The 72,089-nt window shown below is 32.2% G+C and overlaps 3 protein-coding genes across 3 annotated transcripts in view; 2 read left to right on the forward strand and 1 right to left on the reverse strand.

Annotated features, from left to right (window-relative positions):
* Positions 1–6,264: 6,264 nt before the first annotated feature.
* On the reverse strand, positions 6,265–11,182 carry LOC108912179 (trypsin-like). Its single transcript, XM_018717359.1, has 2 exons — positions 10,861–11,182; positions 6,265–6,821 (listed from the first exon to the last, which is right to left on the reverse strand). The coding sequence occupies exons 1-2, from the start codon at positions 11,180–11,182 to the stop codon at positions 6,265–6,267; spliced, it is 879 nt and encodes a 292-aa protein (XP_018572875.1).
* A 30,662-nt stretch (positions 11,183–41,844) lies between these two features.
* Positions 41,845–59,945, forward strand: LOC108912180 (pickpocket protein 28-like). The gene is made up of 9 exons (XM_018717360.1): positions 41,845–42,026; positions 46,196–46,438; positions 48,444–48,546; positions 48,611–48,759; positions 51,866–52,064; positions 54,373–54,643; positions 58,162–58,221; positions 58,382–58,571; positions 59,720–59,945. Exons 1-9 carry the CDS (start codon positions 41,845–41,847, stop codon positions 59,943–59,945), a joined length of 1,623 nt encoding a protein of 540 aa, XP_018572876.1.
* An 8,645-nt stretch (positions 59,946–68,590) lies between these two features.
* LOC108912181 (pickpocket protein 28-like) overlaps positions 68,591–72,089 on the forward strand; it is a 15,081-nt gene continuing 11,582 nt past the window's right edge. Inside the window, exon 1 of the mRNA XM_018717361.1 lies at positions 68,591–68,772. Within this exon, the coding sequence (XP_018572877.1) occupies positions 68,591–68,772 (182 nt within the window). The remainder of the gene's footprint in view (positions 68,773–72,089) is intronic.

Below are 72,089 nucleotides of genomic sequence, written 5' to 3' on the forward strand. Positions count from 1 at the left end.
CCCTAATAACTAAATGTTCAGACGGCACATTATTTATTACATATATGATGCAATTTTTAAAAAAGCTTTCCAAATTCACCTCAACTATACAAATAAAGATTTCTAAATTCAGTAATCAAGAAAGCTAGTTTACTGGTATTTACTACGAAAAGAACAGTTGAACATCAAAAAAATAAAACAAAAGCTGCAAAATATGATGGTTTACTGGCATTTATTACAAAAGGAACAATTAAACTTCAACAAGAATGAAATAAAAGCTAGAAAATATAGTGAAGAGTAAATCATCGAAGAGTTTGCTTATGATATAACAATTCGTAACATATCTTTGGCCTTTAGAACAGCGCGAGTATTCTTTGGCGTTGCCTGTAATACTTCGATCCACTGAATACAAATCTGAAGGCAGAATTTCCATATCACTTCTTGTTTTGACTCTAACATAAAAACACTCTTCTGGAAAGGGATTTTCAAGATTCCAAACTGACTTGAGTAGTCAGTGATCAGAAAAACATTGAAATTCATTATCTCATTGCACCATGACCATATAGCTTTTTAACCCTTATCCCCGTAACTCCATAATCCGGGATGTACGAGAGTATAGAACCAAACTATGTGGGAAAATGGATCTCATACATCAGGGGTCCGAAACTACACGTCTATGTATTGCCAGGCTTCCATAACCCCATAACTTTATGATATAGTAGCCCCATGTCTATGGATTGGGAGAGTATTACCACGAAACTCTGAGGACTCTGAGAAATTGAGTTTGTAGTCCTGTTGTATCTCTGTAATCCTTTAACCTGGTGCATGCGAGCTCCTATATATCCATAATCAGGCGGCATACTTTGTGTTACAAAGTCACTCGGGGTTTCTTCCTTTTGTACCTATACTGAAAAAACGAAGTAATACTTCCTGGACTGTACAATCAGCGATAATAAATGTGTAGCTTGTACGATCAAAATCGTTCAAATAACAGAGGCTATTGGATTATGCAGTTACGGGGTTATAGGGATTATGCCACAATGAGACCATAAAATCTAATATTTCCTATCACTGACTATTCAAGTCGATTTAAAATCTCGAAAACCGCTTTCTTGAGGAGTGTCTTGATGATATGGTTAAAGCAGGAACTAATCCGGGATTTCTAACTTCTCACTCACCTTTTTTATTTTGCGGCGCTGTGTTAATACTTCACGCATTTTTATGCAGATTGCTAAGCCGCCCGTAGTAGTTTTGTACAGTATTGACAGACTGACAAAAAATAAGTAAAAGAATGATAAAACTTCCTTGTACCTAACCGTTTTAGAAATAATCAACATTTTATACAAAATTTGACAGATGCAAGCGTTTCTAAAATTCCTTACATCTTTCTTCGTTCTGGAAGCTTTCACTTGCTTTTTGTAACACACAAACAGCGTCAGATGCAGTACCTTCCACTATCAAAATTACCTGAAGAAAATTATACCACGTGAACCATTTCTTATATTTTATTTTGAAAATTTTTTAAATTGATTTTTAATGTAATATTCTTGAGAACGAAAGAAAAGCATGTCAAAATTTTTATAAAATGTCGATTAATTATATTAATAAATTAATCTGTTTTCGTCTTCTGCGCTGATAATGACTTTTAATTTTTAATCACTTTCCACAGTTTAAATATGTTTATTTTTAAGTGACTTTTCCAGAAACATCTATTCTCCGGGCCATATGTCTCGAATAGCGTCAGTAATATCATTAAATACAATTGGGATTATTCGTCGTCCGAAGACACCAGACATATATCAATTTTAGACTTGTTAGCCCTAATCAGTATGCTTCTCAGATTGGTCCCACAGGGTCATGCTGTGATTTTACTTTCAATACAGATCACTTTCTATCACTTTTTGCCTCTTTGCAGGTCTCAGGCAGTTAGTAGCATTGACCACTAGATGTCACTCTCAATTACATCTTTTACTCGTTTGTTTTTGGCGTTTCCGTAGTTAAATATATCATATGATGTTTATCTTTTAGTAGTACAACAAGTATCCAAGAGTGTAAACAAAATAACCCTTGACTGGTCATTTTGTCCCAAGGGTTTGCTTCATTAATTTATCAAATTTTCTCCATAAGTTATACTACTCAAAAAATAAAACCAAAAATATGTTAATTGTTATTACCAAATTATCGTCCTTCCAAACATTTAGTTGCTAGATTTACATAAAATTTTGAAAAATAATTAATATTTTTGTTATTCAGTATACAACATCAATACAGTGAAAGGAAAAATATACAAATAGAAAAAACTTTTCCGTTTTTTCAAAATTAAAAACTACACGTGAAAATTCAATCAATTTAAATTTAAGTTCGATTTAGTTAATTTTTTTTTCTTTCCAGGCAAAATTTTATTTTATTTAATTTAGTTAATATAGTCTTTCCGATCTCAATTCAAGACCAAAGAGCTATGCAGTATGTACCAGGTTCGGTCGCTATATTTGAAAAACTTGTTCCCATATTTATTTAGCCATACCCATATACAGGTCTGGTCGCCCAGTTGAAGAATGCGCGCGCGGACAAACGGCGCACAAGCACAATCACACTGGGCGACCGGCCGTAAATTTCAGTTGTTGATAAATTGCCTAGCAGTGCAGTGCAGCAATGGGGAGTTTGCTGTGACTCAGGTAATTTTAATTTATTATAAGCACCTTCTATTAATCATTGATATTACAATTGCAAAAGGCCGAAATAAGAGGGATATTTTGTTTACAAATATTATTACAACATGGCATTTTGGAGACCTTTTGAAACGCAACAAAACGAAATACCTCCAGATAATATTAAATTAGTAGAACCGGTTGAATTTTATTGCTAGGCGTTTTTATACATATTCAACTGACTTCGGAAAGACGATACAAGGGTGTATGTTTGTATGGGTGTAGATGTACATACGTCTTATGTTGGCTTATAGTGTTGAGTATTGCACCTTGTAACTAATGTTAATGCTTTGTTGCCTTTAATAGTCTTGTTAACATCAGCACTTTGTTGATGGATATTGCTGTTGAGAATATAAGTCTTCACAAAATCGAATATTTGAATGAGGAGGATTTAATAACTGAATATGTGCAATGAATCATATGTTTTATTAATATAATAGAACAAAATGACACAATATGTAAATATATTAGTGTTGTCTTGTATTTCTACTGTTTAATTTTTCATCTTAAGGTAAGGAAAGCAAGCTATACTTTATAAACTACACAAATTATACTCATGAACTTTTCACCTACCTAATTATAAAAAGTAAACATTAGAAACTAAGAGAGTGCATGTACCTTCGTCTTTCTGCAGGGTTGTGAAAATATCTTATATCTAATATAGATATGTAGTAAACGAATTATACTAATTTATAAATACAATTACCAGTTGATTGTGTATTTCTTTAACCTTACTATAAATCTATCAAATCTGGGTGACTAGTATTCGCTTATAAAATAAGACATTTCATAGAATAAGAATTTACTAAGATGAATAGTCTTATATATGATTATAATTATTTATTTCATCTTTAATGGAATATACACATTATTTAAATTAAAAATTCGTTTATACCGAATGACATTTTTGAAGAGAACTTATTTATGACTAACAAGAAACGCCGACCCGAGAATTTGTATGCTTATTAAAAGCTTTACTATTAACAATAACAAGTACTTTGAAATGATATTAACTGTCATATTTGCATACAATAAAAATTAGGCACATTCCATTCCTATAGAAACACGGTGTATACACCTACCTAATGATTCATAGCTAAATCATTTACTACAACTGTAACGTTTCACAAATCACAATCACACTGAAAAAAGAAACATGTTTGTAATAATGCCGACAAAGTAATTTTCTTAATAGTAATACTGGTAACCATAACATAAGGGAACTAGCTAAAATGTTAATGTACCTTACATTTTTTAATGCTGCTATGTTTAACTTTGGTTTTTAATTTGCTAAAATAATATGTTTAGTTTTAGAGAGAAAATATGTATAACCTATAGAAAAAAATATGACTTAAAATAATATAAGGGGGCATTAAAAATAGCGGGTAGTAAAAGATGATAGAATTTAGAAGAAAGTTGCGCTATTAAGGAATCATTGGAATAGCATAAACGACTCTCAGATGAAAGTTTTGTTTTTGAGATATAAGAGGAATATCATTCCTATCCTTCTTATCAACATTATCTAAGCTTTATACCATCATCCACTTCGTTTATTAAACATAGCTTCGTGATTTGAAATATTTGTTTATTGTTGTTATGATATTGGAATAAAACAAAATGTAAACACACAATATTTTCTATCAGAAAACAATTGAACGTCAATTTTTTTGAGAAAATACGCCTCATATTCTTTTTAATGAAATAATATATCGAACTCGACTTTTAAACTCTTCGTTTATAAAAAATATTAATTTCACCGGTATTTATTTTTGGCTAACCTTGTATATTTAATTGCGTTGCACAGAATTTACAATTACGAATCCAGCGATATATAACATGTGATAAAATTGTAATTTTATAAGCGAATTAATGGATAAAATGGAAATATTCATACACAGCATATACAGGTCTGGAAAATCCACATGGTCCATCTGCCTTTACATGAGAGCGACAAAGTAAAGTAAAGAAATCCGTGCGATAGACAAAAATGGCTATAGTGAAGACGTTTCATAATCTGAATAGTCACCGCCCGTTTCGGCTTAGAACTATTCAGATTATGAAACGTCTTCAATTATCGCACGGATTTCCATGACACTTTATCGCTCTCACGTAACGGCCGATGTACCATGGGAACTTTCCGAACCTTTATACATCAAATAAATATTTCGAAATTTCAAACAAGTAAATGCAAAAGGAAACAATTATTTTATCTAAAGAAAACGGTCATTTTTTTTAACACATCCTGTAGGATTATAGTATATAGTTTAATACTACATAATTATTAAATTATTTATTATGTTTATTAAATTGTTATTATAAAATTAAATATTATGTAATATTTAATATTTAATTTATTAGCACACAAATTTTGACATAAATATTTGATCTGGTGATTCCATATTACAGATAACAAAACAGCCTATCTTAAACTGCAATTTTTATTTTGATGATTATTTGGTTTATATATATGCAGAGTATGGCATGTTCGTTGAATTCTTAATTAAAAATACCATCTAGCGAAAAATCTTCAAGATAAGTTAAAATTAAGTACTCATCAAATCAATTTCCGGTCAAAACAGAATTTCAACAAATAGAAAACAAAAAATTATTTCTAACAACTTTCTAATATATTGCTACACCTTTTTGTGTAGAAAATATAAGATGTATTTTTCTACAAATATTACTCGTATATTTCCAGCCATATCTCTTAAATTGATATTCAACTGCTTTTCCGGTTGTATATTTTGGTTTTGCTTACATTTTCATATGCCTACATTCTGTCCAATTCAAATTACTTAGTAATGAAAGAGTAAATTGTAATAAAAAAATTATTATGGATACCTTGCACATGTTTTACACATTAATGTATCACTTATTTTCGATATTTAATACGTTATTAAACATTTTTCTGTCTCAATGAATAAACAAAATATTTTGAATTCAATTATTATAACGTAAAATTATGTATTGCAAAGACGAAATTGATGACGGTAAATCCAAAAATCGAAAAATATGAAGGCAAAACTAAAATTTCCATGAAAGAGTACAGAAACAGTTTGCGTGAAGAAGTTCTTGCTCTAGGTCTGATTGATTACATCGGAAAAAAAATAAATAAAAAATAGAAAAATTCAGGTTTTTCAAAATATTGAAAATATATATCTGAAATCTATTTAGGCCAATTGAATAGTTTCCTTATGACGCAACTTTTCAAATTTAAACTTAATCTTTCATTATTTTTGGTATTCCCAACGTTATCTTGACCACAGTATATTTAATGATGTAATGATATAATAAGTTACGGAAATAATCCAAAAAATATACATGACAAACTATTAATGGTGTACTATTGTACTCGTAATAGATTTTTAATTGTTCTCTCAAATTGCACGGAAAATCCATTTATTTTTAAGTAAAAAAAATAAATAATTTTGAATTTCGTCATCGGTCTGTCGGATGTATCAAAATAGACGCATTATTTTCACCAAAATGAAGAAATTCTAACTCTAATAGACCTAAATGAGATCAAACTTTCCCTTTTTTCTATAAATCATACACCTTCTTCTCCTAAACCACCAAACTAAAAGTCGTAATCAACCCCTAAGTCCAGAGCCGACTCCTTAATCCACGGCAAGAAGCTGGACACCCTAGTGTACACCCCTGGCCTGTTCTTCTTGGCACACCCATCACCCCAAGACACGATACCTGTAAGTTCCAACCTTCCGTCCTTCTCACAAACCAAAGGACCTCCAGAGTCGCCTCCACAAGCGTCAATACCCCCTCTGAGGTGCCCAGCGCATAGCATAGAGTCAAGGATTTGTTGTTGGCGTCCTCCGTAGATGCCTTTCTTCCTGCACGTCTCCAAGGACAGAACCGGGACCGCCGCAGCCCTTAGAACGGGGGAGAGACGGTCTGTTATCTCGGGATCGGTAGCTCCCCAACCCGATACTTCGCACCAGGTGCCTGGTGGTGGATCGTCGTCGGTGAAGCAGACGGGTTTGACGACGTCGTTGATCTTGAAGCCGGGGGATGCGAGTAGGAGGACGGCGACGTCGTGGGAGTAGGGGCCTAGTTTTCTGAAGTCGGGGTGGGGGATGAATTTTTCTACTTTGAGGATTTGTTCGTAGGGTGAGGAACCTGAAGAAGAAAGTTACATGAAAATGTAATCAATTGCTACTAATATAAATGATAATTCATCGGTAAATCTTCAGAATTAAAATAAAATGATTTTTTTTTATATAAGTACAAGTATAGTGTGGTTGAGTGAATGAGCGTACCAATCATCAAGTAGTGGAGGCATATTTTCTGATTTTAAATGCTCAGAGATATTTATTTCTCTTTAAAAAAATAATATACGAGTATATGCACATAAACATAATCTAATCTTTCGTCAGAGTACAGATAAAGTCAAAATAATACCAGAACTTCCTATAACTTTTTTTCTATAATATTCCATCTAAAGAATATACCGGGCCTCAGAAAGTAATGTAGAGGTTTACGTTTTGGGTTATAACGTTGAACCAACCCTATACATTTTGATAAAATTTTGATTTAATGCATTACGAATAAAGCTCTGTGATTTGATTACTTAACTTACTTAATGTTTTACCATTACGCGGTATGCAGAAGCGAATTGTTTCCAACATATTTTTTTAAATTATGTCAGAGGCCATGCTATCAAACTGAAAATATTATTTCTTGATACTTTGAAAATATTTTGATAAAATAACTGTTTTCAAGATAAATTTGTTTTCCAAACAGGTAGTAACAACTAAAGGTTATTTTTTTACAAATTACTATTTAGTCCATGAAATGGTTGGTCATAGCTTAAGAGAAACAAGTTAAGATTAAGAATAAACATATACATAACAACCAATGAGAAAAAGGTAAACATCACTTCGATAAGTATTCAAAAACAACTCCTCGTACTCTTTTTTTATTCTGCCAATGCTCTCCCGAAGTTCATGAAATTGAATTGAATTATGAATCTGATTATGGTTCTATGTTATTCCCCAAATTATGCAAACGTCATTAGTACTTAGTAGTATTTAGTATTAGTACTTAGAGTTATTATAAATCTTTTGTATTATCCCACAGAAAAACGTCTAATGGATTTGTATGAACGACAAAACAGGTTCACCTCGACTTGCTATCAATAAAAACACAAAAAATGAACTAATTCACCACAGCTAAAATTTCTCAACTTATCACTGTAGGATTTCAATATAGGTAAAAATTAAGTTGACTATAACTAATCCCAGTCTGATATTTGAAGCTGTGTTTTTATGTTCATTGTATTAATATTTTAAATATTTTCAAAAACAATTGAAAAATTCAAAGCTATTTTAATATAAGTATACGGATACATCTTCAGAAATATTAATTTTGATCTGAGTTATGACATATACCTATATATAGATTTAATGGTAGATTTAGTAGGTGTATTTTCTATGACAACATTGAGAATTAAAGAACGAACTCTTGATTTGACAACTTTCGATGATAATACCACTTGACTCTCAACAGCTAGCGAAATTAGTCCTTATAGTGGGGATGTTAAACAGTAAAAGCGTCAGATTTCACTGTATTGATTTAGCATTTATCCTTGAATAATTTTGTAAATATCTACATAACCTTCTCAACCATGAATAGTTGGATTATTTTTAGACGATATTTTAAATGGTGTATTCAAATAAACCACAATCTTGAAAATATCAGTAAGGGTTTGTTAAATGGACTTATTATGTTGATACTGTAAATAATAAATACTCGATAAAAGAGGGAATATGTACCTAGAGTTGAAATTATCGTAGGTAATTCTAACGTAACTTTTTGCCAAACTTGTAGATTTCTATTCATTTTAAATATAAATATCTGCAAAAGTCTTCTGAATTTAGTATTATTGAATCACATTGGTTTATATGCATATTGGGCTACAAAAAAAACGCATATACCAAGTTTTACTGAAAAGTGATGAAGTTATCCAAAAAAATATATAACAAAAACATTTATTTCATGGTCCGTACTTTTTTAAATAAAATTGTACTAAATCAACTTGATTTATGTGGGTTTATCTTCACCGAAAGTTTTGAACATCCTGTATTTAACTGGAACTTTTTTTTACAATTTTGACATGTTTTTTGAAGCAATGTTATTAGATTGACAGAACAAAATAATTGGATAGGTACAACAAATTGTGCCAAAAAGGATTAATGACCTTAATTTGTTTATTTCATGTTCGTTAGTTACTCTGGATTTTAAGTCAATGTTATGGAAAGAAAACCAATTCGACGTTTCGTTGTTTTATAGCAATATCTTCATAACACTACCTAACTATAAATATTTTATTACAAACGTAACAATTAAAATAGCCTAATCATATATTTATCGATTTTAGAGTTAAAAATTCATAACAATTTAGTTTTGATATTTTAGAACTGCTTAACTCTATAAAAATATGAATAAGTAATTAAGGTTTAATTATTTTCTTGTAAAATTTTTATTCCTATAGTACTGAAGATTTTCTAATAAACCACCGAAACGTCAACAATTATAAAGGGTGTGTTTAATTGAAAGAGCATTAATGCTACCGGATGATCTTGAGGTTAAAATACGGTTATTGGACCATATTTAACAAGGTTGCTTCATTTGCCGGTTGCAGGGTATTTATCTTTTTAGAAAACAATATAAATACACAAATATCTCGAAATATGTTTAACATATAACAATCAAACTTGGACTACTAACGACATAACTATATAAACGTAAAAATGCCCTGAATTTATATAAAATTACGTCAACCAGGGGCAGAGATACTGGAATACACTTTACAACTGTATTTAGAGAAAAAGTCCGGAAAATTCAATGGCGTATCAATATGTCTCTTGCTAAAAATTAAACATTTCTACGCCAATGATATTTTATTTTTGTTGGTTACATTCTTTTCTAAATTGTAACTGCAACAAAATAATTTTATATTACTTTTCATGAAACGAACAGTTTTTGAGTTGCCTATTTATTCGAATAATTTTATTTTCTATATACAAGGTATTTGTAAATAAGTGCAAAATATTTTAGGGGGCGCTTGCTGAAGTTATTTTGAGAAAAAAGTTCATATAAAAGTAGGTCGAAATATGCCTCGTTTCCGAGATAGTGTTGCAATTTTAATTTTTTATTTATTTTTATTAATTATTAGTTTTAAAGAAATTGACTCGAAATGTGAAAAACGCTTTGGAGGGATAAATGTGCATTTTTTGGGGTGATCCGAATATTTTTACTTGCACCAGTGGCGTTCGTGCGAGAATGCCACAACGCTTTTTCATTAAAAAAAATAGTACGTCACTGACTTTTCCCGTTTTGATATTTTTTTAGAAATCCGCCATCAATTCTGAATGAAATTGGTCCCTACAATTTTTTTAAAAAAATATATAAAACATACTTTACTGCACGTTGTATATTTTTAATTTATATTGATACATTATCTAGTAGGTTGCTGTCAATATTTCTAAATAAAATACAATCATCAAATTTCGAGTCAATATCTTTAAAACTCTTTGAAACAATTAATAAAAATAAATAAAATTTAAACACTCTGTATCTCGGAAACTAAGCATATTTCGACCTACGTTTATATGAACTTTTTTTTTCCCAAAATAACTTCACCAACAACCCCCTAAAATATTTCGCACTTATTTACAAACACCCTGTACATAGGTAATAGCGAATAAAATGAAGTTATAGAACTTACAAAGTTGTTAAACAATCTGGGATACTTAATGAGGGTATTTTCCGATGTTTACGCCACTGATTGATGTAATTGTGTACAAATTCAGTGAGCATTACCTTTATTTAATTGAGCCGTCGATTTTTTTCTACGTCAATATTTTTTCTAGATATTTACTTCTTTCTGATGTTTCTTAAAAACTTAAGCACACTGTAACTAGCAAATTAAGCAACCTTAGGCTAAGGTATTACTTGGCAGTATTTAAATACAACCTGTACAACTTTTTTTCTCTCCAAAAGATTGACCTAAAATCCAGAGTAACTGATAACCTGGAACAACAAATTGTGGCTCATATTTTAAGTTACGTGCTCCACTATTAATGCACTTAAAATTGCGGACTTAATTCATCTCACTCACTACACACTAAAGCCACCAAAAAAATCGCGCACTAACCTGGCGGACCGTGAGCGCCGGCCACGGCTGTTAAGCCTTCACTATAGCAGTGCGCGGCAGAGAGCACCAGCCTTCTGCTGATCAGGGCGCCTCCGCATTGGTGGTTCTCCCCCATCCTCAGCTGCACTTGCCACGGCACCGCCCCCAGTGGCGGCTCCTCGCCGCCGATCACCCTGGGCTCCCTCTGGGGCCGCCACTGGACAGCCCTGGAGCCGCACACTGTACGGGGAAACTTGGGGAATCCGTTCCGATCGCCCCGGGGCGAGAAGGCCGCGACGCCCCACAGGAAACAGACGAAGGTACAAGCGCTGAGGAGCTGCATCGCAAACAATCCGCCGATCCTGGCCCTCCGCGATCGTTTTATGCCCCGGCCTGGTCCCACCACCGCCGAAATTCAATGTTATTCGGTGATAAGCGGCGGAAAGTTCATGTTCACGCGGTGCACTTGCATCTGTCGCGTTGGGCAAGAGCGATGATAATTCGCGCGCGCTGTTATGTCACCGCGTCCCGCACCGCTCAATTGCGCAGCGACACATATAGATATTGGGCCACCTTGGCCCAACGCCGCATCTCACTTTCGAATGGCCTAGTTGCTGGAAGCGGAACGGTTCTCGTCGCCGAAATTGAAACTGCTGTCGAAAGTTATTGCGCTAGTGGAGAGGAATGTGCGCGACGCCTTATGTCGTCGCGGGAGGATATGCAAGTCGGGCCTCCGCGGTCCTGGGTGAGGCGGAAACTGACCACTGACCAGTCTATTTGGTTAATGCATTCTACCCATTAAGGATGTTATGAGACCAATGTATTCAAACTTATTCCTAAACGTTTGTTTTCATTGCATGTAAGCGCATGTGATACGTATGCGTCTTCTAATGATGACTAAAATAATGCTATAAGCAAAGAAAATGTATTTTTTGGTAGCGAACAAATTATTTATGTTATTCTCGAATTAATAGTGAAAATTCAAAAATCAATAAACCTCGAAATTTTATTATTGACAGCGACACTAGAGACTTGAAAAATATCCATGGATGAAACTTATAGTTCGTATACATCGAGTCTTTGTTAGCTATTGCAATGGGAAGTGTTCTGTCCAGGCAATAAGTATTAACACCTTTGGGAACACGCCAAGCGAAATTGGTTGCTATCTACAATTGGCCAAACCACAGTAGCTTTACTCCATTCTTGCAGATGAAGGAAGAAATATTTAAGGTTGAAGAGGTATCCTGGCTGGAAGTAATTGATGGTGACAAAATCTTACGTAGAAGAATGAAATGCGATAACAAATCTGCACAGAGAGCATGCAAATAAAGAAATATCAAACAGTGCAGCTGCTATCAGCTATCTACTACATTGAGGAGTAATGAGATGCTTAGAATTCTTATTCAAAATTGTGGTTATCAGAAAATAAATATAATAAATATACACATTGTTAAAAATAAGTAATAAACGAGTTATTACTGTTTACACCATAAAAAAGATAAGTATTACCAGTCGAAGACGATTTTGCGCCCGAGCGGAGCGACAGCTGGCAATAGAGTCCGAGACTGATAAATTATACTTAACTGCTGCGTGGTGTATAACATTTTAAATGCTCCCACAGTTCTTTATGGCTCATGAAATAAGGATTAGGTTTAATTTTTTGACATTTCTTAATCAATTCATTTTGACATTATTCGAAATCTTGCAAAGTCGCCTTGGTTGTTTGGATTTTGTCGTTTCTAAGGTGTTTATAAACAAAACTACATAAAAGTTGCAATTTTGCTAGTTTTGAATTATTATTTTTAAATGAGTGATTTTCAAATAGAAACTGCAGCAAATGCTGCCTGAAAATTTGTATTGCCCGAGAAGTCGAAAGTGCGCTACGGACGAGCATATAGAAATTTCAAAAAATGGTGCGAGAACAAAAATACTGGAGTTCCTGAAATGTCACTGCTAGCATATTTCATGGAGAAGTAAAGAACTTAAAGTCACCGACGAGTTTGTGGGGTGAACAGTCAATGATTAAAGTCAACTATTTTCATAGAGGAGAACGTGAATATATCAAAATATCCCAATATGAGAGCATTTTTGAAACGTAAGAATGATGGCTATACACCTAAAAAGTCAAATGTTTTTACAAGTCAACGATTTTCTCGTTCAGGCACTCGATAACACATATTTGCTAATGAAGGTGGTGACGGTCTTAGGTATTGGAGGAGCATGCTGTGCTGATGAGTTACGCAAACTTACTTTAGAAAACGTCAATTTCAAAAAGTTGAAGACATTATTGTTGTTACAATTCCAGATCCTAAAAATGGTATGTCACGTTTACAATTACTTCTTGTCTGGGTTCTGTTTCTCACCTAGAAATTCTCAAGATATATCTGAAGATTAGATTGGAAATTAAACCTGAAATTTCACGCTTCGAAGCAGGTAGACGTTACAGCCAACTAGTCAGCAAGAATACCCTTTCTGTGATTCGTAATAAGCTTGCACAGTTTTTGAAACTCGAACATCCTGAAACATATACATTCATTCCGAAGAACATCGGCAATGTTACTGGTTAATACAGGAGTTGATGTATTAGCAATCAAGAAATGGGTGGAAATCGGTCACAATTGTAGAAAATTATGTTGCTGACAGTAAGTAACAAAATTGAAATAACCAACAGGATTCTTTACAATGACACTTCAACTCTAGGTTCTAGTAGTACGCCGCATCATGCTGTTCTAATGCAGTTAGATAATATTGAGCTTCCAGTGACTAAAATGGAGCGGTCAAATCATTTTGAGAAAAATGTGTCAATTAGAAAACGCGAGGGGAATAATTATCCAGATTTTATAAATGTTACTAAATGTAATAACTGTACAATTACTATAAATATTCATTCTTAATAATTAATAAAATGTAATGTTCATCAAATATTTCTATTAATTTGTTCACAAAATTATTTATATTATATTAAGTTACCTCACTTACCTTCTATTTACTATAGTGGGAGCAGATAAAATTTATGTTATATTTGATGGTCTATGATAGATAACTGAAATTGTGCAATAGAAGCTAGCAATAAAAAGCTGTTATTGCAGAGGTTCTTATAAAAGCCAATTTTTAAAACAGCTTTTATTAATCATTCATAAATACTTTGTTTTAAAATTATCCTTATTATATGCAACTACTTTCCGTAATAGTCGAAAATGAAATGATTCCAATGAACCAGGAATATTAGAATTATATATTTTACTAGCGGCCCGTCCCGGCTTCGCACGGGTGGTCATTTATTTTAAACATTTTGGGATATAAAAAATATAGCCTATGTTACTCAGGGATAATGTAGCATTCTAATGGTTAAAGAATTTTCGAAATCCGTCCAGTAGTTTTTGAGTTTATTGGTAACAAACATACATACATACAAAATACAAATCTTTACTCTGTCAGTACTTTTTATTTAAATTAGCTAAAGAGTAAATGAAAATTCAGTCCAGTGAAAATAACGTGGTATGTAATTTCTTCTTTATTCTATTTCACTTCTGTGAATTGCTTGTTAAATTAAAAAATAAATATTAATGCACTCAATTTCGAAGTTGATATTTTGACAAAATCCGATTTAGAAAATCTTTTGTTATTATTATAGGTTAAATTCACGTTAAGGATGCGAAGATAGAAATTTATATTCAAATTTCAACTCTTAGCATATACACTAGATCAAGCGATAATAAGTTTTTTCCCAGAAACTTCAAATACCATGTAGGGTGTGTCAGTTTAAATAACGAAGTCAGCCTTAATTAAACCGTAATTCTATCTTTACAAATTCTCTTTTGGCTAATAACTAAAAAAGTCATTTGCGTACTAAGAGATATGCTTCGAACTTATTGATTAATTAATACGATTAATATATGGCTTTTTAATGTGGAAATTGCATTTCAACTTTTGAAACAAGGTTACAGAGATGAAGCTCTTGGTCGGACGCAATGTTATGAATGGTTTCACGATTTAAAAGTGGTCGTCAGTCAATTGCAGATGATTCTCGGACTGGAAGGCCTTCAACATCAATTGAAGATTCCCACGCTCAAAAAGTCAAAGATCTGGTGCGTGTAAATCGCCTATTGACTGTAAGAGAAATTGCAGAAGAAGTTAGCATAGAAAAATTGAACATACATCGAGTTGCAGCAAAATTTGTTCCTCGCTTGATGACCACACAACAGAATGAAAATCGTGTTGTCGGCAACTCCTTGAATAATATATAATCCAATGACGATGAAACATTCATTCAAAAGATCGTAACGCTGGGTTTACGACTACGACATTGAGACAAAAGTTCAGTCATCACAATGGATTGGCAAAGGATCTCCACGCCTCAAGAAAGCACGTCAGTCTTGATCAAATGTCAAAGTAATGCTCACGTTTTTTTCGACTTTAATGGAATTGTACGTTTTGAATTCTTGCCTCAAGGTGAACCGTGTACACCATCAAGGTGTTTTATAATGGTTACGTGAAAAAATCCGTAAAAGATGTTCAGAGTTGTGGCAAGACAACTCATGATTCTTGCACCCGCACACTCAGGCTTATCAATTGTCTTCCTTCACCCTCGTTACTCGCCAGACCTGGCTCCTTACGATTTTTTTCTTATTTCCGAAATTCAAATCAATGCTGAAGGTATGCCGTTTTCAGACTATTGATGACATCAAAGGAAATTCGTTACAGACTTTAAAGGTCATCTCAAATGAAGCTATCCAGGACTGCTTCACGAAATGAAACACCGCTGAGAAAAGTGTGTGAATAGAGGAGGGGAGTAATTTGAAGGAGACAAGGACCAATAATGTGTAAAATTAATAATAAAATTTGAAAAATCAAGTTCGCTTATTTTTTGAACAGACCTCTTATCTAAATTTTTTACATTGTCAGTTCAAATTTAACTGAACTGTCAAAATTTCATTTTAGGTAATAGTTGGATGATTTAATTTCAACTCTTTTTAAAAATTCCAAATTCTACCCACTAAAAAAATAAAAACGAAAATTATCAAATTTTCGTCTATAAATTCAAAATGAAAAAGATCAATTTTACTTCGGAAAGTTATTGGTCATTAAATTCTGCAACTCTGTTCTAAATTTAACCAATTTCTTAATATAAATTTCTTAAGATCACCAAAATTGCAGTATTGCGATAACAGAAACTTATTGGCTTATTCTTTTCTTGGAATTAGAGATTTTAACAGTTACAACCTAGTAAAAATGTTATATAATTATAATAAACAAGTTAAAATTATAAAATACTCCGTTATTTGGGGCATGGAAAAATTCTTATCACCTAAATGTGTTAAAAAAATATTCTGTGCTCACAAAGGAAAGTAAAACAAATCTCAGGTAACGGCACATGTTGAGTAAATAATATTCATATATCTCAGAAGTTAATCCTGACTATCTGACCGCAGAACACCCATTGTTACTCATAGCGAAAAGATAAGAGAACAGTTAAACATTTTGAGGAATCCGTATAATGGCATTAGTCGTCCTTGTAGCTAGGGGGACGTGTTAGTCAAATATCAAATAATGATAAAACTAGATTATTTAAAACATTCAGGTCAGACAGGTGTCGTAACATTTGAATTAAAATATCGTGTGGGTGATAGACGTTGGCAAAGTACATCTTTCAATAACGCTAAACCGTTTTGAATTTGCGGTTATGGAGTTACAGGTCAATAACGAAAATATGACCATGTACCAAATTAATTTGTATGATATATTGTTCTCGATATGAATATCATAATTTTATTCATAAGTTGTGACAAATTTGTAGAGCAATGGGGATAAGTACACAGAACAAATAGTATATAAAGGAGGTGTAACCAATTTCAGTTTCCATTAAAGTTCAAACTAATGGTTCCTACAAAATCTACTCGTATAGGTAATTTGTATAGAAAGTTTTATTGAGTTGTCAAAATTTGACAGTAAAAACAACGTCAATTTTTATTCAAAAAGTGTAATTTGGATTACTCAAATTTATTTCAGTAAGCGTTAATTGTATTTTGAAATAAGTAAGTTTAATTCACGTTAATTATGTTTGAGATAAGTCACTAATTAATTAGTAATTGTATGTAGTACAGTCATTGGAGCTTTTCACCTCCGAATTCTTTGAAACTGAACTGATCGACTTGAAATTTGGCAGATAGTTAGAGAAAAGGTTAATGAACATTAGTGACATAGCGCCGATTGATGCTTCCACCCTGTTAGGGGTTGACATCCCTTCTCGGGGGTGGAATTTTTTTTCAAAAATAACGCTGGAAATCGATAGAGAATCAAATTTTGAGCAAAAAATATTCGACGAATTTTTTCGAGAAATCAATAGTTTTTTATTTATTCACGATTGAAACTTGGAAATCATTTTTTAAAGTGTTGTACGTCCTATACAAAGCGAAATATGGTTAGTGGAAGGGGACTTGTTTTGGAGGTAATACTCGAATCGATGTATTCAACGTCAAATGTCGGAATAATTATTAATTTTACGTGTATATTCCAGTTTTTTTGTAGTACTCAAAAAGACCTTCAAAATGAGCACTTATAAAAGTTAATTAGCGCAAAATTGAGTTATCGTCAAAAACAGATGGGTTGCTCATATTTTTTTAAGGAAAAATGAGCAGTAAATCAATTAAAATTATTCGTGGACCCTTTGCAATTACTTTTGTTTTAGTGTTTTTCAAACGATCCTGAAGTTAGAAAAGTTGAAAACGTATTTTTCATTATTCAAAAAAATGCTTTATTTATATAATAACTATGAAAAATACGTAAATAATGATAGACAACAAAAATGTTGCATTTTTCAACAAATATTTTGCTTTTTTATTAATAGCAAAAATAAAGGAGATATCGCCGCTTGAAGAATCCATTTTAGTGAAAAAACGACCTGTCTCGAGCCTTTCGATCCTTTTCCTTTAACTAAGGACTTAAAAGGTTTTATATGCAAGCGATCTTACAGCTCTTGAAATTATCTTTAGAATGCTTTTTTGTAGGATACTATAGCGTCAAAATTAATCGAGTTATGGTAAAAAAAAACCAATGACATTTTTTCGGAGAAAAATAGGGTTTCTCATGTTTATACAGGTATTATATATTATATTATACAAATAAAATAAGTAAAAAAATTTAGTGAGATTATTTATATGCAGCGTAGCAATTTTTTTTGTTATTGATTATATTTAAAAATTAAAAATTAAAAATTAAAAAAATAATAAAAATATTTTATATTAATATTGGTGAAAGGGTAGTTTATAAGAGTTGAAAATGGCAAAAGTAAAATATTCTTTCATAAAAAAATATAAGGGAATTTTTATTTTAAATTATTGCACAATTATAGCATTCCAAGATTTAAAACGTAATTTTTTTATCATTTTTTTAGCACATTTATAAGGGTTGAAAAGTGTTATGAGATACAAATTCTTTCATAAGCAATGAGGGAATCTTTATTTTAAATAATTGCACCGTTAAAGCATTCCAAGCTTTTAAAAAGTAATTTTTTATCATTTTTGTCAATACAGGGGTGGTTTTTAGGGGTTGAAAGGGAAAAATTCTTTTATTAGCTATAAGGTAACTTTTATTTTAAATAATTGCACGATTTAATCATTCCAAATCTTTAAAAAGTAATTTTTTATCATTATTTTTTGCATAGGGGTAGTTTTTAAGGGTTAAATAAAGGGTCGAAAAGATCAAATATATCATAAAACATGTTCGAGAACATGGAACATTATTTAATCTTTGTGCTTGAACAAGATTTTTATCAATAAAATGCTTAAAACTTAATTTTTTCAATTTTTTTCACTTAGGGGTAGTTTTTACCCCTAAAAAACAAAAAGCGTCAATCGGGCTTATGTCACTTTTGAACTTGAGCCTAAGATGAGCCTTATTCTAAATTTTCATGCAAATCCATGCAGTTTCAAAGAATTCAGAGGATACAGCTGATTTTCAGCTTCAATGACTGTACTATGCGTATATCTGAGAATTCGTTTAAGGCATTCCAGAAAACAAATGTGCTATGTTACCATTAGTATGATGTGGGTGAGATATAACATACTGACATGAAGCATTACTTTGTACCTACTAACAGAGAGTGACCTACTAATCTGTAGGTAATATGAAGCAAAACTAAAGTCGTATTAGACGAAATAATATTTTTTCCAATGACATATAAGACCTATAACATAGTAATAAGAGCTAGTAAGTTCAAAATTAGTATGTGTCTGGTAGCTCTGTTGACGAATGATTCTATTGTTTACTAGATATTGTGTGCGTAATTCAATGCTGGTAGAGGCTAGTCCAGGGAGTAGTTCTTCTGTATAATTAGTTAAAAACATTAAGTATGCTACTACTATATGGATCCTACTTAATTAGGTACTGTTACAAAAATGCTATTCGCAAATTTATCATCATTTCATCAACGGCTTGAAATACAAATGTTTTCTGAAAAACAATTTATGTATTACGAATAAATTTATGAATTCTGCAGTTGAAATAAATTCTGAAATGAATAAACAAATTAGAAATACAAATAAAGACTTCTCAAGTAAAATTCATTAAGAAAAACTGGAAACGACTTAGTGTAATTATCAAGTACTTGATAATTATAATTTTGGGTTAATTTTATAAATAACGAAATAATGCTTTTTAATGGCATAACATTATTAAGCTAAAAATGCTTAAGTTATTAGTAAAATTTTATTATATAAAATATAATTTTCGTTATTTAATCAAGACATCGACAATGGTCCGTGAAATTCAAAACCACAACATACAGGACGTGCAGATAAGAAACGGCCAAACGTAATGTCACGTAATGAATTTTATATAACAAATAAAAGGTGTTGAAGTTAAAAAAGTTAAACTATTTTGAAGCATATTTGAAACATATTAGAATTCCTTTTCCAATTTGACAAGGAGAGTTTTAACGTGGACCTCTACTATTTCGTACAGTTTCATGTAGTAAAAAAACAGTGACGTACAAAACTCGTTCTAGGGGTCATTTTGTAAAAAATAGATAATAATAGTTTTGTTGATTCACGGAATTATTTTCAAAGAGTTAGAATAGAAACTAGTCGGTCTGAATCTTAAAAATTAGTACCTATATACAGAGTGGTCCGAATTTTATGAAGGAAACTTTTCTTTAAAATAATATATGTTTGCCTTATAAACATAGGTCTGGAACGACCCCGTTTTAGAGATACAGCTGTTGAAATTTTTTGTTTATATCTCCGGAATTTTTTAACCGATCTCAATAAAATTTGATACAGATAATGTATGGTAGTAGGCCTTTTAGTCCAATTAAATAAGCCTTTAAATCGACATTTTGGTCAACTTGCCTGAATTTTTGATATGAGTTAGTTTGAGGTATATTATAACAATAAGTGATAATTTTTTGTTCAACCCCCGGCCAAGGGTAAAAAAGATAAAACAAAGGAGTTTTTCAAGATAACTCAAAAGGGGCAAGGGCTAGAAAAAAAAGTTTCTTATAAAAGTTGTAAAGCATACAATTCTACATAAAAATGGCATCTTGACTTTTTCTTGTACTATTAAAATCAACAGTCAGGGTGGCTAGAAGTCAAGGGAAGATTTCAGAAATTTAAAAACATCATAACAAGCAGAAAAACGAATGAATTTTGTATATATATTTTTTCAATCTACTCTAAAGAATTTAAATAGAGACGTATATTTTTTAGCGGCGGAAAAACATATTTACGGGGTGAAATACACCCTCAAAGTTAGCCCCCCAAAACAGTTTTTTCAAAATTTCTGGGGTTCTAATCAATATTTTGAAATGAAACAAACTGGAAATTACTTATGATAAAAAACAATATATTTCGCAAGTGATTCCGTATTTGGGGGTTGCTACCCTTATTTTTTATTTCAGAAAAACTATATTTTTTATTTATAATAAAATCATATTTACTCAAAATGAATTAAAAATATGATTTATGTAAACAAATTGGCAAAATTAAATTGACCTGTTTCCAGGTTTTCGTTAAAATCTCTGTTTAGAGGGGTGAACAACAAATTTAAAATTGTTATAACTATCTTATTAAAAATTAAAAAATATATCTATTTCTCTGAAAAGAAAGGTTACATTTTTTAGAGTAGATCGAAAAAAAAATACAAAATTCATTCATTTTTCTGCTTATGATTTTTTAAATTTCTGAAATCTTCCCTTAACTTCTAGCCTCCCTAACTCTGTTAATTTTAACAATACAAAAAAAAGTCAAGGGGTCATTTGTATGCAGAATTGTATGCTTTACAACTTTTATACGAAACTTTTTTTTCTAGCCCTTACCCGTTTTGAGTTATCTTGAAAATCCCCTTTGTTTTATCTATTTTCACCCTTGGCCGGGAGTTGAACAAAAAATTACTGTCACTTATTGTTATAACATTCCTCAAACTAACTCATATCAAAAATTCAGGCAAGTTGACCAAAATTTCGATTTAAAGGCTTATTTAATTGGACTATTTACATTCCTTAAAATATGAGCTCTAAAGGTTCGAACGACTGATATATACCAATGCAAAATACATAAAAAGGTAACTTGAATATTTTCCCTAAGATTCATCGTTCTCAAGTTATTCATACCAATACAATTCCCTTGTGGGATTGTTTTACTAGACAAAAATGTATGAAAAATTAAATTTTCTGTGACTAATAACTAGAAGAAAATTGAAATTCATTTTGCTCTGAGATGGTTCATTTCAGCGACAGCCATAACTAGTACATAATTTTTGTTAAAAATTAAGTTCCGAAAGAATTCCCCTTTTGCAGTAAAAATTAGCCCACGGATTATATACAAAAATTTATGCCCACGGTTAGAGTGACCCCTGTCACCCGTCTAATGACATTATTTTACAAGAACTGAAAATATTGCTACATTTATACTCTTTTCACAAACTTTTTAGTATGAAAAGACATATGATAGAATTCAAAGATGATAAAATTAATATATTTTTGTTGACTTATATATCCGATTTGAGTAAAAACTCTCTGTTCTCTACTATGGGAAAGAAATATTTTTTATAGAAAATTTTGCTAGCTATTTAAAATAAATTTAATAATAACTGACGTTATTTCACTTTAGTTCAAAGTTGTGACGAAAATGACATTTTATTATTCTTGTGATGTGTCACTGAACCTACTTCGTTTTAAAAACCCAACAGTAATTATCGTAAAAATGATAGCTTTACAGCAAAAACATTATTTAATAGTGTTAAGGCCGAATTTCACTAAGGCTGGTGCAGTCTGGCGGGTCCCAAACGTAGTGCAACAAATGAGTATACACTTAGTCTAAGATCCCGACTTAGATCGACCGTCACCTATCGAGTTTTTTAATGAAATTTGAATTTTGATAATGTAATCTATTAATAAACATCCAATTTCCCTGCACAGCTATTTTTAATAAAAAATTAAAGTTTAATTCAATTCAAAATTCAATTCAATTCAACTCAATTCAAAATTAAAGTTTAATTCAAAGTTACCTGTTTATACCTGTCTACCTGGTTTTATACAAGGAACAAACATATCGACCAAACTTTGGCATATTGTATACATATTTTACTTTCCTTTGGTAATAAATTTATCCAAAAACTCAATAACTACATACATGAAAAAAAATTTGCAACTTGCCTGGCTGGACCAGCCCCAGTGAAATGCTACCTTTACGGTTGGACCAACTCAAACAGATTTGTGTACCTTAGGAGAATAACATTGAGCAGCTAAAAAAACGTATTAGTGAAGCTGTACAGTCTATATCTTCAGAACAGGAACAGGAACAACTTTTCAAATTTGTGTGGTCGTTGGTGTGTTCGAATAATGTTTTATTATACATTTTTTTCTCAAATCTATTATGTTTTTTAAACAAATTAATTTTGGGTATGAATTGTTTTATTTAAAACTGAAGTAACTTTTTGACATGCCTTTTTCTAAGGATCACTTTTTCGAAAGAGTAAGAATAAAGGTAGTTTACTGACATTTTCAAATATTTTTTTCCTTTTATTCACTCTAACCGTGGGATAAACTGTACATATGTAATGAGGACCCTAAAGAATTTATTATCACCACCTAAATCAGAAGATATAAAACATAACAAATATAATGAAAGTTTCTAAAAAATTTAAAGCGTTATGTTTTCATTTATTCGCGACATTTATTAAATCTTTTCTGCTTATTTTGGTTGTCTCATTGAATTTTTAACATAACCTACATTCCTTTGTATGACGCAGAATTTTAAATAGTCCAAGAATTTCACAAATCGGATTAACAATTTCTATGACCGACCGAACTCTACAAAGTCATATCCGATATGTAGATTCATATCTTATGCAAATATAAGAATACCTATGTCAAATGTATCGAAAACTTTACAAGATACTTCTATACACAATGTTAACGGTTCTATACATCACTTAGTTCCAAATTTGTACTTTCTGGGTTATCTTCTGCATCTAAACAGTCTTTTCTGTGAATAATAGTTACTTCCAATTACTAACTAACCCGTTACAGAAAACTAATCCGCAAATGTCACTGAACCTATCTCGAAAACAAACGGACAATGTTATATGTGGCATAACGAACACTTATTTTTGGTATATGATATCACAGATATGCCGAGTTATTCATTCATTATAACGGTTTGATGATAAAATAAACTTAGTAGTTGTTTCTATCAGTGCTATTATTTTTTATAGCAAGCTCTTCTATCTTAAAAATAACCACAAATTAATTATGTTCCTTCATCTGCGGCAACGGCGCAAATTTTTCTTCTCTATTACTTATTTTCTATGATTAATCAGAATTTATTGTCGCTACTGTTACAGATTCGAGCAATTCTAGAAAGAATTTTGTAGATCAAGTACATATTTCAAGAAAGATATACTTTCTTACAATCTCTAAAACTTAACGAAAATATATCTTCATGGCTTGTCAAGGACAGAAATACCTCGTTATTAACATGCCTTAAAAGTGATATTATATTAGACAGAAGGGAGAAAAGTAGAGATACACCTCTAACGATATAAAGTCACTTTTACAGTCTCCAAGTGTTAAAAATTAATGATTACTGTACTGATTATACAGGGTGATTCGCAACTCATCCGAAATAGAGAATAGATGCATCATGAAAACTGAAGTCAATATCGTTAAAAAAAATTGTAAAAGCCTTATAGTTTCCGAGAAAAAAATTATTGAAGTTGTAGTATTTAAAACCTTTACATCGCTGGGCTACTGTAGTCTCTAGCGTCATTCACATTGTGCGCTGTACGCAATTCGCTCTCTCTCTCTCTCTCTCTCTATGCCACTCCAGGCGATTCCGTATACAGAAATCCCATTTCAGTAGGTATTACATTACTTTTCCAAGTGTCAAAAAAGGCTTACATGTTATCGTTTCAATTTATGGTGAAACAAGACAACATTTGTGTTATAGTGAAATATTTGTGATAATGTGTAGCTAGACAACATTTGTGTTATGCTGAAAAATATCAATTTACGTTAGTAGAATTTATCTTCTTTGAAAATTTAATACAATTTTATTTAAAACAACTGTTAGTTTTTTAGTAGATATTTCAATGAAATTCGATATAACCAAAAATGAACATTTATTGAATGGTTATGACAATATCGACGAAAGTTTATTTCTTAATTCAAACACAGAAGTGGCTAAAAAAAGCTGGAACGGTCACTGGTGTTTTTAAGATAGGTTTTTTGTCTGTAAAGATTTTTGGGAAAGTGCAGGAGTTTTACGTATTTCAACTTTTTGCCGTATAGTCATTATCAGTTACGGCGAGTTGTATTTGGAGGTATTTTAATATAATTAAACTTCATATTTTTGCTAAATATGTGCGTATGTTCACCTTCCCCTGATTTAGGTCAATTATCCTGTTTTCGAAAATTAACATCTGTATAGTAAGAGATAGCCCTCTAACATCAGCGGAAATACATTTTAAAGGTTATAGCTACTAAGTATAATAAAATCAGAATAGCCCCAAAATCGTAGCTTTTCATAATTGAATGCGGCAATAGACATTTTTTTTATTAAACGATACTTGCATTTACTCAACAAAGTTGTTTTACAAAAATAACAGACTGAAATAGGCTGATGTTTATAAAATAAATATTTTATTAAAATTACAATTCAATATTGTCTGCCTCAAAATAATTCCCTTAGGAAGCCACATAGCATTGGAGACTGTCGTTCCACTCCTCATAGCAGTGCTGGAACTCATATACTGGAGTGAGCTTCAGCTGGTCGGTTACAATGATTTGAATATTCTCGATTGTCCCAAAACGGCATCGCTAGAGATGATCTATTAATCTCGGGAAGAGGAAACAGTCACAAAGACTCAAGTCAGGTGAACAAGGTGGCTGAAAAGCCACAGGAATATTTCTACTGGCCAAAAACCACTTTATTGAATATTGAATTGTTGTATGACAAGACGCATGTCGTGATGCAGGTTCCAATTGTATCCTTTTTGGAATCTTTCAAGAACCTCTCGATGAAAGTGTTGATTGACTATCTGGCCTTGAGGCACAAACTCTTTGTGAACGATTCCCTGGCTATCAAAGAAGCAAATCAGCATGTTTCTGATCTTTGACTTGGTCATTTCTGCTTTTTTGGGCTTTGGAAATGCTGAAGTGCGCCACCCATGGTCTGGCGTTACGTTTCCGGGTCGTACTCAAACACCCAACTCTCATCACCAGTAATGACACGTTCTCAAAAATTTTCAATCGATTTCAAAAAGTCAATGTATCTTTCGCTACTGAGGTCCTTTTGTTCCTGCGAAAGGTTTATTGGACCCATTTTCGAGTAGATCTTTCTCATCTCCAATTCATTCGTTAAAACCTGATGTACGGTGGTGTGACTCAATTTCAATTGTTTCCTGACCATTCTGACCTTCATTCGACTATCTGAATGCACAAGATCCCGGATCCTGTCGACATTTTCATCGGTCCCTGCAGTTGAAGGCCTTCCTCTGCGTGATTCATCTTCCATCGACTCCTTTCCTCCTGAAAATGCTTTAAACCACCGAAAAATCTGGGCCCTTGATAAAACACCGTCTCGGTAGGCTTTTTGTAGTTTTGCAAAAGCTTCTGTTGCAAGTTTGAAGCAAATCGTTATTCGAAATTAATGTCGCTCATTTCTAAAACGCACTAGAAAAACCAGTTTCACGAGAAAAATGATTAAGGACGACCAAATGACTCGACCGAGTTCAAAAAATGACTCGACCGAGTTCAAACTCATACTGAACACGTATGACATGTTCACCTGTCACTCCTCCAAGTCTCGTGTTTCCAGTGTTGCCATATCGAACGCTACGTTGTCAGTTTCGTTACTAAATTTACACACCTCTTATTTTAAGTAAAAGTATGCCTACCAGCCTCGGCTTCCCTAAGAACCTTTCTATACTAGATTTCAATGAAATATTTAAAAAAAATGATGTAAAGAAAAAGTTAAAAGAAAACAATTTATTTGAAGACGCGTAACTTTGTAAGGAAGCAAAATGGTACTAATGTAATTTGATCCAAATTGGCTACCTAAAAGTATGGCCACTTCACTTTCAGACACCAGACACTCCGTATACTAGGGAGTATTTCTAATTATTATTTTTTTAATTAAAATCACGGGTACACCTCCGCGTGGAATAATAAATTACGCTCACAGAAACCGATTCGGTATGCCATATTGGCTTAATAGCTATCCGCAAAAGTGAAAACGGCGGGGCCCATACCATACATCAACAATCGACAGTAATTCCAAAATCGGTAAGTAATTATAATAGTGTTTATTTTTTTTACAAACCGCCATATGCGCGCGCCATAAACGAAAGTATAGCGAAAGTATTTTTCGTTATGTAACGCCGCAAGTGTCGCTTTCTTGCCACTTTGGCGCAGGACACATCAGATCTTCCATCTTTCGACCTCAATTCCTACGGAGTCGCGAAAAATTACCCAATTCGACCGTACCGTCGAAATCGGGACATTGAACTACTTAGATAGTTATTAGTTCCACTTTGTTAATGAGTGGGAGTGTGCAGGTGGACTAAATGCGGAGCCACAATGAGAGGCATTGTGTAATATTGGAAGGAGGATTTGCATAAGACATAAATAATGCAAATAAATTAACTTTCGCGTCGCACTTTCGGTTTTTATTTGTTTTTGTGCTGATTTTATGCGCGCGGTGTTTTGCACCGGTGTGTTCCTGTCATAGAAGAACTAGGTCGGCGGTCATTCGGATTGTTTTTTTTTTTCAGAAGGTAAAACATGCATTGTGTGGTCGTGTGTGTACGTGCTCCGTCAAGACTATGGAAATGAGAACCTCGCTGGTTTCCTTGAATTTCCAATAGACGAGAGGATGTAAAAAATGATTTTACATTGGAGTGCATTTTTAAGGACGCAGTGCCATAGAATTTCTATCCAAAAGGTTTCACTTATAAGTAGAGATTGAAAATGTGATACAGGGTTGGCTGTAGGCCGGATTCTTTTTCATGTGATTTTATTCAAACAAAAAGTAACACATCGGATGCCTTCTTATAACTGCACTCTTTACATTATAAGAATATACAGGGTGGGTCAGAAAGAATGGCTCAACACTAAACTAGAGATACTAGACACCAAAATATTATTTTTGAGCTCATTATGCCTTATACGAATGTCACAGGGTGTTCAATGTTTAAATTTTATTATGAAAATTCTCAATAATTGAGAAAGTTTTGATAGCATGATCCTGAAAATTAGTAGTATTGGGTTTTTTGGTGCGACAATTACGAATTTGAAGCTTATTTTGTCGTTGCTCCTAGTGGGCGTCTGTTTCACCGTATTATTTAGGTAAATCAAAACATATTTTTCTGTCTGTTGAGCTATGCTTAAAAAAAGTTACAAATCTAAAAGAATGTTCAATTCTGCATAAATAATTTACTCCTGTTTAGGTCGTCTAACTTCATCGGTTCCTGAGTTATTTGCATTTAAAAGTTTCAATGTATTTTGTGGTGATTTTCTTTCAGGCGCTGATATACAGACTTGTGTCAAATTTTCATGTCAATAAGTATTAGCGTATTTTGCGTGCGTGTGATTTATTATTCGTGCAAAATTATTAGCTAGTGATCAAAAAATGCCATGACATAATAATTTTTCCAACAGTGAGATGCGTGATATGATTTGTGTTTTTGCTCATGCTAATTTTAATGGACATGCGGTGGTCCGAACATATGTACAATTGTATTCAAATAGATTGTAACCTAATTATAGACTATTCAGAAATTTTTACAACCGCTTAGGCGAACCTGGATCTTTTCGTCCAAAAAGTAACCATGGTAGTCCAAAATCTATCACTATCACTCGTCGGTTAAGTGCGGCAACGGGGGTAAACCAATCGTATTTGTAGAATTTGTAGAATTTTGAAAAAAGAAATGCTCCATCCATATCATTATACTCCGATTCAACAGTTATTACCACAAAATTTACCAGCTCGCCTACAATTTGCTCAGTTTGTACAAAATATGTAAACGGAAAACTCAGATTTCCTAAATACATAAATTCCAAAAATCCGAATGCTTTAAAAGAAAGGCATTTTCAGCATGAGTTTAAGGTGAATATTTGGTGCGGTTTAATTTCTGTTTTTTTTCATAGGACCTTTTCAATTACCACCCAATCCAACTGGACCTCATTATTTAAACTATCTTCAACATAATTTAAACGAGCTTCTAGATGATGAACCTACCACTCGCTTAAGAGAGAATATGTGGTTTATGCACGACGGTGCGCCATCACATTTTGCCTTGCCAGTACGCCAGTATTTAAATGAACATTTTCCTCATCGGTGGATTGGCCGTAGGACTGAATTTAGTTGGCCACCGAGAAGTCCAGACTTAAACCCTCTGGACTTCTCAGTATGATCAAACTTTAAGGATGTGGTGTATTTTGAAGAAATTAATTCTGTTGAGAGACGGTTTGTTTAATATTCAGAGACATTTAAGAGAGTGTACAGTAAAATGTATTGAGGTAGGTGGTGGACACTTCCAGCATTTAATTTAAGGTTTGTTATTATTATAATTATCAATAATTATTGTTATTGCTATTTTCATCTTTTGAGAATAAGAAATCACTACAAAATAAATTGAAGCCTTTAAATGCAAATAACTCAAAAACCGATAAAGTTAGGCGACCTAAACAAGGTTACATTTTTCATGTGGAATTGAATGCTCCTTTAGATTTACTAACTTTTTTAAGCATAGCTCAACAGATAAAAAAATAAGTTTTGATTTACCTAAATAATGCGGTGAAAGTAGCGCCCTCTAGAAGCAACGTCAGAATAAGGTTCAAATTCGTAATTCTCACACCAAAAAACCCAAAACTACCAGTTTTCAGAGTCATGCTATCAAAACTTTCTCCATTATTGAGAATTTTCGTTATAAAATTTAAACATTGAACACTCCGTATTTCTTAAACCAGCGACATTCGTATAAAGCATGATGAGCTCAAACATAATATTTTGGTGTCTAGTATCTCCAGCTTAGTGTTGACCCATTCTGCTTGACTCACCCTGTATATTGATATGATATGATTTGTTAATATTATAAAATTGAAAATGTAGAAATAAGACCAAAATTTGAGCTATTGAAATAAATTTAGAGATGTTCAATTAAAAAACAGAGAAAACTGACATACATAGGACGTGCAATACAAATAAAATGTAAATGAAGGATGAATTTAAGTGTAGAATAAGTTTCGTAGCATAGAAATATAAAATCATTCGATGAAACGTATCAAGCTGTCAAAATTATGGAAAAAAGTTAATTTATGAATTAAATAATTTATAAAATGCATTCATGCAATATAAAAAAAACTAAAACAAAAATTTCACATACCTACAGTAAAAATTTATAAGTGGAATTCAATTTAAGCCTTTATAAAATTTCATGTAACACTTTCGGTATGTTAGATGCATATATCGATTGATTTGTAAAAAAAATAATACTAAGATTGTAGGTGAACTGCGAAATAACATGGGCAGTGTGAAAAAGACCTAAACATCAAACCTGCATAGAAATTTAGACTAAAGTTTCCAATTAGTGTATAAACTTTTAAAGTTGTCAACACAAACAAGATAAGACTGATGGTAAGAAATGGTTAATTTAAAAAAACATTGAACAAAATCACAGACATAAAATTAAGCTATATGTCGCAATTTAATCAAAATTTCCAAAATTAATAAAAATTGATAGATTTAGAACTTAGAAAAACGTTACAGTTACCAAAATGTTTAGAAAAATGAGTAGAATCGAAAAATGTAATGATCATTCTGCTAAAAACATGCATAAAGTTAATATTTTAAAATAAAAATTTCACATAAGTTTAATTTGACATATCCGTGGCAACGAGTTCACTTGTTTCCAGTTTAATAAATGTACAAACACAGCTCACATGAACCAGTCCCTCATAAAATTCCAAACAGTAAATATCGTAAATTGTGCCTAAAAAGAAGGACATAGCTAATACAATGCGAACCATCGCCTTAATGTTAAAAATGCTGCCACCGCCATTCTTGGTGGTGAAAATTCGAAATATTTGAAATAAATCAATTTTCGTGGCTGAAAACATAGGCATTGCTGAAACCAAAAGAGTTGCGCGAACAAAATTTGGACAGGACAAAGCTAATACAATGCGAAACATCGCCTTAATGTTAAAAATGCTGTCACCGCCGTTCTTGGTGGTGAAAATTCGAAATATTTGAAATTATTCAATTTTCGTGGCTGAAAACATAGGCATTGTCGAAACCAAGAAAGTTGCACGAACAAAATTTGGACAGGACATAGTTAATACAATGCGAAACATCGCCTTAATGTTAAAAATCCAGATATATCATTTGGACTTGTGCCATTTTTGCATCAAGGTCTCCAAATGCATTCTTCAATTTCTTAGATGAAATAAAAATAAAGGAATTAATGTTTTTTTTTATAAGTAAATACAAACATATTTTTTTATNATGACATGGGCAGTGTGAAAAAGACCTAAACATCAAAACTGTAGAGAAATTTAGACTAATGTTTCCAATTAGTGTATAAACTTTGAAAGTTGTCAATACAAACAAGAAAAGACTGATGGTGAAAAATGGTTAATTTAAAAAAACATTTAACAAAATCACAGACATAGAATTAAGCTATACCTATGTCGCAATTTAGTCAAAATTTCCAAAATTAATCAAAATTGAGAGAAAGTTAAATTTTGAACTTAGAAAAAAGTTACAGATGCCAAAATGTTCAGAAAAATCAGTAGAATCAAAAAATACAATGATCATTCTGCTAAAAGCATGCATAAAGTTAACATTTTAAAATAAAAATTTCACAAAACCTTAATTTGACATATCCGTGGCAACGAGTTCACTTATTTCCAGTTTAATAAAAAAATGTAAAAACATAGCTCACAGGAACCAGTCCCTCATAAAATTCCAAACAGGAAACATCGTAAATTGTGCCTGAAAAGGACATAGCTAATATAATGCGAAACATCGCCTTAATGTTAAAAATGCTGTCACCGCCGGTCTTGGTGGTAAAAATTCGAAATATTTGAAATTATTCCATTTTCGTGGCTGAAAACATACATACGAAACCAAGAAAGTTGCACGGAGAAAATTTGGACAGGATATAGCTAATACAATGCGAAACATCGTCTTAATGTTAAAAATGCTGTCACCGCCGTTCTTGGTGGTGAAAATTCCAGGACAGAGCTAATACAATGCGAAACATCGTCTTAATGTTAAAAATGCTGTCACCGCCGTTCTTGGTGGTGAAAATTCGAAATATTTGAAATTAATCAATTTTCGTGGCTGAAAAATACCTATAGGCATTATCGAAACCAAGAGAGTTACACGAACAAAATTTGGACAGGACATAGCTAATACAATGCGGAACATAGTCTTAATGTTAAAATGCTGTCACCGCCGTTCTTGGTGGTGAAAATTCGAAATATTTGAAATAATTCAATTTTCGTGGCTGAAAACATAAGCATTGTCGAAACTAAGAGAGTTGCACGAACAAAATTTGGACAGGACATAGCTAATACAATGCGAAATGTTGCCTTAATGTTAAAAATGCTATCACCTCCATTCTTGGTGGTGAAAATTCGAAATATTTGAAATTATTCAATTTTCGTGGCTGAAAACATACATAGGCATTGTCGAAATCAAAAGAGTTGCACGAACAAAATTTGGACATGACATAGCTAATATAATGCGAAACATCGCCTTAATGTTAAAAATGCTGTCACCGCCGTTCTTGGTGGTGAAAATTTGAAATTATTCAATTTTCGTGGCTGAAAACATACATAGGCATTGTCGAAACCAAAAGAGTTGCACGAACAAAATTTGGACGGGACATAGCTAGTACAATGTGAAACATCGCCTTAATGTTAAAAATCCAGATATATCATTTGGACTTGTGCCATTTTTGCATCAAGGTCTCCAAATGCATTCTTCAATTTCTTAGATGAAATAAAAATAAAGGAATTAATGTTTTTTTTTATAAGTAAATACAAACATATTTTTTTATTAACATCTTAAATCAAAATCCAGTAACAACAAACAAAGAATTAAAAGGTCAATCGTTTCGCAAAAAACTGAACAAACATTATTCTTTTTACAATCACAATTATTATATAGTGACTTCAAACCTTTAAAAAAGCAACAAAAAAACTCGCGATCTAGACTCGTGACGTTAATGAATATGTCAGCTCTCTAAAATATGTTAAACATGACATTTGAACAAATGAAGAAATGCTAGGTCAGTGATTGCATACTGAACCGCTTTTTATACAAGATTAATATTCCCTATAAACGTTTTGGAACTCATCGCTTTTTAAAAAGGTATAAGGTTTTAATGTGACATTTTCAAATTTTATGTCAAAAAAATAGCCAACTTTCGTTTCATCCTACAAATTTACAAGAGAAAAGAAAATTGCTGTCTCTTTCTCCTGACACTAATCTGCACTTCGAGATAAATTTCATGGCGAAATATTTAAATCTAATAGGATTAGAATACCACAGTTCAATGTCTCCTTTTTGTAAATAACATCGTTTTCGAGTTCAAATTGGATTGCATATATTACTTCAAGACACACCTCCTAATAATTTGAATAAAATTGGCAAGGTCAATCAACCCGACATCAGTTGAATGCCGATTTAAGATTAAACCAAATAGTGAACCAAATTCCGAGAAGAATGAGTGGACCTAGATATATTTTTTACATACCAAAGTACTTAAAGAGAAATCACAGGGCATGTACATACGACTAAGATGCAGTTCAGAGCAATATTGCTGATCTTCCAAAGTAGTCTACATTTTAATCTCGGTGGTAGTTGCTCAGCAGATAAGTGTTTAGAGTACCTACCATAGATTTTAGTGTTGTTATTCCGTGGCTTGCGTAACTGGTCGCTGACAGTTACAAAATTACCTCTCACTTCCTTAGCCTTTCTTAGGAATCTTAGACCTGCCCTTGTTGTTCTCGGGCTAGGCACTGATGGGAGCCACAGCGACCAGGTACACAGACTACGGCATAATAAACTGTCGTACTTTAACTATTAAAACCACATATAAAAGTGACTAAATAGAGAGAAGAAAAAAAGAACTTTGTATTTTACATTTTTTTTTACTAGAAAATTTTTTTTTTACAAAAAACAATGTTAAAAAATAGGCAATTTCCCGTCGTTTTCAGAAAAAATAAATAGCATAATCATATCCAGCACCCCAAAATTAGAATAAAAATACTGGTTTCATACTTTTCCTTTGATGGTCCAAAACTGCCAGTTTTTTAAAGATTGTTCTTTCATATACGTACTTTTAATACGTATTAATTCACTATCAAGTACATGTGTTGAGAGTAGGCATTTTGTCCAATCAATTTCTCTAAATCTCTGTTATTGTAATCAGTTTACGTTTTGTGTCAAAATATTTGCAAGTAGGGTAATAAAAGTGAGGGATAAAAATATTGAAAAATAAGGAATACATAGGTACATACTATTAAATAGAATATTAATAGTTACTATTTGCAATTGCCTGGTTAGCTGGATCTAGAAAAATATAACCACTATTAGTTTTGTTGCCAAATAGAATACCATTTCCATATAGGTCACCAATCAGTATCTAAAATAAAAAGAAACTATAGGCAACGTTACATCGAAAATACCAAAAAGTAAGCCAATATACGTTACTAGAAAATGCATTTAATAGTTCACCATTTCACAGAAATTTTCTAAATTCTAAAAATTTACTTTACTTTTCCTACAAGACTACTTTTTAAATTTTTGCCATATCGTTCTATTTGTGCATAATCCTATGTAAAGGATAGTCCTACCAAGGAACAATGTTTTTAAAATAATTTTGGTTTATAGGTTAAATACAGGTTGATATACAGAAATAAGAACAAATAAACATAAAGTTTAACACAGGTTAATCTAACACTGTTACTGGTACTATTAATTATGAGAAATTATAAAAAAATACATAAAACTTTGAAGATTAGCGTTAGTTTTCAAAGTTTCATTAGATTGCAAATCTTTTTCTTAATAAAACTACACTTTGTGTTTTTTCAATATTACTGTATCTAATAACATTTACATCTTCTTTAAACATGACTTTCAACAATTTGTTTTTTTCTTTCGTCCTATAGTTTAAACTTTGTTTGCAGATTTTTCTTTGTTTATTTGTTTATTTATTAGTTTTTTATATTAACCTCGTCCACATTTAGATTTGACATATGTTAAATAAGATATTAATTAAATCATTAAATAATTTCAATCATTGTAATGAGATTTGTCTCAGAATCTACTGAAAATATGTAGACACTGTCCTATGGTGAAAGTAAAACTGTTATTATGTTTACAAAATATTTAAAAATATTTATTTTTTTTCCAAAAAGACAGCCATCGGTAAAATAGTGGGATTCAGGATCAAGATTTATATAAACTTTTTTGCCCATTTTTGCCTGAGGGATGTCCTCTTAAAGACTGTCCACTTCCTCATAGTATATATATATTTTGAGGTTAAAATAGACTTATAAGTAAAGCTCGGTGTTTTCATCGGCTAGTCATAGGCGCGTTCGTCGTAAACAAATAAATAGAGAAGTAGGTATAAATAAAGATAAATAAATTTGCGTATTTTATCAGCGAAAGGTCGTTTTTTACCCCCTGCCGCGTTCGACATTATTAGAATATTAAAACACGTATTCAAAAGCAAACGCGAAGCCAATAACTGCCATTATTACCGGTTTCGTACGGTGCGTTGCAGCGAAAGGCCGACGCGACGGCTATGATCATCCGACCGAGTCCCGAGCTCTACTTATAAGTTACTGGTATCCTATTGCAGTGCAAGATTTTATAATATTAAATTAATTCTTGATCTTGCATGATTCCTTATTTTATTATCATTGTTGAAAACATCGAAACTACTTGTGGCTCGTTTTTTTTAGTTTATACCTTATTTACAAAGTTAAAAGGTTTTTAATTGTCTTTGATGACATCCATCAATATTATTAAGTAATGTATAATAAACTTTCTCTTATAAAGTATAAAATGTTTTTTTTTATTACCGATTTCCTCTTTAAATATTGATATTGTTTACAATGCAGATAAAATTAGCGAAAATCGTGATGATCTATCTCAATACTATAATATTTTTTGACATTACAGAAGACTACTATACATTTCACAGGATTTTCGTTATCGTTTATCGTTAAACCGTTAATTTTTTTAGTATGTGAACTGAACTAGTATTGTCAAATAGTAAAACAATAATCCTGAAGACGATATATTAATTTCATCTTTGGTTAAAAAAAACGTAATCAATAATAAAGAGATTTGTAATTCAAAGATTGTTTTTAAAGAAAATTTTTATTTATCCATAACTTTTGCCAAAAAGAGAAAATTTTATCAGGCCGCTGACTTATGTAACCAGTTATACTTCTGTTTCAATTCCAATAAGATTGGATTGGAATTCGAATATTTGGCCCTCTACTGGACATTCGCAGCTTTACACATACAAGTCAGTATAGAAACCGATACGGAAAGATTGCTATTGGTTAAAGCTACAGGTAATGGTCTGTAGATGTCATTAAAATTAAACAGGCAATTTTTATAAAGAAAATTGTCGATTTGTTTCAGCAAAAGGATTTACGGACATCATATTTCTTCTAATCAATTTTCGAATTAGCTATTCTATGCAGAATTTCAGGAAATCCCACTTGTACGGGATAAAAGACGGTGTAGAGAGATAATACAGGGATAGGAAATTCCCAAGTTATCAAGTTAATTGTATGTATTTTGTTAATAAGCTAATTATTACCTAATAGTGTTGTGCATTTCAGCTAATGCAAATGAAAAGTATGCTGTAATTAAAACATATACATAATAGAAGACACCTTTTGGGACCTTTATTTAAACATGCAACAAACTTTAATCAAACATTAATTGTTTTTCCATTTAGTCGACGTTCAAAAATGAGAACGATCAGTGAGAAGCCAGTAATATCAGTAATATCAAAACCGAATTCCAATGTTTCGAAAAAATATAGGTCTACGCCTAAGGTGAAAAGGGCACGAAAATATTTCAGAGAATATTGCGAAAGTTCGGGGATCCATGGCTTCAGATATTTGGCAGAAAAACGGTCACTATGTGAAAGGTAAATTAATATAGTCAGTGTTAATCCGCATGGAATTCAAGAAATTAAAAAAAAAACTATTTTATTATTAAAGCGGCTTTAACTTTGCGTTTATTAATAATTAATAATATGATTAATTGGTCAAATAATGTTCTTTGATACAAAAATACCAAATATGTAAAATATGGCTGACTTCATAGACAAGATAATCATTTAAAATAAAAGTTAAGAATGATATCTAAATATTATTAACGAAAATGACATACATTAAATAATGTAAACCTTCAAAAATAAATCATATTCTTTAACGATTACTTTTATAAAGGCCCTCCTTCTTAAATTCAATTAATTGGTTAGAGGATGGGTGCTAATATGAATCCCAATTTGTTTTTCGACAATAAGTTGAAACGTAACGTAACTAATTGTAACTAACTTGTAACTTAGTAAAATCCAATTTAACATTATACAGGTTGAACATTAATAATGGTACAAAGCTTAATGGCAGATTGCTAACGTCAAAATATAGTGATTGAGCCAAACATGCCTTAATCAATTGTTGCTCATTTTTCGTTGTTTTGAAAATTTGTAGTTTTACGTTTTTTGAGGAGGCAAATACGAATTTGCAGACAGTCTTGGGTTCACGTCTAGAGGGCGCTAGTTACACTGTCCTATCAATGTAAAAATCTGTCTAACTTTTTGTATTTTATAATTTTGAATTTTTTAACTAAAAATTATTGAACTACGTTCAATTCTAAATAAAAAAGGTGTACTAGTTACAAATCGATAAACTAAACCGTTTTCGAGATACAGACATTTTAAGTTTTTAAGATTCGGCGTGAATTAAATTAGAAAATTAGCAGGTCTTAAGATACCAAGCCTGAATTAAGAATTAAGACAAACGTTACTGCAACTGAAAATTTTATTATGCATATTTTAACAAATTATTAACCACCAGCGAGCTTTTTATTTAAATTTTGTCTGATGTTAAATAAAGTTCTATGTTGTTTGATAATATGAACTGATTCTTGGATCAGTCCATCCACATCCACAGTTGTTCATGGCCATTAATAATGTTTTTGTAAACTGAAGATTTAAGATATACCCAAAAATAAAAATCCAGCGGGGTTAAAACAGAGCTACGTGCAGGCCAAGGTACTTCGGTACCGCGTCCAATCCAACAGTGCGGGATATTTCTACCTCTTCTCTAAAAAATAACGACAAGGAAAAAACTACTTCCTAATCAAATTGAGTAGAATTGGCAGAAACAATATGGTACTGTAGTGGACAGCTGTCAATTTATTATGTCAATGCTACTTTGGAAAAAATAATTTTCTAATTTAATTCCCGTCGAATCTGAAAAAATTAAAACGTCTGTATCTCGAAAACAGTTGAGTTTATCGATTTGTCACAAGTATACCTTTTTTATTTAGAATCGGACGTAGTTAAAAAATTTCTGGTTAAAAAATTCAAAATTGTAAAATATGAAAAGTTAGTACGCGAAGCACAAAGGCTCCATCTATCGCGCTGACCTCCACTATGCCATTCAAATGGCTACTACGGTGGAAGCGACCTGCTAAAATTTGCCAGGTACTTTATTGCACGAATGTCGCCTATGTCCTACCTATGACACACTGATGAGGACTAATAAGTCCGAAACCGGTCTGTGCCTGGTGGGACCAGCTGATGAGCGATCCTAGCTGTTGTACTGGGTGTCGCGAATGTAATTCAATGCCGGTAGGGGCAAATAGCCCTCGGANAAAAATAGCCAACTTTCGTTTCATCCTACAAATTTACAAGAGAAAAGAAAAGTGCTGTCTCTTTCTCCTGACACTAATCTGCACTTCGAGATAAATTTCATGGCGAAATATTTAAATCTAATAGGATTAGAATACCACAGTTCAATGTCTCCTTTTTGTAAATAACATCGTTTTCGAGTTCAAATTGGATTGCATATATTACTTCAAGACACACCTCCTAATAATTTGAATAAAATTGGCAAGGTCAATCAACCCGACATCAGTTGAATGCCGATTTAAGATTAAACCAAATAGTGAACCAAATTCCGAGAAGAATGAGTGGACCTAGATATATTTTTTACATACCAAAGTACTTAAAGAGAAATCACAGGGCATGTACATACGACTAAGATGCAGTTCAGAGCAATATTGCTGATCTTCCAAAGTAGTCTACATTTTAATCTCGGTGGTAGTTGCTCAGCAGATAAGTGTTTAGAGTACCTACCATAGATTTTAGTGTTGTTATTCCGTGGCTTGCGTAACTGGTCGCTGACAGTTACAAAATTACCTCTCACTTCCTTAGCCTTTCTTAGGAATCTTAGACCTGCCCTTGTTGTTCTCGGGCTAGGCACTGATGGGAGCCACAGCGACCAGGTACACAGACTACGGCATAATAAACTGTCGTACTTTAACTATTAAAACCACATATAAAAGTGACTAAATAGAGAGAAGAAAAAAAGAACTTTGTATTTTACATTTTTTTTTACTAGAAAATTTTTTTTTTACAAAAAACAATGTTAAAAAATAGGCAATTTCCCGTCGTTTTCAGAAAAAATAAATAGCATAATCATATCCAGCACCCCAAAATTAGAATAAAAATACTGGTTTCATACTTTTCCTTTGATGGTCCAAAACTGCCAGTTTTTTAAAGATTGTTCTTTCATATACGTACTTTTAATACGTATTAATTCACTATCAAGTACATGTGTTGAGAGTAGGCATTTTGTCCAATCAATTTCTCTAAATCTCTGTTATTGTAATCAGTTTACGTTTTGTGTCAAAATATTTGCAAGTAGGGTAATAAAAGTGAGGGATAAAAATATTGAAAAATAAGGAATACATAGGTACATACTATTAAATAGAATATTAATAGTTACTATTTGCAATTGCCTGGTTAGCTGGATCTAGAAAAATATAACCACTATTAGTTTTGTTGCCAAATAGAATACCATTTCCATATAGGTCACCAATCAGTATCTAAAATAAAAAGAAACTATAGGCAACGTTACATCGAAAATACCAAAAAGTAAGCCAATATACGTTACTAGAAAATGCATTTAATAGTTCACCATTTCACAGAAATTTTCTAAATTCTAAAAATTTACTTTACTTTTCCTACAAGACTACTTTTTAAATTTTTGCCATATCGTTCTATTTGTGCATAATCCTATGTAAAGGATAGTCCTACCAAGGAACAATGTTTTTAAAATAATTTTGGTTTATAGGTTAAATACAGGTTGATATACAGAAATAAGAACAAATAAACATAAAGTTTAACACAGGTTAATCTAACACTGTTACTGGTACTATTAATTATGAGAAATTATAAAAAAATACATAAAACTTTGAAGATTAGCGTTAGTTTTCAAAGTTTCATTAGATTGCAAATCTTTTTCTTAATAAAACTACACTTTGTGTTTTTTCAATATTACTGTATCTAATAACATTTACATCTTCTTTAAACATGACTTTCAACAATTTGTTTTTTTCTTTCGTCCTATAGTTTAAACTTTGTTTGCAGATTTTTCTTTGTTTATTTGTTTATTTATTAGTTTTTTATATTAACCTCGTCCACATTTAGATTTGACATATGTTAAATAAGATATTAATTAAATCATTAAATAATTTCAATCATTGTAATGAGATTTGTCTCAGAATCTACTGAAAATATGTAGACACTGTCCTATGGTGAAAGTAAAACTGTTATTATGTTTACAAAATATTTAAAAATATTTATTTTTTTTCCAAAAAGACAGCCATCGGTAAAATAGTGGGATTCAGGATCAAGATTTATATAAACTTTTTTGCCCATTTTTGCCTGAGGGATGTCCTCTTAAAGACTGTCCACTTCCTCATAGTATATATATATTTTGAGGTTAAAATAGACTTATAAGTAAAGCTCGGTGTTTTCATCGGCTAGTCATAGGCGCGTTCGTCGTAAACAAATAAATAGAGAAGTAGGTATAAATAAAGATAAATAAATTTGCGTATTTTATCAGCGAAAGGTCGTTTTTTACCCCCTGCCGCGTTCGACATTATTAGAATATTAAAACACGTATTCAAAAGCAAACGCGAAGCCAATAACTGCCATTATTACCGGTTTCGTACGGTGCGTTGCAGCGAAAGGCCGACGCGACGGCTATGATCATCCGACCGAGTCCCGAGCTCTACTTATAAGTTACTGGTATCCTATTGCAGTGCAAGATTTTATAATATTAAATTAATTCTTGATCTTGCATGATTCCTTATTTTATTATCATTGTTGAAAACATCGAAACTACTTGTGGCTCGTTTTTTTTAGTTTATACCTTATTTACAAAGTTAAAAGGTTTTTAATTGTCTTTGATGACATCCATCAATATTATTAAGTAATGTATAATAAACTTTCTCTTATAAAGTATAAAATGTTTTTTTTTATTACCGATTTCCTCTTTAAATATTGATATTGTTTACAATGCAGATAAAATTAGCGAAAATCGTGATGATCTATCTCAATACTATAATATTTTTTGACATTACAGAAGACTACTATACATTTCACAGGATTTTCGTTATCGTTTATCGTTAAACCGTTAATTTTTTTAGTATGTGAACTGAACTAGTATTGTCAAATAGTAAAACAATAATCCTGAAGACGATATATTAATTTCATCTTTGGTTAAAAAAAACGTAATCAATAATAAAGAGATTTGTAATTCAAAGATTGTTTTTAAAGAAAATTTTTATTTATCCATAACTTTTGCCAAAAAGAGAAAATTTTATCAGGCCGCTGACTTATGTAACCAGTTATACTTCTGTTTCAATTCCAATAAGATTGGATTGGAATTCGAATATTTGGCCCTCTACTGGACATTCGCAGCTTTACACATACAAGTCAGTATAGAAACCGATACGGAAAGATTGCTATTGGTTAAAGCTACAGGTAATGGTCTGTAGATGTCATTAAAATTAAACAGGCAATTTTTATAAAGAAAATTGTCGATTTGTTTCAGCAAAAGGATTTACGGACATCATATTTCTTCTAATCAATTTTCGAATTAGCTATTCTATGCAGAATTTCAGGAAATCCCACTTGTACGGGATAAAAGACGGTGTAGAGAGATAATACAGGGATAGGAAATTCCCAAGTTATCAAGTTAATTGTATGTATTTTGTTAATAAGCTAATTATTACCTAATAGTGTTGTGCATTTCAGCTAATGCAAATGAAAAGTATGCTGTAATTAAAACATATACATAATAGAAGACACCTTTTGGGACCTTTATTTAAACATGCAACAAACTTTAATCAAACATTAATTGTTTTTCCATTTAGTCGACGTTCAAAAATGAGAACGATCAGTGAGAAGCCAGTAATATCAGTAATATCAAAACCGAATTCCAATGTTTCGAAAAAATATAGGTCTACGCCTAAGGTGAAAAGGGCACGAAAATATTTCAGAGAATATTGCGAAAGTTCGGGGATCCATGGCTTCAGATATTTGGCAGAAAAACGGTCACTATGTGAAAGGTAAATTAATATAGTCAGTGTTAATCCGCATGGAATTCAAGAAATTAAAAAAAAAACTATTTTATTATTAAAGCGGCTTTAACTTTGCGTTTATTAATAATTAATAATATGATTAATTGGTCAAATAATGTTCTTTGATACAAAAATACCAAATATGTAAAATATGGCTGACTTCATAGACAAGATAATCATTTAAAATAAAAGTTAAGAATGATATCTAAATATTATTAACGAAAATGACATACATTAAATAATGTAAACCTTCAAAAATAAATCATATTCTTTAACGATTACTTTTATAAAGGCCCTCCTTCTTAAATTCAATTAATTGGTTAGAGGATGGGTGCTAATATGAATCCCAATTTGTTTTTCGACAATAAGTTGAAACGTAACGTAACTAATTGTAACTAACTTGTAACTTAGTAAAATCCAATTTAACATTATACAGGTTGAACATTAATAATGGTACAAAGCTTAATGGCAGATTGCTAACGTCAAAATATAGTGATTGAGCCAAACATGCCTTAATCAATTGTTGCTCATTTTTCGTTGTTTTGAAAATTTGTAGTTTTACGTTTTTTGAGGAGGCAAATACGAATTTGCAGACAGTCTTGGGTTCACGTCTAGAGGGCGCTAGTTACACTGTCCTATCAATGTAAAAATCTGTCTAACTTTTTGTATTTTATAATTTTGAATTTTTTAACTAAAAATTATTGAACTACGTTCAATTCTAAATAAAAAAGGTGTACTAGTTACAAATCGATAAACTAAACCGTTTTCGAGATACAGACATTTTAAGTTTTTAAGATTCGGCGTGAATTAAATTAGAAAATTAGCAGGTCTTAAGATACCAAGCCTGAATTAAGAATTAAGACAAACGTTACTGCAACTGAAAATTTTATTATGCATATTTTAACAAATTATTAACCACCAGCGAGCTTTTTATTTAAATTTTGTCTGATGTTAAATAAAGTTCTATGTTGTTTGATAATATGAACTGATTCTTGGATCAGTCCATCCACATCCACAGTTGTTCATGGCCATTAATAATGTTTTTGTAAACTGAAGATTTAAGATATACCCAAAAATAAAAATCCAGCGGGGTTAAAACAGAGCTACGTGCAGGCCAAGGTACTTCGGTACCGCGTCCAATCCAACAGTGCGGGATATTTCTACCTCTTCTCTAAAAAATAACGACAAGGAAAAAACTACTTCCTAATCAAATTGTAGAATTGCCAGAAACAATATGGTACTGTAGTGGACAGCTGTCAATTTATTATGTCAATGCTACTTTGGAAAAAATAATTTTCTAATTTAATTCCCGTCGAATCTCAAAAAATTAAAACGTCTATATCTCAAAAACAGTTGAGTTTATCGATTTGTCACAAGTATACCTTTTTTATTTAGAATTGAACGTAATTCAAAACTTTCTGGTTAAAAAATTCAAAATTGTAAAATATAAAAAGTTAGACATATTTTTACATTGACAGGACAGTACAACTCCATATATGTACAGGTTCGGAAAGTCCCCATGGTTCATCGGCCGTTACGTGTGAGCGATAAAGTAAGTCATAGAAATCCGTGCGATAGACAAGGATGGTTACATTGAAAACGTTTCATAATCTGAATAGTTCTAACCCGAAACGGGCGGTGACTATTCAGATTATGAAACGTCTTCACTATAGCTATCCTTGTCTATCGCACGGACTGCTTTACTTTACTTTGTCTTTCTCATGTAAAGGCAGATGGACCATGTGGATTTTCCAGGTCTTAATTTTGGATTTGATAGGTACTATAGTAGGATCGTATACGATGCAAAGTAGAGCAAAAAATTGTCGGCCTTTTATAAAAGGAAAATCGTGTCATCATTTTTAGGAGGCGTAAGATAAATCATTTCAAATTTAAAATGAAATTCAATGTAAAATCTGAAATACCGCTGCATACGCACTGTGTTCTGGTAGTAGCTGTAGTCGCCCAGGTGCATCGAGTGTACGAACTGGTCGGTTATACGTCAAATACTAACCTGGCGAGCTTTGCCGTCAATTAGAGAGCGCTTCCAAAAAACAAGTAAACAACAGTGGCGCGTACAGAGGTAAAATGTAGTACATATGTGGAATTTAGGAAACAAATTGGATTTATAATAAATTGCATTTAAAATAAATAGTTTATGAGAATAAAGGAATTTTTGTAGCAACAAGGGTGCCAGACCTGAACTGATCCCCTCGTCCCTTCATAATGTATAAAGAAATTATTCAATTTGTAAAACCCTTAAAGGCGTACTTCATTGGTTCCCTTGACAGGCAATGATTTATTACTTTGCATCGAATATGATCGTACTATAGACGTTTATTCTTTCTCGATATTTCGGGTTCAATTAAAATGCAATAATAAAACCAACTATATAAAGTAAAAGAAAAAGTAAAAATTATATAAACCAATTAAATATGTTCTTAACATAAAACCTCTTTGTATACCCATACTCAACATGGAGCCTGATTAGGGATTTCATTTAGGCATTTCATATTAACGTCATGGCATACACTGTTTCCAAAGAAACAACAAATTTATACGATTAGAAGTCGTAAATAATTTTAAACAATTTACTGATTTTCAATTTCATATTCCACATTAACAACAGTGTTTTATTACTAGGTAACTTCTTCGTAAATAAAATCTTTTACTATAGATTATTTTTCCTAGTTTTAAATGAAACCTATTAACAATTACACTTATTAGTTTTTGTTCAAAGTAATACTGAAAATGAATTTACAAATACGTTTTTCACATCTGGGGACAGTATTTATGGTTCCACAACGAGAAAAAGTTATTGATGCAGGATGAGAGTATGGTAAAATTTACTTGTCGATGTCAATTAACATGGCGTGCCTCGCGTTATTCTTTTGAGACCTATAAAACTCATTAGGGTGGGACTACAACACTTTATTCATGTTGTAATACTAGTTACGGGAAACAAATAAAAAACACATTGTACAAGGATATATGTGTGGGTTATACTTAATGCTTTTATTTGAATTTTAAAGACGTTAAATCTTGTGAGTTAAGATAAATTTTTTAAGTTTATGTCTATGTTTAGTCAAAAGCATGGAATGCCCCAAAAATCTCAGCGGTAAAGCATTTTTGTGATAAATTTTGAGCCCAAAAGTCTTGGCATTTTTCACGGTGCATCCGATGGCAAGGTCAAGATTCAAGGTCATATCAAGATTAAGTCAGTTTTTTTAATAGCGATCCTACTTTTTGACCCCGGAAGTGGAAAGAACAGAATTCTACATCCGAATATAACATTGACCCTGACCTCTAGGTAAATGATCAAGGTCAGTTCAAGGTCAAATATTATAACTGTAATCTTTTATTTTTAACTACGGAATCAGAGGGAGTGACAGATTTTAAGTAAATACCTAATGGTACTCCTTAGTGACCTTGATCTTGATGTTACTAAAAAATTGTGAGTCACTTCTATTCCAGCTTCGAAAATAAAAGATGACAGCCAGAATAATCACTTGACCTCTACCTGACCTTGACCATAGACCTTAAGGTCACGTTTAAGATCATGATAACATGTAGAATTCTACACTCTCTTATTTTTAGCGTCGAAGTAAGGGTTCGCTACTACAAAAACTTATATGACCTTGACATGTTCATTCGACCTTGACCTCAAGATTAAGGTCGCTAAGGAGTACCATCAGGTATCTCTCAAAAACTGTCACCCTTTCTGATTCCATAGTTAAAAATAAAAAATTACACTGAAAATCAACATTTGACCTTGAACTAACCTTGACCATTGACTCATTCGGATGCAGAATTTTCTGCTCTTCCCATTTTCGGGGTCGAAAAGGAGGGTCACCATTTCAAAAAATCGACTTGATCTTGATATGACCTTGAACCTTGATCTTGACTCAAGAATTTTGATAATTATTTAACAAAAGTAGTAACTTAATTTATATGGCAAAATATTTTTTGTGGAAAGTTGAAGTTTATGTTTGAATTAAAAATTTAGGAGGCACTGAAAATATTTGAATTCGAAAAATAGTAATTACTGATACTATTGAAATAAATGTATACGAAATCATTCGATCCTATGCCCACAAAAATCAAACAAATTATCCAGCGTATTACGTGGCACACTGTATTTAAATATAAAATTGTTACAGATTATTGTGGGGAATTATGATAATAACTTCAATATCATTATGTTGCTACCTCATAAGCCGCATCTACAAAAAATACGACCAGAGCCCTGTGATTGTCAGTTTTTCTACAAAGGAAACTCCGATTTTTACTATACCTTTTCCTGCTGTGACCGTCTGCCTGATGACCAAATCGGTTAGGACAAAACTCAACTATACAAAGGTCATTCACATGAAAGAGGACAACGAGACTGTCTCTCCTGAACAGTATGTAAATTTATTTATCATACAGAGTGTTTCGTGGTATTAAACAATTATACATTTGTTTTTCAAACACTGGTATAATTATCCTGTATTAGGATGCATTTTTCTTTTTACTCTAAAAATATTCGCCATAGGCCTTATGTTTATTCGTGTTCAATAATTGAATGCATTCAAAAGGTCCCAAATACAAAAAGCTAAATTTTACAGGAAGATCAGAAGTATGTTTAAAAAATTACCGTAAGGCAAAAGCTATGGTGCTTCTAATATTACACTATTAAATTTATTAATTGGTATTTACACTATAATTTTTTAGATTATTAATTCATCAGACAAAAATATAGCCCCTTCAATATCATAACGTCCTATGTACCAACTAACTTGCACATAATAAACTACTTTAAGGGTATTCAATAACATGCTTCACAATCGGAAAAAGCAGTTGATTACATTTTAATTGAATATATTTAAAACTCAAGAACGTTACAAAAATATCAGAGGTGATAAAAATATTGTTTAAAAAAATCGTGATTTTCCAAGGAGATAAATGGAATCATAGCCTTGATTTCCTTATTTTTATCTGCAGCCCAAGATCGCATTCCTTGGGGAACAGGTTCAACCTGTAAGTCTTGAAAATATCGCTGGTTAAATCCAGGTTTGAAAACTTTGACCTTTCGCCTCAGAGTAAGCTGTCTTGATTTCCACCACAGGATCATTCTTGGTAATCTTCAACATTGTAATTTGCATTCAATCGAAAAACTCATCATTATGGGTAATAACCCATAACGATAAGTTATAATTTAATAACCTTAACACATCCACAAACCTTTCATAATAATGAAAGGTTTGTGGATTCCTGCGCTTGTCATGATCCTAATTAGATCCATATGCACTTCAAGTTTCAGACCTCGTCTTGCCTTTTCAATACAACCAAAGTCTCGATCACATGAAAGAAAAGTATGGCCACATTGTGGAAATTTATGTATGATTTCATCAAAATAATCTTGAGATACTAAAGTGAAGTAAACAGCTAAAATACCCTGATTTTTGTTTTGTCACCGCAGTTATCAGACCATAAGACTAGTTCCCTTTTTTAGTTTTCAACTCATTCACCACAAGAGAGTATTTACAGGTCCCAATTTAATTACATTCCCTTTTGCCAGAAATTTCCTCCCATAAGTACATGAACCCCTTTCCTTCATCTTCAAGATGTATTCCAAAATTAACACAAGTATATTGTCTACTGTAGTACATCTGCGTGTGGGTAAGTGAAGGGAGATACGATTGTTTTTGTAAATCATATGACAATACACAGGCATCAGAATGAAACTCTTGATTGTCCTTGATGTTCTGTTTCCAGTTCTTTTTATTATTTTTGGCATCTTTTCTATAAGCTCCCGTCTTTGGTCTCTTTTTCACCTTTATTTCCTCTGGAATCTCCATAATTTTTGATTAAATAAACAAAATACACACTATACAAGAGCACAACAAACATTTAGTAATCAGCTGTTAAAACACTGTAACCTGCAACTTTGTTGGCACTTAGTTTGTTTTGATGTTAAAGTAAAATTTTCTGCAGCACCATTGATCTGAAACTTTCTGTGCAAGTAGATCATGGCACATACGACCCATTCCACGTTAAAAGCATTTTATGGAAAGGTGGCACTTAGGACTTTTTGAATATGGTAGTCTTCAATTTACTTGCCTAGAATCACAATTTATCATAATATATAATTTAATAACAGACTCTAAGTCACAAATCGACAAAAAAGTTTCTAAAAACGTGTTACTAGTTTAAGGAAACCATATAAATAAAATTTATCGTGGTTACTTGAATAATATTTACTTACATTTAAAATTAATTTAAGCAATATTTAACTAACTAGACATTAATATTTTATTTTAATTAATACATAAATCCTATTTTGACTCCAAGAATGTGGTAGGTACGTGCACACATTATTGGGCCACCCTAAGTATAGTTTAAGATCAACAATAAGTAAATTTTCAGGGAATTGAAAGCACAGTACTTGTCGCTAATTTGCGAAGAAGGTATAGAACAATTTCCAGACAACAAAACATTTGCCGACGACTTTTTCGATAAACTTCATGAGGTTAGTGTTAAACTAAATTAAATAAATACGAGTATGCATATACATTAAATTTCTTGGATTTCAGATGCAGATACAAGTTTCTACTGTTCTTCCATGCGTATTTATGGGAAAGCAAAGACATTGTTTGGACATATTTAAACGAATAATTTTGGACGAGGGGATATGCTACACGTTTAATATGTTGGACAGGGACGAGATTTTTAGAGATAATGTGTATGTAGTAAAATACAGAGCCTTAAGTGTTTACAAGCTACGTGACCCCCGAGCTTAGGCAACCTGCATTGCATGGCTGGTACTATTAACGAAAAATAACTACATCTTGGGGTCACCAATATCAATGATTTGTTTACAATAAACATGAATTTTCAATATTACCGAAATTTAATTGCCAACATGAAGGAAATAAAATTATCGTTCCAAAAAAAAATACTGGTCACGTGACTTGTAAGTTATCTGTTATATCTTGTAAAGCATTGGAAAAGCTTTACGAATTGCGATTCTAATTGACTAATTTATGAGAAGCAAACATTTCTACTTAAATCAGCTTATTAGAATAAATTCTGCATTTGCCAATTCGCAATTAGCGACTGTATTTTTCCACAGTTTTTTAACCTGCAAGGTTCCAAGTTTTCTGTGGTAATTTTATTGACGATATACAGGGTGGGCCACCAGTAACACCTCGGTCGCTAGGGTTATTGTAAATGGTGTTCAAAAAACTGCTGGATATTTTTCTCAACATTAAAAATCAATAACTTGGTTGTTTTAAATGAGACACCCAGTATATTTTTACATTGGGGATTAGGAAATTTAAATCTCTTTCAAACTGTGTTAAATTCCCTATACCTATCTCTGACGGTATTGGAGATATTTGTAACGTGAGGTTTCTACGCTTCTTCTGGACACCCTGTATATTTCAAAATATCTTTAAAATGTAGTCGTAATCAACCTACACATACCCACCTGAACAGGTTTCTGTACCATTTGTCGTTTGATCCCTAGCGATCGTGGAGTTACTGGTGGCTCACCCTGTATAAACTAATGCAAAAAATTGAAAGTAATTTCCGAAATTTTTCCGTGATTTTTGACAGACTGTATTTAGGTGAAAAAGGGTCGTATCGGCAATTAAAAAAAAAAAGCATTTTGAAGCTCTTAAGATTCTGGTTTTTAGATCTTTCGGTCGAAATTTTTTAGAAACTACGGTTATTATGCAATTCTAAGAAATAGCGCGAGAAAAAAATTTTTTCAAGAATTTAAACGTTATTTGCGAAAAATTTTATCATGATTATGGACTGTTTAAGCTAAAAAACGTGATCCTTTAATTTTTTCGAAAGTTTCAGTGTTTGAAACAAAGAAACGGTTCACTAGATCGAGATAAAACTTCACAAGGTTCTTCTGGGTATATCAAACTGTAAAAGTCGTGCTTAACATTAGTCATTTTGTAAATATTTCTAATTTAGCCGTCAGTTTTCTAAAAAACCATAAATTACCAGTTTTTTCCTGTTCTTTAAAATTCGCGTAAAAGACGAAAAACAATTTTTCCGAAAAGCTGCGTCAGCAGGTTATAGGAAATTTATTTATTAAAAGTCCGATATTTCGATGAAAAATGATCGTATCGAAATTAAAAAAAAAAAGGAAATTGAAGCTAAATAAACAAGCTATCTGGTCCATGCACTGGCTTAGCTGAAAAAAAAAGTTTCAAGTCCGTGGACTTTTTGTCGGGCTATTTCTTAGAATTGTATGATAACCGTAGCATATAAAAAATTTCGATCGAAAGATCTAAAAGCTAGAATCTTAGAGCTTCAAAATGCTTTTTTTAATTCCCGATAAGACCATTTTCCACCTACACAATACAGTCTGTCAAAAATCACGGAAATATTTCGGAAATTCTTTTGACCCTTTAATTTTTTGCATTAATATAAATGGAATTTTATCCGAAACCAGATAAAAATATGAAGAAATATATTTAAAATTTTGCTTTTTTAAAAGTGATGTTTTTTATAACAACCATTTCATTGATCAAAAACTCGAAATCTGTACTTATGATTTTACAGAGTGTACAAAGTTTGACTGCCATTACTTCAGCATGTGACAGAGTACCTAATCATAAATGAACAAAAAAGTTGTACATTACAGTAGCGTAAGATTAACAGTTTTCAAAATACAGCGAGTATTAATATTGGGGAGTTTCATCACAACGTGATAACAGCGCTTAACCTATTGTTACACAGCTGATGCACACCATGTGTGCACGCGGCAGACTTGTCCTACGGAGTAACAAAAATGTAAACAACCATTATTGTGAAACATTTAGTAAATTTCAAGACAATTGTTTTCTAGTTTTTAAATAAATAAAATAAAATGTATCGATTTTGTAGTACGAAGATAGTGTTGTGCTTAAATTTTAGTTCGAATTTTAGTAATTATGAATCTCTTAAAACAGGAACTTTTAATCAAATTATGAATTTGAAAAATATGGAATATGGTACTTTAGTACCCAATGATTCACGTCATCCAAATAATCAAACGTGTTAAAAATAATGTAGGTACTTACCAAAAAGCAAAATTCAGTAATTTCTAAATGTACAAATACGAAACAAATTATAACATATGCTCAAAATATCTACCACCATTTTCGATTATCCTTATTTGATGGGCAGCGGCAAAAATTCGTTCTCGCAAGACTGTCAAATTCCAGATACCAACTGAATTGCGTATTGTTGGTTGTTGGACACCTTAATACCTCGTGTTAACCGCCGCGACGTTGTCACATTGCTCGATATGAATTTTATCAAATTTTAAATTTATTACGACGCTAATTATTTTTTAGAATTAAGCAAAAAGAAGTTCATAAAAGTGGTAAACATTGTATTTTATGGTATTCTGTGCCCGCAGTTATGTCAATATTCCTTAATTAATTGAACTTTTGTACATTACATTAGAGATTTTGATAATTTTTTCTCGGAAATAGTTGAGTTTAGGACCCACGCCATATAAGGTTTTTTTGTTTATTTTAAGGTATTCTATCGTCTGTTAAAATTAAGACGTCAAACTTCTAACACCTTGTATAACGCCAAAACAATATCCATTAATCCAGTTTTATTTTAGCAAGCTTAATTTCTGAAAAAAAAAAAAAATGGAAATCAGTAACCTATTACTTGAACGATTTTGATTGCAAAAACTCACGATCACTGATTGTATAGGCAAGGAAGGACAATTACATTTTGATAAATATTAGCAAATGCAATTTTGTTAAAATCCTTTGTATAAAAATCCTAATGGTAAGAAGGGGATAAGATATTTACGTATTAATATTTTGTAGGGTCCATTATTCAGATTACCATAAAAATGAAAATGCCAGCGAATGGAACATAGACGAAGGTTATTCAAATAAGAGTAAGGTGGACACATACCCAAGAAGGGCTTTGCTTTCAGGAAGCGACAGTGCTCTTGAAATAATGTTTCTCCAATCGAGGGCCGATATTGACTACTTATGCGTTAAAGATGTTCAAGGATATAGTGTAAGAGTTCGACATCTAAAACAAAACTGAAGAGTTGCCTGATTTGTTCTTAATAATAATATTAGGGTGTAACAATGGTGTTTTGACAATCTATCAGGAATAATTCTTTTGAAACAAACAAAATTTAGAAGTGAAACACAAAGATCGAAAAGAACGAAATACCTTTATACTTTAATCTTTTCGCAAATAAGCATTAATTTCTAAAATAAACTTAAGACGGTTTTGTATTTAAATCGAGCATTTCACAGGTTTCTGCCTTAATACTCGTAAATACAGGGATGGCCAAAAGTACGGAATAAAATTCATATCTTTTGAATGAGTTAATTTTTTTTAAAACGCCGAAACACTTTAACTGATTTTTTCCCATCTTTCGGTTATATAATAATTAATTCTTCTTCAACCCCCTAACCCCCAGCTACCCCTACTTTTTTTCAAATGGAAACATAAGGCATGAGGGGGCTCGTTGAAAAGCTTATAGAAAACCGAATCCAGCCATACCAAATAAACAAGTTTTATTTTTTCAATAGCAAGGTTTTTAGGGTTGTATAAAACACCTACTTAACAAGTGAAATAAAATTTAATTATCTTCAGTGTTATCCTCCATGAATTTGCACAGAATAAAATAAAGAATTTGAAACTGTACCTATCACTGCTAACGCAAAAAAGATATATTTTTTATGTTGCGTTTTTTTGGCACCACTTACTTGCCAGGCTTTCTGGTTAATTTTTCGCTTTAGTTGTAAATTGGAGTTCGAAACGTTACTATTGTGTCAAAATCAAGTTATTTACTGAATTGCAATGGTATTGTCGGAAAGGCAACGCATCGAAATCTTGATATTGCTTGGATGTGGAGACAAAATAAGAAGTCAGGCTGAAGTGCGCGATTTATTTAATGCGAAATATCCCGAAAACCAAATCTCGCAAGGGACAGTTAGTAAAATATTTCACAAATTTGAGGAACACGGTACAGTACAGACTTTGCCCAAAACTGGACGGGCACGTGCTTTGAATGAAGAAAAGAAATTAGACATTGCATTAGAACTTGTTGAAAATCCTCATACTTCAACTGTTTCATTGGCCCGCAATCACGATGCTTCTCGAACTGCAATTCGAATGTTTCTGAAACAAGAGAAATACCACCCCTATAAGGTATGTCTTGTCCAAGAGCTTTTGGAAGACGATTATGATAGGCGATTACAATTTTGTGAGGAAATGATGAGACGGTGTGACGACAATAATGGTTTTCAACGAGACGTACTTTTTTCGGATGAAGCTACGTTTTATTTAAATGGAGTGGTTAACAGGCACAACTATCGCTTTTGGTCCCAGGAAAATCCACACTGGACATGCGAATCGCATACGCAGCATCCACAAAAAGTTAATGTATGGGCAGGTATCATCAACAACAGAATCTTGGGCCCATTCTTTTTTGAAGAAAATCTTACTGCCGCACGCTACCTGGATTTCCTAACATTTGACCTGATACCTGCTCTAGCTGTGATTTTCCCTCATGAAATTGATCCAGATATACCGAATGAAAGAATTTGGTTCCAACAAGATGGCGCTCCCCCACATTTTGGTATTGATGTTCGAAGATACTTAGATGAAATGTTTCCAAATCGCTGGATTGGTAGACGGGGTACAGTTGAATGGCCGCCAAGATCCCCCGACTTAACACCCCTGGATTATTTTCTTTGGGGATATTTGAAAGAAAGAGTCTACCAGGACAGACCGGATAATATTGAGAATTTAAAGAACAAGATTAGGGCGGAGATGCATAATTTACCAGCTGAAGTCATTCAGAATGCTGTGGACAGCTTTTACTATCGTCTTGGAGAATGCCAAATAGTGAATGGAGGACATTTTCAGCATTTGCGACATTGAGTTTATTTTTGTAAATTATCTAGTTGTTTCAATTTCTAAATGAAAAAAAACTTGTTATTGAAAAAATAAAACTTGTTTATTTGGTATGGCTGGATTCGGTTTTCTATAAGCTTTTCAACGAGCCCCCTCATGCCTTATGTTTCCATTTGAAAAAAAAAGTAGGGGTAGCTGGGGGTTAGGGGGTTGAAAAAAAATTAATTATTATATGTATAACCGAAAGATGGGAAAAAATCAAAATCAGTTAACGTGTTTCGGCGATTTAAAAAAAATTTATTCATTCAAAAGATATGAATTTTATTCCGTACTTCTGGCCATCCCTGTATAAAGAAAAATATTTTTATTCGAAATAATTTATATAAGATTTAATTTTTGAAACCACGCACTTTCTAACCATGGCAAAGTATTACAATCTTCCCCATTTCAGATTGTATTGCATACACCCCACTCTATACCCCAAGTGAAACAGAGATATTTCCAAGTCCCCTTCGACACTTCGGTCATAGCTGTCATCCAGCCGAAAATGATGACGACTTCAGAAGAAGTCAAAAAGTATGACCCCATTGATCGAGAATGCTACTTTACCAACGAGAGACCGTTGAAATTTTTCAAAATCTACACCCTCGAGAATTGCCGGTTAGAATGTCTAACCAACTACACTTTGAAACGATGTGGTTGCGTCAATTTTTTCATGCCGAGTGAGTTAGATTTGACTGTAGTAGGTAATGTAGGTATACCTCCAAATATTTAATTCGATAGTAAAATTCAAGCATATCATTATTGTCTTTAGTAGAACAGTATCGAATAACGAGATAAATGCACACAATTATCAGCATTTTGACTTTGATCAAGTAATCTAACGTTTAAGATTTGAAATTCTTTTTAAAACACTTAAATCAAACAAATTAAAGTATTTTTTCTAAATAAATTCATCAAATGGTCAAACAATGTTCTTCAACACCAGTTGCAACATATATCTAATCCGAGCTACAAGATTCTTAACTGCTAATATGGGGGAAACATGTCCCAGATAGCATGGAATTATTGTACCGGATTTTGGTAGGTCATTTACTCATTTGGCAACGTAGCCCTACGTTGGGCGCCATGTCGCGGATTCTAATAGGTCGTTTGTTCTGGTTGTGTGTTCCCTGTAATATCACTGGCGGGTGTCCTAGTCTGAATCCTAATGTCTGAAAATCACTGTCTATTTGCACTGGCTAAAAGCACTTACTTTTGATAGTGTGCCGGTACGTTAAGGTTTAGAAGCTGTGATTGGCAGAGTGACAGCTGTGTATGAGCTTTGTGCTCGGTTTGGTAATTTTTAGAAGAATTATAACTCGAAATGCGGTTTAAAATTCATGCGCTTTATTAATTTACTGAAACAGCTGTGACGAATTTTTTACGTGTGAACTAAGATGTCACACACAAAGTCGCCGTCCGGGTAACAGTAGTGAAGAAAAGTATAAACCAGGGATCTGATAAGAAAACCACTTTTTGCAATAGGTACACTCCCATTTACTTACAAAAAGTCACTACTGACAAATCGGGGACGGTCGGCACTAAGATTCGGAAAAATGCCGGAAAATTAAGCTTTTTACAATTCGACATTTAATTGGTTAACGGCTATTAAGGACGGACGAGTGCGGAACTCCCAGAGGGAAAAACCGGCTCTCGGAGTTTTAGGAAAAGAGTTCCAAGAACAGGCGGGATATTGTCGACGCTCTATCCCTGGACGGAAGCGGCCACAGAAGTTCTAGGAACAACCGGGAAATTGCCGACGCTTTATTCCCAGACGGAGGGATAAGGAGGGCTCTGAAAACAGTTGTAAAATTGTCGACGCTCTGTTTCCAGACGGATGGATAAAGAGAGAGGAACATTGGTAGGAAATTGCCGATACCAGGCAGGAAAGAGGACTTCGTTGTGAGGAAATTACCAATGAACACTACTACCTTTTCCTATGCAGAGCTTGGCTTTTATAGCCGATTGGTGACGTAGACAAACTGTTTATCGGATATTAGTACTCAAACCTACAACAAATACAAAATTCAATGCATACATTATTAACATAGGAATAGACAATCGTTCATCGGATATTTAGCGGCTAAATCAATAAAGGTTCGTTACACAGTAATACAATATATGCAATGCTGTGGTTGCTATACAATGTGAATCTTTGAGATTCGGGTCCAGTACACACCCTAATCAGACATTCGTACTGGTGAGTTTTAGACAATTAGGTCGTGCTGCATGCACTGGCGAGGCACCCGTGCTCTGGTTAATAATATGCGAGAAACCTAAGTTGGTGTTCGCACACTCATTGCCCTGCATACTACGACATTATACCAGCAATAGCCAGTGAATTTTAATATAACAGATATGTATTTTTTTATTATACTTGGACATATAATTTTTAGGTTTTAGTTTGGATAATTATTTATTACTTACTGTTTACTGGATATTGGAGGTATAGTTCAATGCTAGTTTGGGCATGTAACCCATAGGTTTCTGGTATAGAGGAAGATTGCTACACTTCATTTGATGAGTGCTTTTAGAAAAAAACAATTTGCTTGATAATAAAATTTGATTTTTTTTTTAATTTCATATCTTGAATGTGAACTTTGGTAATTACAGTTACAGTATAATTTTTTAATCCATAAAATTTTGTTAAAAAATATAATTAGGCAATACAAATTATTTATAACTTTCCACAAATGCCAGATTTTGATAAATACATACATACGCACAGTGTATTCCACCTTCGATATCATCCTAAATCATCATTAATTCGAAAAGATTTTTAGTTTTTGAGATTATAGTTAAATTTTTTCCTGAAATGTTGATTTCTTAAAAACTTAAGGTTTTCTGTTTACAAATCAAGGTGTATTTTTTTAAATGAACTAATAATTAGCCATGACCTAGTTAAAAAAGGAACGTTCTGTCCTTTCCAAAAATACGTATGTAGTTTGTCACAGCTCAAAATGTAAAAATACTATAGATGTTTATTTATCTTTTCCTAAATTAAAAAAAGGTGGAGTTGGCCATGAATAAAAACTAATATGTACAAGGTGGGCCAAATTGTATGACTTTGTAGGAGTTTCGAGCAAAGTTCAGTGTCGTAAACCACATCTCGATATCATGATACTTTTAAGAGAGTCTTTCTTTGATGCCCTATAACTTATTTTTTAATTATAGCACATTTGTACAGTTTCCGATTTTTTTTAGCCAGCGTAAAATTTCCTATCAAATGATGATATTAGCACAAAAAATTTCTTCCACGTAGTACATGCCAGATATACTTTCAGTTATCCAATTGTTTTTTGTTATACTTAATTAAGTGTGCCATGTATGCATTTCATGTATCGATAATAAAGAAAGGACGATACAATGAACTGTATAAAAAAATTGATTATTAAAAAAATGTTTGTATAAATATCTTGTATGGTATAGCATTTGAAACAGATTTCAAACATAAAAAAATATAAATGGTGTTTAATATAAAATAATATGTTAGAACCGAAAAACCGGAAGTTACAGAAAAATAACACATACGCTTAAGAAAATGTATAAAAAATATGCGCATCTCTTAAATGAGTCGATATATCGCGATGCGTTATTGAGCTTTACCTCCTTTCTATCTTTTCAGGAAATAGGTAGTGTCCAATTTGGCCCATCCTGAACACTACTGAACATAGCTTGATGCCTACTTTGTATATAACTGGCTATGGAGAAAAACAAATTTATCTAGTCGATCATTTTTTTACTTTTTGATATAAATATGGTAAATTCAATATTTTTGGAATGAGCAAAATACCATTTTCTTAGTTAGGTCATAGCCAACTTTGCTATTATTTCAAAAAATATTTAAACCAACCTATTTCTGTATTATTTATTTAATTAAGATTATACAATGGGCGCCCCAAAGTAAACAGAAGTAAAAGTTTTACTGAGTTTAAAACAAAACTTAATACTCGTATTAGTTCGATGACACAAACATACTGTCAGTTCAGATGCAATAACTCAGCTTCTATTCGTCCAAATACTATCAAATTTTAACGGTACATCAGTGACGATCTACTTTCCCGACACATGTAATTACCAAAAGTTGCCTTTATTAGAAATGCCTATTTTTGTAAAGTCCTGTTTACTTTGGAACGCATCTTATATAGAAAATGTGATATAATCACTTAATGAACTACTGAGATACTATAATTTTTAGGAGACAATGAAACATCTATTTGTGGAAACGGAAATTTCAATTGCATGAGAAATGCCGCGAGTAAGTATCATGACAGTTTTTTAGTTTTATACAAAAAATAAATGGAAGCGATCATAAACCGCATTCCAGGCCAGAAGTATTTATAATCAAAAGAAAAATTCTTAAGTACTTCGTTTACGTTTTATGTGAGCTTCTAAGTGTGTCATAATTTATTTTGTAGGGGAGCTAACAGAAATAGAATTAAATAATCTCATAAATGTGGAAGAAGGCAAAAAAAGTGACATATATTGCGACTGCATGCCCCTTTGCACAGAATTATCCTTCGATATGGAGCAGTCTCAGACCGTTTGGAACTGGAATAAGCAGCTTGAAGCTGTAAGGATACCAGAATTTAAGAAAATGAGGAAACAGTAAGTTGAACCGTTACAACCTACACAATACAGGATGGCACAAATATCAATTCACCGATTGACATTTTCAAATAAATAGTGACATTGAATAAGCAAATAGTTATTTTTGTATCTAATACGCGAAATGGTACTTTTTGCGTTCAAGAATTATCTCATCCCTTGTCAAAGCTACACAAACACCAATTATTAAAATCACCTGAAAAATTGTCCAAAATTAGTTAAATCGATCGATTTATATTAATTTGAATTACCTTTTCTAGCAGAAATCTATTATTAGGTGCTTCTTATAAAAACCCCTCAATTTCCTTTTTCGTTAGAATTCTGGACTTTTTCGGACAGTATCCAACACTTTCGGACACGTTTTGAACTTTCTTCGAACTACACCACCCTTTGAATTCGTTGTAGGCAATCTCGTACTGTCTCGACGATTTGGGGATTTATTGTCAAACAACACTTAGTGCCGCTTCCAATACTTCCCCTGGTAAATGCTCGTCTTCACTTTCCGAGCTCATTTTGAATTAAACACTCTTAGAATATGAATTACAATATATAATTCTGACACTACTTTTTCAAACAACTAATTTATATTGTTTATTAGGTTGGTATCGTTATGATAGTCACCGCACCTAAATATTATTGATTCAAACACGGTTCAAACGATTTCAAATATAAATTTTTGTCTGCATCTCGAACGCGAAATTTACCATTTCGAGTTCTAGATATAAAAATAACTAATTATTATGTGAAAACATTTACGATAGTAATCAAAATGACGACGCTGGTGGTCAATGCAAGCTTGATATTTCTCTACAATAGAGCAAATGTGTTCAACTTGGTTACTGCCCATTTTTAGAAATTCATGTAAAGTCCGTACGATATTTGTTGAGATAGAAGAAGACTCCTGCAGTCCTGCATCACTTTCTTTAAGTTAACCGCATTCGGCACTCGAGGATAGAGACATTGGCAGCAAGGCACGCCCCTACCTCGGTAAATTGTTTCGGTAGTTCCAATAATTTTCTTAAAATTCTATCTCAACAAATATTATACGGATTGTATGTTACTTGATATTTGGTTACTTTATTCAAGTTCAATGTTAATTTAAAAGGTATACCCCAACTTAAAAAAATACATTATATATTTTTTTGTAGCATTATAATTGCAAAACTTTCTGTATTCTTCAAAACCGAACACTTTCTAACATCGCAGAGGAATGAATTATATGGACCGACGGATTTTCTTGCTAACTTTGGAGGATTACTGGGACTGTTCACAGGATTTTCATTATTGTCATTGATGGAAATTATTTATTTCCTTACTGTGAGGATATTTTGTAATATAAGACAGTACAGAGTGTGGACTGGTGCTATGGAATAGGATGGACAACGTACATACTTGGTATAACACTACAACATGTCAAAAACGAACAAATGATTTCCTCGTATAAATTGAATAGTATTTTCTTATACAGGGTGAGTTAGAAGTTATCCAGAACAAAAAATCTGAATGTACAGGGTGCTTTTGCAAATAAAATTTTGTAAAGAAAAAATCAAAAAAGGCAGTTCAAAATTAATTTAAAAATAAACTTCTGCACGGCACTGGAAACTGGTCCGCTGTAAAACCTTACCTGGCACAATACGACCGTCACGGCGGTAGTGATAAAACGGACACAAACTTGAAAGAATTTCGCAAGGAAAGGAATAAATAGAATTTTATAGCACCTATTTTATATCAGCAAATTCAACTGATATTGTCGCTATTGTTATTATTAATTAATAAAATTAATTCGTGGTTTTAAATAATAAAATAATTTGACATACCTGATGTTACAAAAACTGTTTAAAATTTTGTCCACCGACGTGTAAACACATTTGGGTCTATCTTACTCAGATTCTACGAACTAACATAAATGCTGTCGTGTTTTACCATAACACAAATGCTTCACCATAATACAAATGTTTTCTTGCTTCACCGTAAATTAAAACGAGTCCATCAACTCCGAGTTGCTATACATGCAAGCCATTTTTGACATTAACTACTAAAAAACTATTGTAAACACTACGGCAACGACGACAGTAAAATCGGATTCGCTGAGGCCACTTGGCTCTCCACGCGTATTACGAATGACGCTAAAGACTACAGTTGTCCAGCTATGTAATGGTTGAAAGCACTACAACTTCAATAATTTTTTTCTCGGAAACTATAAGGATTTTACAATTTTTTTTACGATATTGACTCCATTTCTCATGTCGCATCTATTCTTAATTTTTTTTTTGGATAAGTTGTGAATCGCCCTGTATAAATCTTTGCCCCTGAAGCTTTCGGGACACGGGGTGTTGAAGTTTAAAAAAATACTTCTAAAATTCTAATCAAAAATAAAAACGTTGCGGTTCAAACTAATGGCGTAGAAAATATCAATTATTATAAACGTAAATTTTATTTGAGTCGAGGATCTTTTTTGCATAGTTTATACCGTTTCCGTACAAATGATCAATTTGTAAAATAATACGTTTTATTAAATATGGAATTATACAAGGTGTTCCCCAACAATGTGGCAAAAATGAAGGAATATTTCCTTGCACATACATTTGCTCCTGAAGCCTTTAAATACAGGAAGCTAAAGTTAAAAAAAAGGTTATGTGTAGATTCATTAGGATAGAGAAACTTTAAAGAACAAGGCACGGACTCAAGTTTCAACAAATTTTACAAAATAATTTTAAAAAATCGTTTGATATTGTTCGAAACAAAATTTGCATGTAAAAAATGTCAATTTCTATTGCTGTAACTTGCCATAATTTTTTAGGTCAATGTAGGCAGAACACCTCATATCTACGTCACTACTTTGAGCTGAATCTCAATTTCAGAAGACATTTATACTTTTTTGAAGTCTTAAACGCCTTCTACCTCGAAAACGAAAGCTCAGAATATATATTTTTTTATTTCTTAATGCGGTATTGTGTTACCCCATGGTAGACGAGGGTATTTTAAATGTTACAGCAAATTGATATTAATTTGTAAAATGGGCACCTGATGCATTTGAAACTCACAGGCAACGAAGATACCCTGTTAGGTATGAATTTGGCACTATCACCTATCCTACAAAAAAATGTCTAGGGTTCTGATGGATCTACTTTGAAACACTATCATAGAAAGCATAAAATAAATGGTAACTCATAAATAATTTTTCTCAGAAGCCAGCAATGTTATAAAACACACAGACACCTTTTACTTCTCCATTAAAACTTACACCTCACAATTTTTACAACTCCTGCTCTATTTGCAGACTGAAGTTTTATTATGCCTTTAAACTTTTAAAAGAGAGTATGAGATAACTAAGCTCTAGATGTTAAACAGTCAATTGATTGAAGGTACAACGAAAAACATTCCTTTCTCATAAAAAGTTAACGTACAGGCACATATCTAACCCATATGCGACACTCCTATGATAAGGCACAGATGCCGCCGTTGACCTTGTCCATTTAAACTGGATGCTAAACGTTGCCAGACTGGACAATAAAAATTGATATCTGAAGAAAGTGTTGCCAATCCGAAATATTGAATGAACATGAACATAAAATGCTTACACCTACATTTATCACAATTTTCACTTAATTGATAAAGTGTCTGTCTAACTGGCATGATAAATTAGATAACTAATATATTAAAATAAAATTGCTAAGTGTTCATTAATTTTTTGTTGAAATAAAATACCTAATAACAAATTATACACATATTTAATTTTACATTTTTTATATTAGGAGTTTTACTAACATTTTTATTAATAGATTTTATGTGGTAGTAAATTCGCAGAATTACAAGTTACTTTATTAAATAGTCCAAAGAAAAATTTGGACAGGGATGTTGAACTGGAGGTACATCTTTACAAAAATTATAAATGGTGTTTCCTGGGTAGTTACAAATACAATTAGCAATCAAATTTGTTATCTAACTGAATAATGAATATAGAAAATATGTCATTTTAACTTCCAAAAGGTATTACACTAGTTATGTAAATTTGAAATCGTTTTATCCATGCATTATTAATTCTGGGTGTCCACATTTTTCTATCGACATCTAAAAGAACAATTTATATTATAAAAATTTAATATTTAAACAATTTTTATAAGCAATTTAAGATTACCTATATAAAAAGTAATAATCATACAATTGTTCTTCTTTAGGAAACCGAAAAAATGTATATTTTTATTTTCTTTCTTGCATTTCCGATACTGATTTAGACATTCTTTGTAACTGCAAAAAATTGTTAATAAAAACGCCAAAGTTTTAAAAATAAATAACTATAAATCCACTGTAAACCACTTTTTAAAACACTTCAATACAGCTAACGGCAACAATGTTTACAAAATGCCCAAAATGGCTATTATATGATTTATACATAACGTCACTAACATAAACCACACGGAGATAAAACATGTAGGTATGGAAGTATTCGGGCTTCATCGGTAATGTATTTAATTCGCACATAAAAACCGTTCATACGTAGCATCATTTTATGGGCAAAATAATCAAACATTCTATTTTACTCTACAAAATTTATATATCCTTAAAGTTTTGTATTTCATATTTATTCTGTTTAATGCCGAAATAATAGTAAATCTGAAAATATCATCTTACGTTGTCACACAGCTGTTCTGTTGGGAAATACGCATGCGTTCAGTCCCTTTAACTTGGATGTATCTCCATTCGTGTTGCACAATGTAGCTCTATCTCTCTAAGTGTCGCACATGGGTTAGATATGTGGTACAGGTATGAGTGGCGCATACAAAAAGAGTACAATTACGCAGAAAAATTGTATATTTTTTGTCTTTAATAGCATTACTTATATGAACTAATAAATAAAACCATGGAGTAAAATGTTAACTTTGCAACTACATTCTGAAATACACTCAACTAAAACTGTGCAAAAGTTTGAACTTCTCTAAAATTTTCACGATAGCATCATTGTTTAAATAATAGCATCAGCTGCAAGCTTATTCCTCAGTTTTATTAAATTAAAATGTAATTTGATTCTGGAAAATATAATCTCATGACATTTTTTAGTTACCCATCAAATTATTTTAAATTTAAATAAAATATAATATTTTATTGTGTGTATTATTTCTGTTTTAAGCATGTCCCTTAGTACTTAATTACAAATGATATATTTAATAATAATAATTATTATCATTATTATAGTTATAATTACAATAAGAACAACCAGTTCTCTACAGAGGTAGAGTGGCGTTTTAAAAAGGATGTATCTTGTTAACAAATCAATTTCCTTAATTTTAGAAGTGCTTTATACAGGGTGAGTCATTAATAATGATACACAGCTCAATGGCAGATTCTTAACGTCAAAATATAGCGATTGAGTCGAACATGTCTTAAACAATTGTTGCTCCTTTTCGTTCTACAGGGTGTTAAAGTTGAAAAAATATTTTCGATTTTTTGCTATATTTCAAGTATGCATTAACCGATTGTTTTGAAAATTTGTAGTTTTACGTTTTTTGAGGTGGCAAATACGAATATGCAAACAGTGTTGGGTCCCATCTAGGGGGCGCTAGTTATACTGTCCTATCAATGTAAAAATATGTCTAACTTTTTATATTTTACAATTTTGAATATTTTATCTAGAAATTCTAGAACTATGTTCAATTCTAAATAAAAAAGGTATACTTGTTACAAATTGATAAACTCAACTGCTTTCGAGATACAGACGTTTTATGTTTTTGAAATTCGGCAGGAATAAAATTAAAAAATTATTTTTTCCAAAGTAGTAAGCATTGACTTAATAAATTGATAGCACATTACACCCAAGAAGTAAGAGAGTGTCTTAATAGAAATTTCCTGCACCGTTGGATTGGACGCGGTAGCGAAATACCTTGGTCTGCACATGGCCCTGATTTAAATGCGCTGGATTATTTTTTGGGCTATCTTAAATATCTAGTTTACAAAGACATTATTAATAGTTAAGAACAACTGTGGACAAATATTCAAGAATCAGTTCATATTATCAAACAACATAGAACTTTATTTAACATCAGACAAAATTTAAATAAGTGCGTTGAAATCGCTGGTGGTTGCTTTGAGAATCTTTTATGATAAATAATTTGTTAAGATATGCATAATAAAATTTTCAGTTGCTTAATTCCTAATTCAGGCTTGGTATCTTAGCACCTGCTCATTTTTTAATTTACTTCTCGCCGAATCTCAAAAACTTAAAACATCTGTCGAAAATGGTTGATTTTATGGATTTATAACAAGTTATACAAATTTTGAAAACAATCGGTCCATCCATACTTAAAATATAGCAAAAAAATCGAAAACACTTTTTCAACTTTAACACCCTGTAGAACGAAAAGGAGCAACAATTGATTAAGGCATGTTTGATTCAATAGCCATATGAACCAAATGGCTATGTGCCATTATTAATGACTAACTATGTATATTAATGTGGCACAGGTTTGTCAATACATATTTTGTAAACGCCCTTGATCATATTTAAAAAAACGGGTAACAGATTACATCGCAATAATTCAGATGAGATGACACAAAAGCATTGCACATTAAAACTATATTTTCTTTACTAAGTGATTCTCTATTAGGAACGAAGAGTTCCAAACAACCAAAAGATTGTTTAATTATCACATCAATGGTTATATTGTTTACAACCTCAATTGATTGTAGTTGATTATCAGATAATATAATATTAATTCGACTTTCAAATTTAACATTATTTTAAATTTTAAAAGGTTGATAGACGGGCAAAATTTATTTGAAACTTTTAAAAGATTAAAGAAGTATAAATTACTTTTATTATTTGATTGGATCATATTAAATCATTGGTGAATCTCTGATTAACTTGTACCGCATTTTCTTCGGAAGAATTATTCAGTTGTATATCATTACATAAAAGTATGATTCGTAGTGACAGAACTTTTTCAAACTGAGAGGTATCAATTGCGAAAAATAAAGAACTTGAAACAGACCCTTTTGGTACTCCGCTAACTACATGGTGACTAAGACGAACTGATTAATTATTGAAGCCAATGAACGCAGTATTATAGTCTTTCCGATTTCAATTGAAGAACCAAAAAGTTGGCAGTGTGTGCAACTCGGCATTGAAATATTTCAACTTGTTCCCATATTTATTTAGCCATTATATACAGGTCTGTTCGCCCAGTTGAAGAATGAGCGCACGAGCAAACGCGCCAAAAACACAGCCGCACTAGACGACCTGGCCATAAATTCAGTTATCAACAAATGGCCTAGCAGTGCAGTGCAGCAATGCGGAATTTGGTGTGATTCAGGTAATTTTAATTTACGATTTATTCTGGCTAAGGGTAAAATATCTATCAACCTTCCCCTTATTTGAAAAGTTTGTTCCAAATATAATCTGAATTATAATTTACATATTTATTGATTAAAATATAACAATTAAAGTTACTGATATAAAAATAGTGGTCAATCTATTTTTTTCACTTAAAATTTTTTGAAAACCAAACAGGTATGTTATAATACTGAATGGTAGATATAAAATAATATCTATTTGTTTTTACAGAACAGTACTAAAATTTCAAATGTCTCAAAATGTACCCGTCAATAGAAATATATTCGAGGAAAACGAAATGCATAAATATTCCAGGCAATTCATAAGCGAAAAAAACATTTTTTCACTAATAATTAGTATATACCACTCGAAACATCAAATCCCATTTAATTGTTGTCACTATTCGTAAAAGTTATTAGTATAATTTTGTCCCTTGTTTGTTTGAGTCTAATATACAGGGTAGCCCATCGAAAACGTAGCGCAAGGCATTACAGGGTAGTAAAGAACTTTTCGGTAAAATCCAAAATCAGGTCAAATTTGTTTCTGAGGGGGACAACTTTTGGCTCAAAAAGCATACCAAAATCTTCAACCCCCTAAGTGGGGGTGCTATCCCCTAAATTTTTTCAAATGGGAATGGGGGTCAAGCCCCCCCGGTCATTAGAAAGGGCTTTTAATTCTCTATACATCGATTCTTACTTTTTGAAAATCGATTCATTATTTTAGAAAATATGCAGCTTTGAAAATACGAACAATATTTTTGACGAGAAATGCGAAAATCGATTTAATTTTACTTCAAAACTTACGGTATTAGTCAAGTAAATGCTGAAAATGTTGTCCGCCAACTTGCATACAATGATACAGGTTGTCTTCAAACCGTTGTCGAACATTCTGGAGCACTTGCGGTGTTACTTCGCGACATACATTAATGATTCGTCCTCGCAGATCTTCCAAGGTATCAGGTGGAGTGCTGTAAACTTTGCTTTTAATGTGCCCCCAGAGAAAGAAATCTAAAGGATTTAAGTCGGGTGACCGAGGGGGCCACTCAATTGCACCTCTTCGTCCTATCCAGCGTCCTGGAAACGTCTCATTTAGGTAATTGCGCACATTGAGCGAGTAATGTGGAGGAGCTCCGTCTTGCTGGAAAATCAGTTCGTGTTCATTGTAAGCAGGGTCGTCCTCTATGATATTTGTTAGAGCTGGGTCGATGACATTTTGTAGTAAATCCAAGTACATATCGCCTGTCAAATTTCCAGGAAGGAAAAAAGGACCTACAATGGAATTTCCAAAAATACCTGCCCATACATTCAACTTCTGGGGGTGTTGGGAGTGTGTCTCATGGAAAATCCTTGGATTGGTATCAGCCCAGTAACGACAATTATGGCGATTCACTAAACCATTCAAGAAGAACGTACACTCGTCCGAAAAACACACATTAAAGAGGAAATTATCGTTTATCGCTCGTTCAGTCATTATTTCGCAAAATTGCAAACGACGATCAAAATCGTCTTCATTTAGCTCTTGCACTAGCCGAATCTTATAAGGATGGAATTTGTATTTTTTTAATATTCGTTGGACACTTGTACGACTCACTCCTGTCGCAGTAGCCAATTGCATTGTACTCAGCGTACTATCCATTGCCACTTGCCCCAATACCGCTATTTCCGTAGGTTCATTTAGTACCGGATTTTCAACCTGCCTCTTTTTGTTATGAACGGAGCCAGTTTCGCGAAATTTGGCCACCAATTCGCGAACAATTTTTCCAGACGCATGTTTCTCAGGATGCCGTTGGTTGAACAGTTCGGCGACCCGATTTCCGCATTCATTGTTTTTGAAAAAAAGCTCAATAATTTCTACTCTTTCTGGAATTGAGTACACCATAATTAATCAATTTAAAAGACTCGGCAGTATTGGTACTCTTCAACTACAAGTCACAAGACAGTTATCTAGCAACTTCTTGTGGCCTATCTAAATACGAAACAAAAAGCGGACAATTTTTTGCTCACCAAAATCAGGCTAAAGAATTCGCAAATCAGAAAAAAAAAAAGCGAATTCTTTTGAAGGAATTTACCAAGCTAATACCGTAAGTTTTGAAGTAAAATTAAATCGATTTTCGCATTTCTCGTCAAAAATATTGTTCGTATTTTCAAAGCTGCATATTTTCTAAAATAATGGATCGATTTTCAAAAAGTAAGAATCGATGTATAGAGAATTAAAAGCCCTTTCTAATGACCCCCCACTTGACCCCCATTCCCATTTAAAAAAATTTGGGGGATGACACCCCCACTTAGGGGGTTGAAGATTTTACTATGCTTTTTGCGCCAAAAGTTGTTCCCCTCAGAAGCAAACTTTACCTGTTTTTGGACTCTGCCGAAAAGTTCATTACTACCCTGTAATGCCTTGCGGTACGTTTTCAATGGGCTACCCTGTATATATCATGTATTAATATTATGGCAAATTAAATTGACTGTTTTTGAAATATATTTGGAAGAGGAGACGCCTAAATTTGTGTACGATACAGGAAACTCTTTAAAATAATTTACGAGAAAACATTCATAACACACTCCTGCTAATTAAATGAAAAATGATAATAATAAAATTGGGTACAAACCTTGAGCGTCTGGGACTTCCGACACGCAATTAACCCAAATTATTTGATATAAATTGAAGACAGTTTGAGTTTCGGTTGTAAAAAATGACGCCGGAAAGTGCTGAGGAAGGTCAAAGCTACCCATTCACTGTATTGAAGGCAAAACAAGGCATTTTTCAAGGACATAGAGGAAGAAGAATACGGAAATATTTTAGAGAGTATTGTGATCACGCTGGTATCCATGGTCTAAGGTATATAGCAGAGACGAAAAGGGCGCCTACTGAGAGGTAAATCAATTTAAAACGTATATTTATTGTTATGTTTTATTGCTTTGAAAACTCAAACTATATCAAAAATGGGACCGATTCATAAACATTTTCAAATAAATAAAAATATAATATAGCATAATTTGTCACAAAAAGTGTGTGGACTACAGAATTAAGTTAAATGAAGGATATTTTGTAAATAAATTAAGTTTGTAATGATATTAAAGTATTAGATTTACACGATAAAACGTCTCAATTGTCAAAATTGTGACAAAAATTGAACTTGCACATTCAAAGACTATTAAAATGCACTCATGTATCATAACAATGAATACTAAGGAACCATTTTGTTCAATATCAAGTGAAGGTCCAGGTATGAGCACCTTTAAAAAATTATCAGAATTTTGACAAGTCATTGACGGAAAATAGAGGTGTTTCACATATAAAAACGTAATATGCGATAAACCTGGTATATAAGTAAAATACAGTATATCTGTGACTAGAATTTATGTGTGGAATTAAATCTGGGCCTCTGTGAAAAGTTTTATAAGTGTGTGTGTGTGTGTACTGCAAGATAGTTTAATGCAGAGTGAAAGACCTTCATAACTTCATAAACTGTATTTAGACTCCAACTAAAGTTCAAATTTTTTGTGTAGACTTTAAAAGTTCTCTGTGAATCGGAGAACCTAGAAATTTTCATTCGTTTACTTTCAAAAAACAAGTAAATACTGTGTAAAATGTGAAAAAGAGGTAGTAGTAAAGACATTCAACGTACAAACATGAAGAGAATTAAGCTGTGTATCAAAATTTAGTTATAATTTGCAAAAATAAGTAAAATTTGGTCATAATTTAAAATTTAACCTAGAAACATGCAGCTGGTATCAAAAAATGCGAATCAATTCAGAGAATCTGAAAATGTATCATGCACCATAAAACATGCTAAAAGTCAATATTTTGAAAAACAAAATTTCATAAATGTTTGGATGGCTTTCCTGTGGAAACGATTCTTTTGTTTTAAAGACATTAAAAGTAAATTCAGGGCTCAGCGCAGTCAGTCTTCCATGTATTCCTGAAGCAGTAACATCGCTAGTTTGCTCCCAAAATAAACAATTGCAATCAATAAAAATCAATAAGTTCGTGAAAAAGTTTATTTATCCAGTCATCTTGGCGGAGAAATGTCACTGACAGATATAAATGTCAAAATCCCGAAATACACTTACGCTGAAATATGATAACTCCGAAAATTCATCGAGATCTATCAATAAGGAAAAGAGCAACACTAAATTGGAACTGGTCTAAAATAAATAAAAACTGAATAAGTGCAACTTAATACAAATAAGTGTAGCGCTTTCTACGTTTGGAAGGATCCGGTTCGAGTCTATCACCAGGACTATTCAAGTGTCCAGCGTAATTCCATATAGGACAGACAACCAACGTTACAATACAACGCATCGTAAGTTGTCGACATACATTGCCCAATTTAAACTTTCAAACTTTGAATTCAAAGCGCTAAATAATCATAATATTCAAAACCACAATTTCATTGTGAAGCAATGACATGTTTGCAGTATAGAAAACATAACATTGCACTGTAACATTAGATATAAGGGGGAAAATTTCATGTCTTCATTTGTTTAGTTTTAGTGTCATATACTATATTTGTCAAATTTAAAATATCTTTCTTTTAAAATCAGTTTAAGCAAGTTAGTAAAAATAAACATGAATAGGATCTCTCATCCTGAATTTGAGTCTCTCTCTAATAGTACGTATATACAAATTTTCAAAAAGCACAATCATATCAAGGCGCCCAATTATTCATTCATTCATTTATCCAATGACATTCATACATTCAACCAATCAAAATCATAATATAATATTGTTATGTAATCTTATATTGGTGTTTGATGTGTATTTCCGTATATTGTATGTAGTCTTCGGATAGCTCAGAATAAAGAAACAGAAACAATCACTTACCTTCACGATGCTTATATTTGGCGCCAGTATTAGAGACAGTTTCGAGGTTTTGAATTCCCATCAGCTGAGAAGCTTACTATCAAAATAACAACTCATGGGAGTTAAGAAGATTTTAACAAATTTGTGAGACTTCAAAAACAAATTATTAATAGTTAAAACCGCGAAGGTACAATTGTCCTGTATTATTACCAGCATGAGATCTCCGCGTCTACATGGGCGGTTCAGTGAAAAAGCACTGACCTGAATTATAATTCTAAATGAATTTACTTATCTTTACTTTACTTTCAAATCTAATTTTGGTGATGCCAAATTAAAAGAAACAAGAATTAAAATCTGCACCTTGACAGCTGTCACTACTGGAATCTATTCCCTCACTCTCACAATTTGCCCGGCTTTATGCCTTCCTAAACAAGTACTATATTCCTACTGAGTGTGCTACGATTTCCATACATCTCAATATACATGTACAAATTACAAAAAGTTTTTTTTAATACAAAAGTTTCAGCTTTTTTATAAATTTTTATAATACAGTATTAGAAAAAAACAATTGAATAATGGAAATCACTAAATTAAAGAATTTTTTTTAATGGAACACCCTATACCTATATAAAATGTTTCTCTTTTCTTCTCTTTTCCAAATTTTTCGTTTTCACTAAACATTATTTCTTTGTTAAAATAGTTTGTTATAGGAAATAAATTAATGATGATAAATAAACTTATGTCAGTCATTTGTTTGTTCCTCGTGCCTTGTCCATAGCCATTGCGACTCGTCAGACATAAATTTCTCTCCTGTTTTTTCAAAAATAGTTTTAAATTGAAATATGTCGAACAGATCTGAATCAAACAGTAACATTTTTGAAACGAGAAATATTTAACGCAGCTAAGTATGCACTAATTTACAGGGTGTTCCAAATTTTTCTTTAATTTATTAATTTCCATTTTTCAATTTACTGTTAATACTGTTTTATAAAAATTCATAAAAGAAGCTAAAACTTCTGTATTAAAAACTTTTTTGTAATTTCAATAATAAACTCATAATAAGTTGTCAGATTGTAGTGACTATACATATAGGATGTAATTTTAAATAGCGGTCAGTTTTTTTAGGGATAATTCGCGTTCTCCTGAATACCTACTTGAAATTCTTTTTTTAATCAAATACATAGGCGAGTTGCAATTACTTTTTTAAAGTGTGTTTTAATTACTGCTTATTGAACTAACTAATATACAGGGTAATTCAGTCATAATGTCATTAATTTTAAAAGCAGATAGAGAAAAATGAGTATAATACGATGGCGTGATAAAAAAAAATAAATGCATATTTAAGCTGTAAAAAAATTTTTTCAAATCATTATTTAACCCCCTTT

This window comes from Anoplophora glabripennis, unplaced genomic scaffold (genome assembly GCF_000390285.2).
Source record: "Anoplophora glabripennis isolate ALB-LARVAE unplaced genomic scaffold, Agla_2.0 scaffold581, whole genome shotgun sequence".
In the NCBI taxonomy this organism is placed as follows: Eukaryota; Metazoa; Arthropoda; class Insecta; order Coleoptera; family Cerambycidae; genus Anoplophora; species Anoplophora glabripennis.

What these genes read in the sequence shown, in the direction of transcription:
- LOC108912179 (XM_018717359.1), bottom strand. Translation starts at nt 11,182, where the DNA reads ATGCAGCTCCTCAGCGCTTGTACCTTCGTCTGTTTCCTGTGGGGCGTC. An exon ending in CGGCGCTCACGGTCCGCCAG is followed by an intron (nt 6,822 to 10,860) that starts GTTAGTGCGCGA and finishes TTTCTTCTTCAG; the next exon opens with GTTCCTCACCCTACGAACAA.
- LOC108912180 (XM_018717360.1), top strand. Translation starts at nt 41,845, where the DNA reads ATGAGAACGATCAGTGAGAAGCCAGTAATATCAGTAATATCAAAACCG. An exon ending in CGTCAATTTTTTCATGCCGA is followed by an intron (nt 54,644 to 58,161) that starts GTGAGTTAGATT and finishes TATAATTTTTAG; the next exon opens with GAGACAATGAAACATCTATT. An exon ending in TTGCATGAGAAATGCCGCGA is followed by an intron (nt 58,222 to 58,381) that starts GTAAGTATCATG and finishes TTTATTTTGTAG; the next exon opens with GGGAGCTAACAGAAATAGAA.